The sequence below is a fragment of the Phoca vitulina genome, unplaced genomic scaffold, assembly GCF_004348235.1.
Source record: "Phoca vitulina isolate PV1807 unplaced genomic scaffold, GSC_HSeal_1.0 scaffold53, whole genome shotgun sequence".
In the NCBI taxonomy this organism is placed as follows: domain Eukaryota; kingdom Metazoa; phylum Chordata; class Mammalia; order Carnivora; family Phocidae; genus Phoca; species Phoca vitulina.
In genome coordinates this window covers 10,246,853-10,318,087 of record NW_022589756.1, presented here as the reverse complement: position 1 = coordinate 10,318,087, position 71,235 = coordinate 10,246,853, and the positions used below count along the sequence as shown (strand labels likewise).

Below are 71,235 nucleotides of genomic sequence, written 5' to 3'. Positions count from 1 at the left end.
TCAAAGCATGCCACAATTCTTTGACATTTCCCATATTGAGACTTGGGGATCTATGTTCCCTCCCCTTAAATCTGGCCAGGCTTGTGTCTGCTTTGACCAATAGAGTATTGGTTAAAGGTAATGCCATGTGACTTCTGGGCCAAAGTCAAAAAATACCATGCACCTTGTTTGTGGGAACTCTCATTCTTGGAGCCGAGTTAACATTTAAGAAGTCCAGTTGGTTCAAGGGGGTAAATGAGTCCATTTACTCAAAGGCCACCATGCTAAAAGGAAGCCAATACAATGTGGGAAATTCATGAATAGGCACTCTGGTTAACAGTCTCAGCTTAACCCAGCCTTTGAGTGACCCCAGCCGTGGTGCCAGACACATGGCTGAAGAAACTTCCAGATAGTTCCAGCTCCTGACCATTCAAGTTACTTTCAGTTATTTGTGTCTTTCCAGCTGAGACCTGAAACATTATGAAGCAGACACCCTCATTGTACACTATCCAAATTCCTGACCCACAGAGTCGCCTAGCATGATGGGGTGGTTAATCACAGAGCAGTAGAAAACTGGATCACATCCTTTCCTAGATCACTGTCACATGCTAGTGGAAATGCAGGGCAAATCATTCAAGGACCCATTTAGAGAGGTAGTCTGAGTGGATATGTTGAGTGAGGGGTGTGTTTCCCAGTGAAGTCTTCATAAAGGGACATCTAAGACTGCTCAGACGTCCCATCTGAATATAAATCCAGGAGCTGTTGAATGCAGTCTGTTCACATGAGTTGTTAGGGTCAACTCACTTCAGTGCTTGTGGGAAGTGAGCCCTCTTGTTTGCCCAACTAGCCACCCACCCACTGCACATTGTTCCCACTGCCTTCCTTCCCTCCCTTCCTCCCTCCCTCCCTCCCTCCCTTCCTCTTTCCTTCTATCTTTTCCCTTTCACTGAGTGCCCTTTATGTGCAACACATTATTTTAGATTCTGGAGTGTCAAAGATAACTGTGTATTAACAGAGTCCTTTATCGTCTATATCTTGATGCTTTGACATCAGGGGCCTTGCTGACTCTGGAAGAATTCCCCCTCCCAAGGCTAGCCAGTCCCTAGAGATAGTAAACAACTCAACTGCTAGTGCACTTTTCAAATACAAACCCACACCCACAACCATCTCCTTTATGGAGCTCTCACACTCTGGGCCACTACCCACCTGCCTAAATCACCTCAAGGCCAGGTACCAGAAAACCACGGACAGCTCTTATACTCCAGACCCCACCCAAATTCTTCAGACTAGCCAATCCTAAGCCTGCTTACCCCTTCCTCACTTGGCCTTCCTAAGGAAACCACAGTGAAGGCTTTTGCCCACTTCCAATGCTTCCCCATATGTCCCCAAGAGTATAGAGTGCCCTCTTGGGAACTGTGAGTAACTAGCTTTCCAGTGGCAGTTGTCTTCTGATCTGTTGGCTTTGCTATACCTCAAATTTTCTATTAATATACTGTATTTTAAAACAGAATGATACTCAATCCTGCCCTGAGGGAACTTACAATTTAGTGGTGGTAGGATGCCTTAAAATAGTAGGGCTAGTAAAATTCTGTTTCATGATCTGACCACTACTTATGCAGGTGTGTTCACCTTGTGAAATCCCAGCAGAGTCACCATCCGCACACTTCTCCATAGACATGTCATGCTTTATTAAAAACCAAAACATACATAATGGTAAGTTGAAACCCATCCATGAAGATAATCTCATAAGCAAAACAAACAAGATGTATCCTTAGCTTCTCACAGAATTGTTGGCTGATGACTGAGTTCTCCACAACAAGATCTCTGTCAGTATCACCTCACAACGTCAGTCATGATCCTGCCACTATTTACCCAGAAATCAGACTCGTGTACAGATAGCCCAAGAAAAGACTCATTCCCATTTCTTCCTATTTCCATTGTGTATTATTTAAAAATGACTTCTAGTCAGATTCCCTTCTTCCTCTTAGGCATTTGGAAAGAATAGGCAATAGGATAAAGAAATAGAAACATACCCCCTTGAACCAACTGTTAGTTTTTCTTATAATTTGTTGGTTTTTCCATCTGAAGTCTGAAAGTCTAGCTTCTGACTAATTAAATAGAGATCATTTCAGTGCAGCAATCTTACATACATACTCCCTTACAGAAGAAAAACTGGTCATTGTTCAGAGTGGAGTAGGAGAAAATTAGTGTAGAAAAGGTGTGTCCTTGGCTTGGAACTCTCCCAGCCGTCAGTGCTAGGGGAGAAGCAAACACAAATCCCAGAATGTGCACTGGCTTCTCTCTGCCTTGCCCTGGAGAGTGCACACAACACGGGCAACCCCTTCATTTCACTGGGCCTCCTGTGACTCTCCACCCTGTGCATTGGTTAGGTGACTGGCTCGGATGTGTTCAGCCAGTAGTAGCCGATGGGACTGGACTTACATCTTCTGGCTCCAAGTCAGGGTTCTTCCCACCATTTGTTGGCAGACACGATTAAGCAGACATGAGCACTTTTATGTAGGGGGGGGATTCTGTTGTGCATGGGAAGTCTGACCTGGGCCATCCCAAGAAAACTTGGGCTTCTGTACCCCAGTGTTTTGTTAGTATTAAGTCCTTCTTACAAAGGGGTTTTGATATTGGCAAGAGGTCTACACTGCCCACATTCAGGAACAATGCAGTTTGGAAACCCTAGTCCGCTGCCCCTAGTGCCCCGTGGAAAAGCAGTTAAACCTCAGACACAGTGAAGCTCTGTCGGGGTTTCCTTGTGCTCTGCCTACTTCCAGGCCACTCAGGTAAGCCTACAGGTACATCTTAAATCCATGCTGTGTGATTTAATCCCACCTACCCAAATGATTCTAAATTAGGGACCTTGATGAATTTCTCCTAAATGACTAGGAAGAGATTCCTCTGGGTTAGAAAAGAGCAACTCTGAGTACAGCTGCTTAGAGGGAAGTCAGGGTTTCTTGTTGCTGGACCAGGCACGAGGAGTGGGGGGAGAGGGAGCCGGCAGGCCTGGGCAGGTTTCTTGGCTCTCCAGCATGCACCTCACCCATGGCCAACAGGGTTTGCTCGTTTGCTTTTCACATTTCCTTGAACTTCAAACACCCTTTGGATGAGGAAAGCTCCGGTGGAACTTGGAGGGACCAGACTAGAGAGAGCACAAGGACAGCGGGAGACACGGCAGCAGGTTAGAAGCCCTTCTTTTGGGCCTGGGGCTCTGCTGAGGGTGGGAAGTGGAGAGCTGACCCCGGGGAGCCCTGCAACCAGGGAACAAAGGCACGAAGGCAAGGGATGTGTGTTCACGTCTCTGCTCTGCCCCTTGCAAGTTGCAGTCTCTCCTGTGTCATCAGGGAAAGGGCTTAATGACCACTCGGGCTGCCTGCTTCCAAGAGGAATTGTACAGTTGTGTAGAGGTCCAGATGAGTCAGCCAATGACCTTTACAAAGACTGTCTGTCAATCAAGTACATAAATTAGTGTGAGCAAAGATGATGGTGGTGATGATGATTTCAGCCTCTTGCCTGGTGTGAGGGATGAAACGTACCAGCAAACACACATGTAAAACCATTGCAGAGATGAAAGTTGGTGGCTGGGGTTCCACCAGCGCAGGGCTCTGCTTGGTCCAGATGCTGAGCTCTGGTGCGGGAGCTCCCCATCAGAGCAGGGATCGGGTGCCTGACCCCCCTCCTTCCCCTTCTCCTAGAGTCACCAGAATTCTTAGGTTTGGAATAGAATAAGGAAAACTCCTGCTCCTTGAGGGGGAGCGTTTTGAAGGCCTGACCCTATTAATTTTTTTTAGAATGTCATCCATTCATTGTAACATTTCACAGTTCTTTATAGGAGGTGATTTCACAACTACTGTATCTGTCATCCTGGTTTTGTCCCCATTTTACAGATGAAGAAACCAAGGCTGAGATCAAGTAAATGGCACCGCTAGTAAGTTGCAGCAATTTACACTCGGGCTTTCAGACTTCAAGTCCTGTGTTCCGAAAACGCATGTTCAACTACAGAGCTAAAGAAAGACCTGAGAGGGAGCAGAGAAAGAGGGGGAAAGTGGGGAGGAGAGGAGAAAGAAGGGGAAGGAGGGAGGGAGGGAAGCAGGGAAATAGGGAAGGAGGAAAGGAAAAAGAAAAGGAAGGAAAAAAAGCAAAAGTCATTTGAGGGAGCAGAGAGTGCAGTTCTCGCAATATACACGGGAAAGTAAGGCTCGCTTGCGTCTGTGTTGAGACAGGTCTGCTGCGTGGTACTTGAGCGGTGTCCACTGTGTCCCTGAGGCATCACACACAGACCGCTGCTCGGACTCTGCACTTCGGGATCTGCCGGAACCCCCATCCCATCCCGCTGCGGACCCCACTCCATTGCCCCTACTCGAGACTTCTTGGTTCCATTGCTTGCGGATTTACCGCGGGGAACCTCGACCGACGACTGGCTGCAGTCCTGGGCGCAGCGCGGTTCCAAGCAAGTGTTGCGCGGTGAGGGGGGGGGGGGAGGGGAATCGCCAGCCTTGGCCCTCCCGCTCAGCCCTCCGAGCCCCGGGCTTTGGGGACACTTGAGGTCTACTCGAGTTCCGGAGCACTGAAGGTCGCAGTGACCGGAGAGGCAGAGGGGTCACAGGGACCCGCATCCCTTAGCACCGCCTGCATCAGGGCACGTTCGCATAAAGTTGCCCAGGTAAATCATTGCGCGGGTGCAAGTTAAGAAGTGAAGGAATGGAGCGAGCAAAAGAGCCCAGGTTCCCGTGAGCAGATTGCTCAGACGCTGAGGGCAGCGCCCATTCGAGCCATGAGGCCGTTAACGCCCAGGTCCTGGACGACTCAGTCTCGTGCACTCTCTCCAGACGAAATGCAAGAAATTAAACAATTGGAAACAACAATCACAACTTGTCTTCTCTCTGCGCCCGCCCCCGCTGTTTTCTCCAACTTTGCTAAAGAGCTCTGGAATCCAACTTGACCGCTCTGCGCTCCCCGGGTCCCTTGCCTCTTCTTAACCTGGTGCCTGGGCGCGGCCCCAATGCGTGCGCTCTCTGCTGCGGAACTGCGGGCGGCGGGGCGCCAAAGGCTGGGGGCTGGAGTGGGAACGTCCGTGGCCGGCAAGGGGGCGCTGTCCCCTAGAGGCCTCTGGGCCGTCCGAGCACTGTCTGTGCCCTGCCCCGGCGGTGGGCTTAGAAAGGGTCCAGGGGTCCACGGCTGCAGCGCAGGTCCCCCTCCCGAACCCCCGGTTGAGGTCCCTTATCCTTCCCTCCTTACCCCAAGGAGGTGCCCTCCCGCACCCCGCGGTTCCTAGAGTACCCCGGCCTAGGGATTTTTCTTGAGGAAATTTCTGGCAGAGGGATCCAACACAGGAAATGGCCTAGGCTTCCCGGGGTAGGGATGTCCGCCTAGACTGTGGAAACATTCTCTCTGCTCCCCCTCCCCCGCCTTCCCCTCCCCCCGTTCAACCCGCTCCCGGCTCGGTCCCTGTCGCCAGCCAACCCCTCTGCTCCACCTCGGGTTCCAGGATGCTCTCCTGGCTGCCAGACACCCACTTTCCAGCCAGCACCTGCTCCTTTTGCTGATCAGCTCTGGCCTGTGAGGGTAGCATGTGGAGCGCATGGGTGTAGGGTGCTGTTGCTGGATCCTGCCGGGAAGGGAGAGGAAAACTGAGCAATCTATTTTATGAGTAAAGCCCATTCCGGGATGAAAATTATCCTGGGTTCTATAGGTTAAAATTGGGACTTAAAAACAGAGAAGTTGCATTTCTCCATCCACTTGCCTTGGGGTCCGTGGGGCCTGTCTGGGAGCGCATGTTGCACACAAGGCACTTCTGAACTCGGTGCACACTAGGACATTGAAATTTGGTCTTAGAATTTACAGGGCTTTACATCCAGAGTTGTATTAACATCAAGCATCATACAGAGTTTAAGCTTTCACATATATTATCTCACCAAATCTTCACAACAGCCCTGTGAGATCAAGTCTTATCATTGTCCTCCTTTTAGGTTTAGGAAAAAAGGCCTAGAGAGATACGTGACTTGCCCAGAGTCACGCATTTAAGTTATCAAACACTGAAGACAGGTCCTGACTCCAGACCCCAGGAGGGTCCTGCCACAATGCTACCTCCTTTCAGGTCACTTCTACTAAGCCCTGAACAGGGATGGCGCTCAGTAAATATTTGTAGATTGAACTCCAGGATCTAACCAAGCCTTATGATCGCCGTGTTTTATACAGTAGGGTGTGCTAAGCCTTATTTACTCACTCACTTATTCATTCACTTATTCGGCAGTTCCTGAGGGCCTACTGTGTGCCGATGCTGCCGTAAGAGCCAGGAAGACAGCCCTACTCACAGGAAGCATGGGATCGCGTGAGCTGTCCTCGGGGGCAGAGGGCTGGCACCTTGGAGAGACTGCTCTCAGCTCCCAGCCCTCAGCCCTCTGAGTTGAGCGCGGGCCCAGAACCTGCCCCAGTCTAACCTGGGAAGTCAGACGGAAAGCCGCAGGGGAACGCGGGAGGGGAGGGCCTGAGCAACTCTACTCGGAGGAGCAGGACAAGTAGGACAGACACAAGAGAAAATGCAACCAGAAGGAAGTTCCCTGAGAGAAGAGCTAGAGACAGGGAGCTGGAGACCCCGCGGATTCAGAGACAAGCGCGGTGTGGAGATAAGGGTGTTAGAGGAGAGAAATCAGATGGCAGAGTGAATAAAGGAGAACTGAGAATGCAGTTAAGCCCTCAAGACAGCCTGGGAGTTGCGGGGGCGTCGGGGGTGGGGAGTAGGGGCTCGGTGAGCACTGCATAGAACCCCATGCAGAGTGCATCCCTAGTCCTTGCCAGTCTCTGGCCGCCGAAGTTGGCTGGGAGCGAGATTGTTGTTGGAGCCCAGGTTACTTGAGAAAAAGAGTAGGAATGTTCTCTTCAGAACGGTTCACACGCTGCTCTGGGGGGATTCATGGTCCATGTCTATCGTGCCCGGCCAGGCCTAGTGAAACCTGTTTGGCTTCGGTTCTCCAGGGGATTCCAGGCGCGGGAGGAGTTGGTGGAGTGGGGCTAGGAGAGGCCACGGCCAGTTGGGACAGGGCACTGGAGTCTGGCTCCCGGTCCAGGGCGAGGGGACTGCGGGCGGCGCCCGCCTCCGGGCTCTGCGACACCTGCACCCAGAGAGGGCGGGAGTGGAGGCGGCCAGGCGCGGATTCCCGGGAGGGACTCGGGAGGCAGAGAGCGGGCCGGGGCGGGCACGGGGAAGTGGCCCTCCCTCCACTCTCCCCCTCCTGGCAGGTCGGAGCGGGGACGCGGTGGCCCAGGACGCAGGGAGTGGGCCCGCGCCGAGACGGAGGGAGGGGCCGCGCCGCCTTCGAGAGTCATTGGAGGACGCGGCCGCCCGAAGCTGATAAATAAAGGGACGGGCCGCGGCTGCCAGCCAAGTTGGACGCCCGACCCGTGCGAGGGCCGGGTCCGCGCCTGCCCTGCGAGGCGAAGCGAGGGGACCTCCGTGCGGCCATGGCCACGCTGTTGGGAGCTTATCCGTGGCCCGAGGGGCTCGAGTGCCCGGCCCTGGAAGCCGAGCTGTCGGATGGGCTGTCGCCGCCGGCCGCCCCCCGCGCACCGGGGGACAAGGGCTCGGAGAGCCGTATCCGGCGGCCCATGAACGCCTTCATGGTGTGGGCCAAGGATGAGAGGAAACGTCTGGCGGTGCAGAACCCGGACCTGCACAACGCCGAGCTCAGCAAGATGCTGGGTGAGTAAGCGAGCGGGCGGGCGGGGGGGCCCCGGGAGGTCCGCGGGGCGGGGGCGCTGGCGGAGGCGGGCCCCCGGGGCTCGCGGCTAGGGACCGGGGGTGGGGGTCCTGCGAGCGCGCGGAGCCTGGGTAGGACCCGGCGTATGGGTATGCTCTGGGAGCGCGAGCGTTCGCTGTGCCCGCGAGGCTGGGTATCTGTGCGAGCTTGGGTATGCGCACAGTGACAGGGATTCAAAGCAGCGACACCTCGACGGGGCCCAAAGTGAAACCGCGCCGCCCGCTGCGGCCGGCCAGGAAGCCCACACGCGGGAACAGGAGCGGAGTTTGGGGTCCCAGGGGACAGGCGGGGCCGACAGCGGCCAGGCCTCGGTTGCCCGGCGACCGGGACCTGCGCGCACACAGGTCAGGACGGAAACGCAGAGGCTGGGTGGAACCGGTGTTTGCTAGGAATACCGAAGCGGGAAACCCACCATTCCCTGAACTTTGCCACTGGCACGCTCACAGGAGGTTGTAAATATTATTAACGAATATTCGTCAAGAGAGACCTTGCGGGAACGCATCCCTTCTTTAACTTTATTAAACCTACAGCAAAAAGTACGCAAATAGGCTCGATTCGGTAATGTATTTCTCAATCTCAGGAGTGTAGATACTGTGATTGGGATGCTCAGGGAGGCCAGTGAGGTCTGTCCTGGAGCCTGCCACTTTCCAAGTGCTGCTATGCAGTCCCAGCAGGGGCAGCGGGCCTGGGGACAGGGTCGAGCCAGACCGGAGGGGCCCAGAGAAAGGATTTAGGGCACGTCGGAAAATTTAGAGTTGGAGTCGGTTTTCGTTGGGGTTTCTTCTTTCCCACGTCTGGAGCTGAGTACTTTCAACTCTGCTCTACTCCTAACCTTTTTGCCCTTCCACGGCGGTTTTATTCCTTTTAAGTTGTGGGACCTTTCGAAGCATTTTGTAGGCACAGTGGGACAAGGGAAATTATGTGGTCACCTGAGGCTGGCCTGACCCTCCCCAACTGCACCCCCCCCCCCAGAACTGAGCCTTTTTCCTTTTCCCTCCAGAGCTCCAAACCATGGAGTGAGGGCTGTCACCCACTGTTCTGCTGGCTAAACCAGGGTTCTTCCTGCAGTGTAGATGCCCTTTCAAAGCTGCTGGTTTCAAAAAGTCCCCTACCCATGGCCCAGTCCCCTGGCTAGATATGCCCAGGACACACTGGTAGGTCAGTGTCTTAGTGAGCCCCTTTCTTCATAAAAAATATTAAAAATTATATTTCATACTGTGTGGGCATAAAGACAAATATATTAATATATACAACAGTAAAGCATTTACCTGAAAGTTCATTTTTTTCTTCAGGTTTTTAAAGAAATGAAAATACCTTTTCTTTTTTTTTTTTTTTTTTGTGGGTCCCTCAACATTTTTTTTTGGTGGGCCGAGGCACTGTGCCTTGTGCTCAAGGGCAGCTCCTGTGACCAGGAGAGAGTGAGGTTTCCGTTGCGGGCCCAGGCCAGAGATGGGAGAGGAGCTCAGGCCGGGGAGCCTTTCTGGACTGAGGCTGCCTGCTTCCCAGGGGATGGGCAGTCAAAAGGACCTACCTGACAAATGCCTCTTGGGAGCTGATCCCTGTTGGTGATTTGCACTTAGGCTTCCAGAGGTTATAATTCATTTTGCAGGGAAGACACTGATTACTTCTTGCTTAACCACATAGCCCCTGGCCCTGGGGTAGGGGCTTTTAAAAATATGGATTTTCTATACCTGTTAATAGGGGGGGCAGCAGGATGATCCACGTCCACCCCATGATCTTGCCCAGCCCTTTCCTTTCTAACTAGGCAACGTTTTTGCCTCTAAGCTTTCCAATCTTTAACATCAAAAACTTCACCTAGTAGCACTACTATTTTTAGGATACTATGAATAAGAAGGCACATAAAGACAGTTAATACATTTAATGGCATTTAAAATGACTATTTTATTAATACTATGACATTCATGTACACTTAGAAACTAGAGTCACATTTTATATTCAGTCCACAGACAGGGTGTGGGGTGTACCAGGATCTTGGGCCTCTTGCAACAACTTTGCAGTCTCAGCCACAGGGAACTGCTGACCAACTCCAAACCCAGAGTTCCTGACACTTTTCGAGTTGCCCTTTTAAGTGACAGCTAATTATATCAATTGATGACTCTGTCACAATAGTTGTAAACTTTCATCCCAATGGTAGAGCGCCCTTAAATAATCGCCCTCCTCCAGTGACCTTTGAGGGCCAGGCATGCAGAGTCAGCCAGTGCAGGTGCTGAGGTGGCAGGACACGTAGCTCTGTATTGGGCCCTGTGCCGAGGGCTCTGGGTGGGACATGTGGCCCCTTTCCTTACAGGGCATGGGGATGGGGGTACTTACCTCCAAGCTAGTAGGATTGGTAACTTCAGGATACATTAGAGTCGGGTGTGTGTGTGGGGGGGGAACTTCCAAAGTTGTAGAATCCCAAGTTCACCCAGGGCGGTAAGGGTCCAGAAATGACCTTCAGAAAACCAGCAGCCAGTGGGATGTGCAATGAATGTACTGACAGATGAGAGAGAGATGCTAAAGCAATTTACAAAACAACACAGAAGGGAATAAGGATGAATAGAAAATCCAGGTGAAACCAGCACTTTAGCACCAGTGGGCTACAAGCGTGGGATGCTTCTTAAAGAGAGAGTTTTGAATTGGATAGTATCACATTTTATAGTGAGGAAAAAAAGAGACCCAGGGAAGTCAGAGAATTTGCTTCTATAAGAAGAGTCAATGACCGAGCAACTGCCCCCTGCCACAGTCACAGGGTACTGATTAAGTAGAGAGCAGGAAGCCTTATCGTGAGTGTGTGTGTGCTTGTGCACCTGTGTGCGTGTGCACGCATGTGTGTGCGTGTGCTTGTGCATGTTGCAGGCAGATGCGAGCATTCTGGCAATGGGCTTCACATGGCAGGGTCCTAACTGACCTTCAGATGTGAGGGATAACTGTCTGTTCCCCTAAGTGAGATCCTGTAATTTACTTACATCTGTGAAATGATGGACTGAGCCCGAGTTCCCTCACAAGAAGGCCTGTGGGATTTATGCCATAAACACAGCATCACTTGCTGAGAGGCAGCGGTGATCAGTAAAGGCAGAGAGTTTTCATTAAAATGCACAAATGATTAGACTTGGTCCACGTAGGGTAAAAAAGAGCCCAGATCAGTGTGGTCCTTATATATTTTCATCGTGTATCTGACATTGGGTCCGGTGGGCCTTTCACTGTGAATCCCGCATTGTTTACACGTTTGCGTTATCTAACGGCTTTTATAGGAGAGGTGAAGTGATTGTGCGCGTAGTTAGTGGTTTTGCGGGATGCAAGCGGGAGAGATTGGTTTGGCCTCACAGTGCCGAGATCTGGGCTGGGAGCGGGGTGCCAGGAGTGCGGTGTCCTTTGTGGAGAGGGCGGGTAACCGCGGGTGGGATGTGGGATGGGGGACGGAGGCGGACGGCGTGTGCGAGTGTGGACGCTGGGAGGCACGAGCGCCTGAGACAGGTGCACCGGCCTCCCCAAGCCGCGCAGATGCTGAAAGTGGCCTTCTCTGACTTGTGTGAGCAGGAAAGTCGTGGAAGGCGCTGACGCTGTCCCAGAAGAGGCCCTACGTGGACGAGGCGGAGCGGCTGCGCCTGCAGCACATGCAGGACTACCCCAACTACAAGTACCGCCCTCGCAGGAAGAAGCAGGCCAAGCGCCTCTGCAAGCGCGTGGACCCGGGCTTCCTCCTGAGCTCCCTCTCCCGGGACCAGAACGCTCTGCCCGAGAAGCGGGGCGGCGGCCGCGGGGCGCTGGGGGAGAAGGAGGACAGGGGTGAGTACTCCCCGGGCTCCGCCCTGCCCAGCCTGCGGGGCTGCTACCACGAGGGGCCAACTGGCGGCGGCGGCACCCCGGGCAGCGTGGACACTTACCCGTACGGGCTGCCCACGCCCCCGGAAATGTCGCCCCTGGACGTGCTGGAGCCGGAGCAGACCTTCTTCTCCTCCCCTTGCCAGGAGGAGCATGCGCACTCCCGCCGCATCTCCCACCTGCCGGGGCCCACTTACTCTCCGGAGTACGCCCCCAGTCCCCTCCACTGCGGCCATCCCCTGGGCTCCCTGGCCCTCGGCCAGTCCCCGGGCGTCTCTGTGATGTCCACTGTACCTGCCTGTCCCCCGTCTCCTGCCTATTACTCTCCTGCCACCTACCACCCTCTCCACTCCAACCTCCACGCCCACCTGGGCCAACTCTCCCCCCCTCCCGAACACCCCGGCTTTGATGCCCTGGATCAGTTGAGCCAGGTGGAACTCCTGGGGGACATGGATCGCAATGAGTTCGACCAGTATTTGAACACTCCTGGCCACCCAGACTCTGCTGCAGGGGCTGTGGCCCTCAGTGGGCATGCCCCTGTCTCCCAGGTGACATCAACAGGCCCCACAGAGACCAGCCTTATCTCCGTGCTGGCTGATGCCACGGCCACGTACTACAACAGCTACAGCGTATCATAGAGTCGGAGGCAGCCAGCCCAGACCTGAGTCGCCGCAGCCCTCTCCTTCCCGCGCGCTGAGCAGAGGCGACCGCGCTGTGCTACCAGCTTTTCTCCGACCGCCCGGGGTGTGCAGGTCTGAACTGTCCGCGGGGCAGAACGGGGCTCTGCTGGTCTGAGTGCCCCTGCGCTCCCTGCCGCCTACATTTTGAGTATATTCCTTCAAATGGGTTCTCATTGGCTACACCCTGGGAATAAGGCAAGGTAGTTGCCGAAAGATGGTTAACCGGCAGATTTTCATTACTTCTCCCGGTCCCCATCACGGAAACCAATGTGTGAAAATCTCAGCGGCATTCACACCTCTCCAGCTTCTGACCCAGACGCATGGGGTACAGCCGTCCTGATCTTTGGGTCCCCCAGGTGAGAAGAGCCCTGGGCTGGGACCCAGAGGACCCCGGGTCCGGTCCCAGTTCTGCCTCGGAAGGCTGGAGGGACCCGCACTCGGCTCTCTTCCCCTTCCAGCCCCTCCCCCAATCTGTAAAGTGGGGGACAGACTTGACATCTAAGGCCCCTTCAGCTCCAGGGTTTTCTGACCTAGGATTCTTTCAAGGCTAATTAAAAAGAAAAAGTTTGTCTTAATAAAATTCATTAACGTCCAACCTGGTGATAATTCCGTGTGCGCAGCCCAAGAACACATGGCTTTCCGCACCGGCATTGCCTTCCCAAATGATCGCGGTCTTTCAAAAGGACTCTTCCAATTTGAGGAACAGCATTCGTCTTGATTTGGGAAATTAACCACTAGGGTTGACTGCATCACTGAATGTGATTGAATTCAAGCCATTGGTTTTTAAACCCATTGTTTAAGATAAAATTTTTTTTTAATCACATACGTTTCAAGAGAATATACAGAGCCTGAATCTATACAGTCAGCGGATGCGAGACATGCACAGCACAAACACCTTCCCGCTCGTCCTTCAATGCATGTCTGTACAGCCTAAATCAGACGCTCTTCTAGATGTTGGCAATTTCTTGTCAACTTCCTGTTCCGAATGACCCCAAGAGCAGGAAACCTAAAAAGAATTTCTACACCACATCATTTACCACCCATCTGAATGTGTTCATTTCTTGAGCAAAATTTCAGCATACTCTCCCCTCTGCAGGTGCAAAAGGAGCTTCCTTCTCACTGTCTCTGACTCCCCTTCTTCCTTTCCGGGGATTTCTTTTTCTCTTCTTCTCTGTTCTTCCTCCACCCCTGACCTGCCCATGAATTCGAAGATCCCCTGGCTTAAAAATCCTACATGATTCCTATAACTGAGATAGGAATTTGCTCTCCTCACCAGACAGCTGGTTCTTGGGAACATCTTCAGCTAACACTTCAAAACAACTTCCCCTTCCCTATACTGACTTCCCAAAGAACAGAAACGCACTGTGATTCAGAAAAGTTTCTGAGCCCTGACCCCACCCCAAAAACATTTCCATCCTTCTCACAAACCTCCTTTGAAGGAACATACCTAGCAACGAGGGAAAAGACAGTTGTTTGTCTTTTAATTGCAGCATATTATTGCCTGTATGAAATATGTAAGTGTTTTATATATTCTCATATTTTTAGCTTATATTTTATATTGTTGAGAGATCCTTTTTTTTCCTTCCAAGGCGTCCTACTATAAAATTACTTATAAGATATAATTAATCTTTATGCTATTGCTGTATGCAACATTTGGTAATAAATGGTAAATCATTCACAGTATGATTGACTGGTGCAGTCCAGAATGTATATTAATAATCTTGTAAAACATTATCACAGACATTAAGCTAAACTGTTCCTTTTTTTTTTTTTTTTTTTTTTGTAAGAGATACACATGCTTTGGAACGGTTGTAGATATTGATCTGTCTAAAATATTTAATTTAAATAAATGTTTTTGTACCATGACCATTCTATCATTTGAATTATAGTTTTGCAAACAGAAAAGGTTTTCCAGGGAGGCATAGATATAATGCCCAGTTCTCCTTTACAGTACTGGTCAAAATACTTTCTACATCAATTTTTTTATTTTAGAAAGTTATCTTGTAGTGTTGGTTTATTTTATGAATTATGGTAAAGAGATAAAGCCTAATTTGACACATTAGAAACAGTGTTGTTATCATGAATATTGAAAGAAAAGAGCAGTTCATAACCTACCTGCAGAACAATTTTCTCCTCAGGATGACTTCACACTTTAAAGTGGAATGAGGTGATTATCAGGCGCTCTCAAGATAAGACGTAAGTTCTGCCCAATTGCTTCCTTAAGGCTGCCACGTTTTTTCCTTCTTTGAAATAATCTAGAAAAATACCTAGTTTTCTCTCTTTACTATGCATTTATTGATGTGGTATAACAAGACATCTCAGGCTTTCAAAACCCGGGAAATGGTGGAGAAGGGAGGGAAACGCCTGGATTGGTAACTAAAAGATGTAACATCTTGTGAGGCTTAGGATTAAAATCCCAGCCAAAAAGTATCTGGAAAAAAGCAGATGATTACTCAGTCCCCTTGCGGGTCACCATGCCTGGCTTCTCTCCGTGGGGGAGCAGTTGTTACTTGTTCAAGTCACGGGTAGCCTTGTCTTCTCCCAGGCTCTCTGGGCCAAGGAGTGGGTTCTGGGAGGGCCGAAATGGGCATATGTTCAGCCTTCAATTCTGATCATAATCTGTAGTCATTACTTTAATAGCACTTTATAGGTGTAGAGAAATTTACGGCAAGTTTTATGGGCTAATCCTCACTCACGATCCCACGTGGGGCCCTGTCATCCATCCACCCCACTGTGCAGCCCGAGACACTGAGGCCCAGGGTGGGAGGTGGGGCAGTGTAGCTCACCCAACTCAGTTAGGGGAGGCTGGAGTTCCCACCCTTCATCCCAGATACATTTATTGGCAGCGTCAGTTGAATAGCCTAGAGGTTTCATGGCTCTTTTAGCACTTCACCATGGCATGGAACGATGTGCAGTCCAATTCATGCCTATCACAGCCCTGGGGAAAGAAAGAATGAGCAAAGAGGAAATTACAGGGTCAGAGTCAGATGAACCCCAAATTCACTGCCACTGGCTGGCTAGCAGTGGCAGTCTGCAGGGTCATCAGCTGTCCAGAGAACGCGTCAGGCAGTGTCTGCCCAGGACATTGGCCCTCGGCACTGCCAAATGGGCATTTTTCTTTCCAGGACGTACTGTGGGGGCAGGGGCGTTGTCCCTGCCTCTGGGAGAGCAGGAAACAGGCCGGCGACAGGGCTGCTCTTTCACTTCTGCTCAGCCGTGAGTGAAACAGTTATGTCCAGAAGCCAGGAGTATTTTGGAGTCTTAGCTGCCTGTTCTGAGAACCCACCTGTCCTCAGTGACAAGAGCACCTTTTACTTTGGCTGATGAGAATTGATGGGGTTGCCTTTTTTTTTTCTCAAATGTAGATGTGACTATTTCATTCTTCCTTAAGATCCTTCAGTATCTGCTCATCGCCCAGGGCACCCAGGGTGAGCACAGAAGTGGGGTCATGTGAATGCAATGAGGTTCCTGCTTCTGGGCTTCTCACTTATTAGCCCCGGTAATGTATTCATATGCCAGCCCCCTGCCCCCGCCTTCCCAACTGTTTGAGCTTCAGGACCCACAACACCTGGCTTGGCCCCATGTGAGTGCCCCTATGGCTAATCTTCCTCTTTCCAGAAGCCTTGCACAGCATCCCCCTACCCACCATTGGGTACCTACTGCACAAAAGACCTATTGTTCTCTGAAATGTTTCCTTTCCCATTCTTCCGTGTTTATCCCAGTGCTCTTCCCCTACAGGGGAGACCCTCACTCCCATCACCCGTCTGGTGACATCCCACACACCATCCAAATCCAGCTTACATGTCCCCAACCCTGCCTGGCAGAGGGGCCAGTTACTGTTGTCCCTGAGCTCCCAGGGGTCTTGAGCAGACCTTGGTAACAGCACTTACTGCTTGGCAGTGGAATCATCCACCCATATGCATCTTCCTCAGCAGGACAGACACATAGTGGCTGCTCAACAGTAACATGAATGAATAAATAAATAAACGTCTGAGGTATTCCAGTTCATCTTGGTGATATAGATGATAATCCTTTCCCCTACATAGTAACGTGATGCTCAGGGAAGGGCATGCCATCCATTGTGGTGTTTGGGGAAAGGAACACTCACAATTTGCTGATGGAAACCAGCAGTGAGCACATAATAGGTCCTCAGGAAGACAAAACCACCATGACAGGTGAAGTCAATTGAGCATGGTCAGATTTATGTCAGTCATAAGTAGTCTTCAGGGGTTTTAATTCTTCCTGTTTCCTTCCTAAAACCTCCTGGGTCCCTATTTCCCCCACCCATCTCTCTGGATACCAACACCCTGGAGCCTTTGTGTGTGTCTAGTTCCGGCTGGATGTGATGCATCCCTGGCTATTCACTCTCACCTGCTAGACTGTAGCCTGTAGTAAACAGGTCGGGAATGGGCACAAGGGTACAGCAGGACAATCTCCTCTCCCATCCCATCCTAGAGCAGCTGAAGGTTTTTAACATTTGTAACTGCCTGCTTTCCTTTTGAAAATTATGCTCTTGATTTCCTCCCAGTGAAAGGGATTTGGAAGGAAGAGAGGGGGGAGGGAGAAGAGAGGAAGGAAGGGAGAAAAGAGATATATTTATCTATTATCTATCTATCTATCACCTATCATCTTTTTAATCTATCCTTCTATCCATCCATTTATCCATCCATCCATCCATCCATCCATCCATTTATCCACCCACCTGACCCATCCATCCATCCATATCTATCATCTATCATCTTTTAATCTATCCTTCCATCCATCCATCCATTTATCCACCAACCTGACCCATCCATCTATCCATATCTGTCTATCTATCATGTATCTTCTACTGGTATTTAAAGTCTCAGGAGAGACAGTCTTTGTAGAAAGTTTAGAGAAAAAAAGATCATCTATTATCCACAACTTTGAGACATTGCTGGTACTTTTTTTACATAGGTCCATCCAGTCTTTAAATTTTTTTTCATCTAGCTCTATGTCTACATATGTCTCTTATAATAGGCATTTTTATTCATTAATACTAAGTAAACATTTTCCTGTGCTATCAAACTTAATTTTTCTGCAAAAGGTGTTTTCTTGCCAGTTGAAACAGCAATTTGGAAAAAAGAAAAATTAGCCACTCCATGACTTTGACATAACTATTTTCAATATGCTCATTTTGGTATCCTGAACTTGCCAGGCTTGTATTTGTGTATTCAAAATTGTACCTGGTGTGATCACAGTGTAGATATAGATACCGCTGGTATTTGGCTTTATTCTCTCAAAAATCATAGAAAACATAGAAGTTTTGCCGTATTGATATTTATCTTCATACTATTATTTCCGATGATGGCTCAGTACTTTAGAGCATTAATGTGGTTTAATTCACTTGACTGCCCCCTTGCTATTAGATCTCCCACTTTTATTTTTTTCCATTATAAGTAACACTGCAGTGAACATTTCCTTGTTTATGTCTTTGGCTTGACTTCCAGCAGGGAATCACCAGATCTAGACATATGAACAAGTTTACAGCTTTTGCTTCAAACTGCTTGTTTGTTGGGTTTCCCAAAGAGTCTCAATTGATAACTAAGGCACAAAATGCCTCCGTTCAATTCCCAGGATGAACTCTCAACAGGAAGAATTAAAACCCCTGAAGACTACTTATGACTGACATAAATCTGACCATGCTCAATTGACTTCACTTGTCATGGTGGCTTTGTCTTCCTGAGGACCTATTATGTGCTCACTGCTGGTTTCCATCGGCAAATTGTGAGTGTTCCTTTCCCCAAACACCACAATGGATGGCATGCCCTTCCCTGAGCATCAAGTTACTATGTAGGGGAAAGGATTATTCTATCAGCAAGGCTGCTGGGTTGGTTCCGGAGTCCCTCAGAACACTATCAGCCCTGCTGGCTGAATTCACAGGGCTCTCAGAGCTCTAAACTCTCTAGGAGGGTATCTGGAAAATGCCTGGACCTGGAGGCAATTGTCTGATCTTACCTCATCATTGGATTTTAATGGGGACTTGGATAAATCCCCGGACCTGTTCTCTCCTCTAAGGAGATGGTGAATTTGTAGACACTTGAGAAATTGTAAGCTTTATATGCATGTACAGGATACCTATTGTCTATTTTAGATTTCTTTAAACAATTTATTTATTTATTTATTTTTTAGGCTTGGAGGCTGGTACTAGTTTGAAAACTCTGGAGCCATGTGATTGTCCTACTGGGGTTGCTTGTGTGAGAGAAATAAGAGAGAAAATACAATATGGCTAAGGGGATTGCAGATGACTCACTCAGTTTCTTTGTCTGGATACTGAGTGGGATTGGAAGAGACCAAGGGGTCATTTAGACCATTCTCCGGCCTCTACTGAGGGCTACCTCTTAGCCAGTCTTAGCAGATGGCTTTCCATCTGATCTGAGTCCTTCAGAAAAAGGGGTCGTTCTCTCCGTAAGCTAGTCTAACAACTTCCATCATCAAAAAGTTCTTTCTTGTACCTCACCTAAATCCTTCCTGTTTCAGTCTAAGTCCTTGTGGGCTTGTTGTCATCTGTGGAGAGAGACGTGTTTGTCCCCATCTTGTCCAGGTCATCCTCATCCCTGCAGGCTGGTGGTCATGCTCCTCTGCTCTTCGCTGTGGGGCCATGTCTGAGGCCCGGGTAGGGTGTGGTTTCCTCCAAGTCCTCCCTGAGGTCTGTGTTCCCCTTAATCAGACGCTGAACTTTGTAGGGATGTGGGAGGGGCAGGAGGAGGAAGGTCTTGTTGTATGCTGCGTGAAAGAGGGAGGCTGGGGATTTCACCAGGGAGTGGGAGCGTGGACTCTGTGGGCACTTTTGGAATGTTCTGCATGTAGGCATAGGGTGTAGTCATATCTCAAAGTGTCACACAGCTGGGTCACATGGTGGGTCCCCTGGCCCTGCTCACCGTGTTTCCACAGGTCACTCATCTTCCATCACTCTGAGGGGCTGTGGGGTAGCACAGGTCTGGGACAAGTTGGGTGGGGGGAACCTTAAAACAACAAAAATGTTCCAGTGGATTCTGGAAAAAATCACTGGATTCTGATGAATGAAGAGTTTGCAGCCCCAGGGGCCTCAGGGAACTGGCTGTTGCATCTTGGAGGTTCTGATGACAAAACCTAAAGGTGGGGCTGTGACTTCCGTGGGGAACAGGTCATGTGAAGGGGGCAGATGGCCACAGGCTTCTGCCTGCTCCAGCCTGTGTCTCTCCACGCCGACTTGTTCTTATCATGTCAGAGAAGCCGGAGAGGTGCTGAGCTCTTCCATTCCAACCCAACAAGTCCTGGAACCTGCTTTTTCTTCATTCCCTTCCCTGAAAAGCAGAAGCACCAGCTCCACAGCTCAGGGCGCTGTGAAGGTCAGGGAAAGTGTGTAACCTTAAAATCAATGATAAAGTGATTTGTTCTGATGATGACCGTCACTCCGCCGGGGGTGTCCTCATGTAAACAGAATAGTTACATTTTCACTGGCAGGAACATGGGGCTTGAAATTAGGAGATTCTCATCCCAATTCTGTGACCTTGAAAAAAAAATCACTGGAGGTCAGAGCTGGAAGGAATCATTGTTATCATACTGTCAACCCCCAGGTTTGATGAGAAAGGAAATGGAGGCCCAGAGAGGTCAGGGAACTGGCCTGAAAGCAGGCCGCCGAGAGTAGAAGCGGGTGCAGGGCTGTGGGGGGAGAGCTGCGACGGGGAGGTGAGGGTGAGACCCTTCAGGACCCAGGTGGTCAGTCTTCCTTAGCCAAGCAGGGTGGCTAGGACAGGGCTGTGGGCGAGGGTGCCCCCACGGCTCTCCCTCTGCTGGAATGGGGGTCTCAGTGGTGGGCAGGGGCTAGTGGCATAGGTGCGGGGGTGCGGGGTAATGGGAAGAAGGAGCCCTGGGAATGAGATGGGAAGGGAGGCGGGAGCACTGTGGGTTAGCAGGCCTTCAGAAGACCTCCGAAGTTTCTTCTTGTGCTTCTTGAAACGCAGCTGGTCTAGGTGGGTGCTGGCCCAGGAGAGGGAGGCTGGAAACAAGCCTCCCAGAGGACAGAATCCCAGTGCATTTTTCTGGGAGGCGGGCACACGACCCTAGGGTTCCCAGACACCACTTCAGTGGTGGCTTCCGAGGGCCAGAGGCTGGCCCAGAGGGGCCCGACGAGCCCACCCGGACCTCTCCGGGAGCCAGCGGAACCCTGGGTTGTGCTTCTGCCATCCCTGCCTACCACGGCCCACCATGTCCAGGCTGTAGGGGCCCCGAACGGTGGCAGGGGCTCAGGGGCGGCTGCAGGGCTGGGAGGCCAGGGTGCCAGGGCAGGGCTCCAAGCGCAGTGGGCCGCCGCTCTCCACGCCGCCTGTCCGGTGGGCTGGAAGGTGAAGAGGAGAGCAAAGGCACGGAGGAGGGGCCTTGAGAGGGCGGAGGAGCAGCCGAGCTGCTGAGTATTTTCCTGCCCATGGGAGCTGCTGTGACCAGGAGGAGGAGGAGGATGTGGCCGGAGCCCAGTGTTTCCTGCCTGATAAGCCAGCCCCTCCCTGGGAGCCCTGGCTGGGCCTACCTTCTCGCCCGGAGCCCTGCCCAGGGAGGGCCTGGCTGAGGAGGAAAATCACTTCTCCAGATTAGCTCGCCCAGGCCGAGCCTTCCTTCCCCGCCCCCGTCCCCACGGCAGCCACAGGAAATGAGGCTGGGGCCCAGCAGCCCAGAGGTCCCCACCTTCAGAGCACTCAGGCTCCAGGCCCAGGGACGCTGGTCTGTCTCGGGGCCCCACCGTCCAAGTCCCCCAAGAGCGGAAGCCTTCGTGCTCCAAAGTCAACCATTTCCAAGGGGGGCAATGACTGCAAAGCTTTCATGTGTTTGTCAGATCTCATGCCTGGAGTTGGGGCCTAGAAAACTGGTCCCTTGACTCATGGTCAGTCCACACAGCAGCCCCCTCCCACCTGGCCCACTGTCCAAGGGCACAGAGTATGGGGGGCTTGGGAGGCAAGATGCCAAGCGGCTCCGGAGACCCAGCCCCTGCCCTGCTCTGCCCTGACAGGCCGTGTGGCTGGGGTGAGTCTCTGATCCTTTCCAAGTGTTGCTACCCCAACCCCCACCCCCAGAACTAGGAGGGGAGAGCCACGTGGGAGCTAAAGGCCTGCCTCCCTCCCAGCATTCATTAGCAAGGACTGGACTCAGGGCACTCCTGGAGCAGCAGGGACAGTGGCCATCACTGAAGAGGGTTGGGCACCCTGAGGGCAGTCCATCCCCACTGAGGGAGGGAGAGCACCTACTCTTCAGTGTCATCTTGGGCTGACCTGGTTTCATGCTCCCCACTCTTCTGCCCTTAGAGAACATTCTCTTCTGGTTTCCCACCCACCATCCGGTCCCCCGAGGCCAGTTTCTTCTTGGAACCCAGGGTGCCTTGGCTCCAGGTTGGAGGCAAGGGTTGTGCGTAGGCTCCCAAGCCAAGGGAGAGATGCTTTTCAGAGAACACTGTTTCGAAATAAAGACAGAGTCCCAGAGAATGTAGGGGCACTGCTCAGAGACGCATTCACAGACACAAGCCCCACCGCCTTCCCCGCAGCCCAGACCTTTTCCCAACCCACTGGTAAAGGCACCCCCCTTCCTCACCCCCACCCTCACTGGGAAGCTGATTCTTAGTAACCAAAGTGCCCAAAGGGAGTATTTAATCCCAGTACAGATGAACACACACTTGCCTAGGAGAAAACATCTACACAGGTGTGGACAGATACCTGAGTATGCACACTCACGTGGGTGACCAGCAGCCCCTCTACCTTCACATCTGGGGGGGGGGGCACTGCCATTTATAAAGCACTGTCACACCTGGTGTTTCATGTGACTATCACAGCAATTCTGACATAGGTACGGTTATGCCCCTTCACAGGTCCCGGGGCTGATGCTCAGGTGGTGCGCAGGGGCTGAGTAAGGTCACATGGCCAGTAAGTGGACAGGGACCCTGCCAGAGGATGCTCCCCGGGGCCTGCTCCCTGGGATGAGCATCCACACAACCACAGCTGAACCCGAAGAGCCCAGGTACAGCACAGGAAGGTCCAGAATTCCCTGGGCAGCAAAACAACCTGCATCCTGGCTGAGCGCCCAGGGCCACCTGAGCGGCCAGGCCTTTGCAGTCCTCCCTGATAGGTGGTCTCCTGGTCACAGGATACCTGGAGATGAGATAGGTGGGTGAAGGGGAGAAGATTGGGGTTTACACCTTTTCATTTTATGCTCTGCAGGGCTGGCCCAGCCACGTACTTGCCGTGTTGCTGTGTGACCTTGGGAAAATCACTTTCCCTCTCTAGGCTTCCAGAAATTAGGAGCTTATACTCAACAGTGTCCAAGGGGCAGAATGCTCTGCATCTCTGAGCCTGTGAAGGAGAAGCAAAGAAAGGAGGGGAGCTCCCCTCCTTTCTGTTCCTGGCCTCAGCACAGGGAGTGGCCTTAGGGAGGTGGTCGTGGTGGGGTGTCCCTGGGCAGGCGTCACTCTGAGCAGAGCCGGAGCTGTGGTTCTGACATCCAGGTCCTGAGCACCTCCTACCACATCATCCTGTCCTGTCTCAGCTGCCCTGGGCTGGGGGGGGGGCATCCAGTCTCTGTCACCAGGCTACATCATGAGGCCCCCAGACACCTGGTCTGGCCCTATTCCCCTGTGTCACCTGGCCCCACCTCCTTGGGACTCTGCCCCTCCTAACCTACATCACCTGATCTTTCTACGTCTCCACACAGGCTGTTGGGCTGGACAGGATGAGGTAAGAGGCCTCTATCATCTGAGCCCGGCCTGGCAGGTCCTCACGTAACCCTGACACAGAGGAGCAGCCCTCCCCGTCAGTTATGATCTGGTGCAAAGGCTGCCGCTGGCTCCACGGGGATGCTGGGATTCCTCCACGGTCCATGGAGACTTCTGGGCCCTGTCCTGTCAACCCCACTCCAGGCCCTCACCACCGTCACTCACTGGCTATCACCCCGAGCCTCTCCCCCTCCAATCCTGCTAGAGGTTCCGGAAGGTCTGGAAATGTCACCCTTTTGCTTAAACTTTTGCCTACAGTGAAGCTCAAACTTCTCAGAAGACATTCAGGCTCCCACTCTCCTGGCCAGCCGCTTCTCCCCTGACTCACTCCCCATAGTACAGCCTGTGTTTTAGGCACAGTAAATTTCCAAATAGGACCTGTTTCCTCATACCCCAGTGCCTTTGCATACTCTGTTCCCTCAGCCTGGAACGTCCTTCTCCCCTTCTTCACTCTGTAGATTCGTCTTTCATGTCTCGGGACCCAGTTCAAATGTTCCCCTCTCAGAGAGACTTTTCCACATGCCCTCCACCCATCTGACCTACCCGGTCCCAGTCCTCATCCCGAGCGATCTCGCAGCTGCATCTTCTGCATGTCCCACAGCTCTTACACACAGCATCTATGTTGCGATGAGGCAATCTCTCTGTTTTTGAGCCTCTCGCCTCCCACTAGTCTGGGAACATGTTTATCTGGGAAGGAGTCTTATTTACCTTTGATTCCATGGGGCCTACTTTGTGTCAGGCACATAGTAGGTGTCCCATCAACCTCTGTTGGATGATAGGACAGCTCTGCAGGGTTCAAACACTTACAGGTCTGTCCTCTGCCCAGTGTTTGATCTTAGACAAGTCGCTTTGTTTCTCTGTGACTCAGTTTTTCTGTCAGTTGGTACTGGTTTACGTCAAGTTTTCAGATTAGGGTAATAAATAGAAGCAATGGGAATAGCTCAGGAGATGATCAATGGTGAGACAGAAATTTCTAAGACAATCCCCTCTTGATGATCCCTGGAAAAATTTAATTCTACACTGGCTCTCTGCCACCTTCTAGCCCGCGTTCATACCCCACCCTTGGCCATCAGTCAGGAATGCAAACTATTTGTAATATTGTCCCTACCAGAGCAGATTAGGAAGAAAATTGGTGCTGCATTTGAGAAGATGATATATATATATATATATATATATATATATATATATATATACGCATAGCATTTATCACAGTAAGGAGCTGGCTGTTAATTCTACAGTTAAAAGGATGCTAAGTTCACTTTGGAAGTAAATTTAGCCCTTTGGTAATTTACCTTTTCTAGGCCTAATTAAAAAACCTTTTATTATTTCCTCTATTAAACATGCTATGTAGGTACATACAGAAAACTTAGAAATAGATACAATGAGAGAGAGAGAGAGAGAGAGAGAGATTCCCCCCTATAATCTCCATGCAAAGGACACCCGTTAACATTGTGTTGTATTCCTTCCAGACTTCTTTTTTCTAGGTATATATGTGTGCCCACATGAGTATTTTTAAACTTTATTTTAGAATATTGGGATTACATTGTTTGGTAACTCACTTTTTTAAAAAGTGAAAATGTAGCCTGAATATGTTTCCGCATCAATGCATGCCTCTTACTGGATGATGAACATTCTGTTGTGGGCTCTTCTAGAAGTTGCTTTTTCCATTCCCTATGTTACCAGACCCAGTGAACACCCTGTAGTTTGCTGAAGAAGTTTGAGTTGCCCTAAATGAGGCTCTACCTCTTCTACCAGAATGAGCAAAGTATACAATCCCCACCTTTGGTTTCTCAGCCTTCGCTGGACCCCCTTTCCAGAAGTGCAGCCACCCCTAGGACTCCCTCCCGTGCATATTCTCCAAGAAGTGTGTGGAGCTTTCTTTCCGGTGGTGTGTATTATGAAAATAAATAGGCACGGTTTTCACTTTCTAAGTATGGGTTTTGTTTTCCCACTGAATATCAGCTTTCAAACAACACATCCCCTCCTGTCTCGTATCATGCAGCCCCCTCCCCACGCAACCAGCTGCCAGTCAGCTCTGGTGGGAAAGGCTGCTCTGGTACAGGGAGTGCGGGCTCAGATCTGGGCGGCCAGGGACACAGGGATGCCCACTTTCATTGCCTCGCTGGGTGCCTGGGAGGGAAGTGACTTGTCTGAGGTTTGTTTAGTGAGTCAGCAGCTTGGCCCGGCTGCCCCGAGAGTGCTGGGAATCGGCCCCAGGCCCGGCTTGCCAGGCCTCAGCCTCTGACGTGCACCGTCTTGCTCAGGGCGGAAACCTCTCTTCCTGGGAAGGCAGGACAAAGGCCCTGGGGTACGCGCCTGAGGCTGGAGATGCCTCCCTCCGCCAAAAACTGCACAGGGTGCTTCTGGGTGGTATTTTCCTGTGTGCGTCTTCTCTGTCCAGCCAGGCTGTGACTGGGCAGGCCATGGTCTTCCTGTCTTCTGTACCTTTCCAGGTTGAGCCCCGTCCAGCGCGTTGTTGCAGGGGAGAGAAAGTGTGCACAGAGGGCAGAGACTTGGACCCGGCTCTCAGCTCCTCCACTTGCTAGCTGTGAGAGCCAGAGTGAGTCACCTCATTTCCTTGAGCCTCAGCCTCAGTTTCTTCAGCTGGAAGAATGGGGACACTGAGACACCCCCCCCACCCCCGGTGGATAAGTGGATTGAAATCTCATGCTGTCATCTAGTGACTCAAAGCAGGTGCTTAATAAATGAGCAATGTTCCTTTATGCTTCATCTTGCCACGGCCCATCTGGGAATCACGGTGGCTCCCTACCCTGGGCACACGGCCTCACATCTAGGGCCCTTTTTCATACTCCTGTCCGCAACCCTTGTCTGCACCAAGACAGGCTTTGTGGATGGGGCATGGCACCTCAGTGAACACACAGTTTACAGAACAACAGAGCTTGCTATGCAAATGCAGCTTCAGGCCAGGCTCCCCCCCCCACCCCCCGTCCCCTTCTTGAACTTGGAGGACACGAGCCCCCCACGGCACTCCTACACAGATATCCTGAGCCCCTAGGATTCCAGCAGCCAGACTTAACCCTCCGACACTGCTGCCAACTCTAACCATCCACCCTTCTTCCCAGCAACGAGCCTTTGCTCAGCTTGGTGCTCTGCACGCTCAGATGCCCTGGCCTGCCCTCCCTCTCTCTGAAGCCTCCTTTCCCTGAGACTTGCCCTCCCGTGCCCTCCTGGGCCTGAATCCTGCCTCTCCTGTGACTGGCCCGCCCCTGCCTGCCTCTGGGCCTGCCACCCTCCGTCACCTTCTGCCCTGTGGTGTTTTGGCTTTTCCTCCAGATGGAACCTCCTAGAAGAGAGAGATCAAATCAGTGTGATGGCTGATTTAGGGGAAAGGGTGGAGAGTTAGAGTTAGGTCAGGGTTTGAATCTCAGAAGGTTACTTACCAGCTCAGGCGGGAAGCACAGGTAAGTTCCCCGACCCCCTAGAGCCTATTTCCCCACCTGTGAAATGAGGATAATGAGGCGGAGTGCCTGGCACTCCGTCGGCCCTCAGTATTAAGTTGAAGATGGCTTTTATTGTGTTATGTCTGCATTCTCCTGTGTTATGCCTCGCACATCCCACGGGGTCCTCAAATGCTCCCCAAAGGAGGAAGCAGCACGCTGTGGATGGGGCAGTAACTGATGTGAGTGACGGGGCCGTGGGGCCGTGACAGGGACACAAACAGATTGGAGCGTGGCATGTCCAGGGGTAGAGACTAGGAAAGGACTCAGAGGCAGATCTTCCTACGGTGAAGGCAGCCCTTCCTGTGCGCACGCGCGCACGCCTCTGCCAGCGTCAGCATCACGGTGGGGTGGGAAGAGCGGGGCTGCAAATTCTGGAAATTTGAGCCCTGGGTGGGTGTTTTCCTTGACAGTGGCCATGACATTGACCTTGGGCGAATCCCTTCCTTTCCCTGGGACTCACTTTCCTCCCCGGTACTGTGAGGTGGCTGAAGTGGATCCCCGCAGCTCTAATATTCCATGGCTCTGAGGTCAGACAAACTTCCAGTCTCAAATACATTCGTATCAAGGTAAGAGTTTACTCTAAAATTTCAGGTAGAATGACAGTGGCTGTCCAGGTGCAGGGAAAATTAATGTTGAGTAATGGCTGGACACATTAATTAATTTGCTTATGTAATCAACCATTTATTTAACCCTTCATTTACCTAGTGTTCTGTGCCAATGTGGCAGATCAAATATGACTAAAAATATGTCGCTCCCTGCACTGAGAGGTATGTCTGCTTTCCTACTCCCTTGATTCTGGCTGGGCCTAGCAAGGCTTTGGCCAATAGAATACAGTGGAAGTGAGGCTCTGTGTGCTCCTTCCGCTTCCTCCTACTTGGAGCCCAGCTGCCATGTTGTAAGAAAACCCAAGCAGCCGCATGGAGAGGCCCACGTGGAGGAGAACCGGGGCCCCGAGTTAACAGTCCCAGCCGAGCAGCCAGTCAACAGCCAGCATCAGCTCGCCAGCCATGGAGCTCAAGCATCTTGGAAGTGGATCCTTCAGCCCTGGTTGAGTTGTCCCAGCTGATGCCTTGTGGAGCAGAGCTAAGCCGTCCACATGAATCCTCCCCAAGTTGTAAAATCATGATTGCTGTTTTGAGCCACTGAGTTTGGGGATAGTTGTTATGCAGCAATAGATAATGGACACAGACAGAGCTAGTGCTGGTATATGGGGATCCAGAGATGAAGAAAGAGGTCTTAGCCTATGCTCCTCCCCAAAACAGAACCTAAGACAAAGGTTTGCTTGCAGCATATAATGTTTTTGGAAAGTGATCTCAGAGAGCAGCAATGAAGACAAAACAGAGGAAGACAGAGAAGGAGGAAAACCAATATAGCATGTGCCTCTGAGTTGTCCACCACTGTGGGTGACTAGTGTTTGATCCCACTGGGACCTTCTGAGGAGCCCTACAGATTGTTTCTCAATATTGCCTGCCTGAGGGATGGGAGAGAGAAGCATTTAGCCATGGGCTCCCACTTCGAATTGGCTGGGTTGTTCCATGGGATGTTAAGCCCTCTGTACTTCTAGGATGTGCATGCACGAGTGTCATGTGGGTTCCTGATGGTGCCCCAGGCTGTGACTTCAGAGAGGTGGCCAGGCAGGAAGCAGGAGACATTTGGCATATGCTGGATATGAGGTGTTGTCAGCATAAAGTGGATAAAATCTGCATGTAAGAGCTTTTTGTAGCCTTGGCTCAAAATCAGAGATGGGGCCATGAGAAGAGGAGGTGGCTCACAAGAGATGTCCAGGATGACATGGACCTTTGAGGAGCTGGCTGTCTAGTGCATGTGGTAGTGGCTATTCCATGAAGCTGTCAGCTTATCTCAGCTGCCCCCAAAGGCTGGAGTTTATCCTGGGCTTTTGAGTCCCAACCACCAGCTATCTCTGTTTTTTTTTTTTTTAATTTAATTTTATTATGTTATGTTAGTCACCATACAATACATCACCAGTTTTTGATGCAGTGATCCACGCTTCATTGGTACAGCCACTTTGGAAAACAGTGTGGAGGTAACTCAAAAAATTAAAAATAGTGCTACCCTATGACCCAGCAATTGCACTACTAGGTATTTACCCCAAAGACACAGATGTAGTGAAAGAAGGACCATATGCACCCCAATGTTCATAGCAGCAATGTCCGCAATAGCCAAACTGTGGAAAGAGCCGAGATGCCCTTCAACAGATGAATGGATAAAGAAGATGTGGTCCATATATACAATGGAATATTACTCAGCCATCAGAAAGGATGAATACCCAACTTTTACATCAACATGGATGGGACTGGAGGAGATTATGCTAAGTGAAATAAGTTAAGCAGAGAAAGTCAATTATCATATGGTTTCACTTATTTGTAGAACATAAGGATTAGCATGGAGGACATTAGGAGAGGGAAGGGAAAATGAAGGGAGGGAAATAGGAAGGAGAGATGAACCATGAGAGACTATGGACTCTGAGAAACAAACAGGGTTTTAGAGGGGAGGGGGGAGGGGGGATTGGTTAGCCCGGTGATGGGTATTAAGGAGGGCACGTACTGCTTGGAGCATTGGGTGTTGTACAAGTTAGTGCTTCTTGCCCTAACTGCCCCACTTCCACCAATAGCTCTATCCTTTTGCTAGAGAAATTGCAAAGCCTTTGTCCACCTGTCTGTCCTAAATGGTTCACAAATGCATTAAGGACATTTGGAATCCAGAACCCAGATGCCAAGGCTGGTTTACACGACAGGATCTGGGCAATTTTGAACTGTGCCACTTCCTCTGCTGTGGGGGTCATGGAGGTGGCATTTCCAGGTTCTGCTGGAAGTCCAAAACCCACAGAAGGACAACATCCTGAGAAACTCTTCTGGGATGATGGGGCCTGGATAACATATTCTTACTGTATCAGGTTCAGAAAACAATTTCCCTGTCCTCACTCTGGGCCAGGTGCCTGGGAACCTTGGCTAGGAGCCATGCTGCCATGTTCTGAGAATGTTGGAAGAGGAAGGCGCCTCAGAAGGGATATGAGTGTCACCTTGATCCTCATTTCACACATGTGGGGACTGGGAATGGCCTCTGTTTTCTCAACCCTTTGAGTAGGTAAAAATAACTACAGAAAATGTTAGAAAGCCCTTTCAGTTCTTTAGAGGATGTTTCACAAGTACCACTGTGAGGAGTTATAATAAGGCATTAATAATTGATAGAAGTTTGGACTTAGTGCATGTTATGGTAGACACCCTATTGAATGAGTAGGAGGTGATGACAGTGCTGTGGGGGGAGACATTTTCTGAAGAGGGAACAATGATGACTGATAAATTCTGTGTAGTGTTGCTCAAATCCTCCATTCTACTTTGACTTTTTGTGTGCAAGTTCCCAGGGCAGAGGTTCAGTCCTTTGGGCCCTGAATGGTTTTCCAGCATCGTAGAATAGATGCTGTGGCCTCATTCCATGTCTGAGTCCAGAACAAAAAGAGTGGCTTATACCCAGATGCCATTGCACAGGTGTACAGGGTGGTAAACATGTGAACAGGGACTGTCTTTGAGGCGGGATGAGCCAAGAACTCTCATCTAGAGGACAGAAGTTCTGGTTGCTTCTGCTAAGGCTTCACCACCTATTAGTCATGTGACCTTGAGCAATCATTTTACCTCTCTGTCTCCGTGTCCTCATCTGTCATGGGGGAAGCATTCCCTGCCTGCCTGTCTTACTGACCTCAGTCAGATAATGGGTGTGTGCACATTGGCTCAAACCACTGACAGGGGAGAGATGCCTCTAGGGTGACAAGATAAAGGAGCAACCTCTCAGTCAATCTCTCTCCCTTCTCTTCTGCTTCCCTTTGCATGTAGTCTTCCTTCTCTTAGGCTGGAATCACAACTACTGGCTGCTCTGATCAGAACCCTGCCTGTTCTCTAGAAAAGTCCATGAATCAATCAATGGGGCTGAGGGGCATGGTGGGTGGGGTGAGAATTGAGTATTTTGATTGGTCCAGCTTGGGCCATATGCCCATGCATGGCCCAACCACTGTGGCCAAGCACAATGGAGTACCATACGCCCATCCTTCAGCCTGGAAGGGAGGCACTGTTGCTAGGAGCGCCCCCCCCCAGAAACACTTGACTGGGGCAGAAGAAGGAAAATAGTTCTTTAAAGGAGCTCTAGATCTAGACAGTCAAAACTGTGAATGCCCACTGAGGTGCAGGGCTACTTTGCAAGCTCACCTGTAAGCCAGGTAACTGTAGGGTGCCATCAGTGTCTCTGTTGTTAGTCCTGCACCTGAGTTTCTATAGGAAGGAAGAGGGACTGGGACCCTGCTCCACTTTGAGTACCCTGGCCAAGAAGGATGGGGACTTAATTTCTTACCTGTCACCAAAAATGCTGATGTCTTTTAGATAAAACAGTTCTCCCCTTTGACACAGAGAACATAGGATGTTCTAGTATTCTAGCTTCTCTCCATCATGGTTCTCCTTTCCTACTCCACCCACGCAGCCACCCTTAATAGGTGGCCTTTGGCAACAACACTCCAGTCTCTGGGCCTGCAACATGCCCAGACGGGTGAGGTGAAGAAGATGCAACAGACGTACAATGGCTCCTGGCTCTCATAGGAATAGCAGACTAGCTTGCAGCACAGCCGGCAAGCAAGCAATGACAGTGCAAGTGGATGTGTGCTCGAGAGCTGCTGGTGTAGAGGAGCTTGGGATGTCTGATCTGGGGAGAGGAATGTCCCCACTTTTGTGGACTTCTCCTCCCCACCCCCTGCCGTTGCCAGACCGCCAACCCTTGAAAGGCAGTAAAACATGGAGGTGAAGAGTATGAGCTCTGTCTATACTGCCTGGTGTTATTTAACCCCTGCTCATCAGTTTTCTCATTTATGTAATGGGGATGATAATACTAGTATGTACATCATAGGATTGTCATGAAAATAAAGTATGTGACTACATAACATGTGCTTGCCAGAGTGCCTGGCACACAGTGTGTGTTCAACGCATGTAACTTGTCACCATGTGTTACACCCAATATTTACTTGTTTATTCATTTTCTCTCTCTCTTTCTCTGTCTCCCCACTAGATTAGAACTTTCCTGAGCAGGGACTTTTTTACTGTTTGGTGCAATATTCTCAGGGCCCAGAAAGTTGCTAGCACACTATAGGCACTTACTAAATACTGTGTATTGCCTACATGATAATTAATATTATACTTGGCTTGAATTATTTTAATAACCTCCTTCCTGGTTGCCTTCCAGCCTCTATATCCCTGCAATAATTTTACTCCCCTGCCTAAACCTTTTTTAAAAAATATTATATATATTCTTTGTTTTTGAAGATTTATTTTGCTTATTTATTTGAGAGAGAGAGAGTGTGAGCATGCATGGGAGTGGGAGGAGGGTCAGAGGGAGAGAATCTCAAGCAGACTTCTGTGCTGAGTGTGGAGCCTGACACGGGGCTCGATCTCACAGCCCTGAGATCATGATCTGAGCCGAAATCAAGAGTCAGATGCTTACCAACTGAACCACCCAGGCACCCCTCTCCTCCCTACACCTTTTATTTTTTTATTTTTATTTAAATTCAGTTAGCCGGCATATAGCCATTAGTTTTTGGTGTAGTGTTCAATGATTCATTAGTTGCCTATAATAACCAGTGCTCATCACATCATGTGCCCTCCTTAATGCCTAAACCTTTTAAAGGCTCCTTTCTCCACAAATCAAGAGTCCACACTCTCTCCCTCTTTTGTACAACTGCTCCACCCCACTCCCCTGCCCCCGCCTGCCCCGATGCGGATGGCTTTGTCACTTGCTCTTGCGCTATCCCTGAAACCACCTGGCACAATTCACTTGCTGTCCTGGCTCTTGCTTTTTCTCCTCCAACCACAGCCTGTGTTTTATTTTCTTTCTGTATAACGTGCTTTCTCCTATTTCCCCCTCATTTAGAATCCTAATTATCTTTCAAAGTCCATTTCACGTTGTCCTTCAAGGAGAACCTCTCCTTGATCCCTCCTATAATACTCAATTTCTCCCCTTTGTATGTCTATTTTAGCATTTGCTCCTTCTTCCTTGTGTTAGCATTAGCTGTGTATGCATCTGCCTCCTGTTTAGACTGCAAACTCATTTAGGGCACTAACTGTGTCTTTTTCATATCTTTATATTTGCCACCTATCCTAGTATTGGTCATGTAAGGGGCACTTAATATGTGCCTGTTGAACAGCCTCAGTAACAAAGTTCCTGTCGTCCCAAAGTTACTTGAATTTTGCACCTGCTTATGGTCTTCATATCTCACATCCCAGCCGGTGAGTATCTTGATTATTTAATTCCTTCTTCATGTTCTGCATTTGAACGTGAGCTCAAGGATGGGAACCCTGTCTATCTTGTTTATTCTTGAGTTCCTAGTGCCTAATAGTATCTGGTATGAACAACTGGTCAAGTGATATTTGGGGAATGAACGAATGAATTCCAACCGGCTCTGAATTGCAGCTTGTTTGTGGGAGGAGTCTGACTCTCTCATGTGGAGTTGCTCATCACTTTCTCCCATCCCTCCTCCACCCTCATTTCTACTTTCTGACCCTCTTGGTGCGGGTCTGACCTCTGTATGCCCAACAACCAATTCTAGGTGCATTTCTGCTCCATAGTTGTTGTTGTTGTTGTTTTTTAATTTAGTGAGAACATTGCTTTTACAAACATTTATATATTTGAAGTGATATTATCACCTCAAAAACACTTATGTCTGTCATGTTGAACTTTTAAAAAGCGAATTTCTAGTAGTATTCACAATATTGAGAGATGGTTCACCTTGAATAGAATGAATTTCTAAAAGCTTTACTTTGATCGCCTGAATTAGATGAAAAAAAGTGAATTGTTATTGGAATTACCAGATTTTTTTTTCTATTGATGCACCCGATTCCACGAATATAACACTGGCATTATTTCACCATGTGTGACGTTCTCTGGGTGGTGCTATCAAATAAACAGTTGCCACTTCACTGTTAGCATGTGTGCAAGAAAACTTGGAATTGACAAATGTACTAGGCATGGTTTTCTAGAAAAACACAGCCAGTCAATAGAAGATTATATATATTTATGGAAGAGATGTATTATAAGGAGTTAGCTCACATGATTATGGAGGCTGGTTAGTCCCAAATCCTCATGGCTGATGTCTCAAGCTGCCATAGAAACAGGAAGAGCTCATGTTCCATTTCAAATGCTTTCAGGCAGGGGGCATTCTCTCTTACTCGGGGCAGGGGTGGAGTGAGACGGTCAGTGTTTTGTTTTATTCAGGCCTTCAACTGATTGGATGAGGCTCACCCACATTAGGGAGAACAATCTGCTTTATTGAGTCAGCCAATCCAAATATTAGTCTCATTCAAAAACATCCTGACAGACACACCCAGGAAAATGTTTGACCAGGATTGTATTTTATTTTTTTTTAAGATTTTATTTATTTATTAGATTGAGAGAGAGATGGAGAGAGAGAAAGAGAGAGAGAAAGAATGAGCAGGGGAGGGGCAGAGAGAGAAGAAGATTCCCCGCTGAACAGGGAGCCCAGGATCATGACCTGAGCTGAAGGCAGATGCTTAACCAACTGAGGCACCCAGATGTCCCTGACCAGGATTTTAGACAGTGTTCTTAAAGTCACTGATGACCTTTGAGTTGGATGCTGATGCTCCCTGAGCAGATTTGTGTCTGCTTTTTATGTTGTCAGTGACATCACTATGGTTCTTAGGGCAGATGGTAAATGCTGATAACCATTTTGTGCATGTTACGGTTTTGTCATTAACTTTATTGAAAAAGAGAAAGATATTTTCATTTTCATGATTCATGCACTTTCTTTTTTTGTGGAACTCATTGCTACTGAGGGTTTATTGAAAAATAAAAAATAAAGATGCAATAGCAGTTAAATAGTTGTAGATTGATACTACATGGTAAGTGGAAAAGTTGCTGCAGCAAGGCTGATCCCATTACTGTCTATGAACCCTGGAGCAAGCCTGCTGCCTTCTAGATCCTGCACATTGTGTCTGTCACTCCTACTTTCCCCACTGAGCTGGAGCCTGGTGGCCTGCGGCTTCCTGCACCTTGCAAGCCATGGCACAACTGGCAACAGCAGAAACACTGAGTTTGTATCTTCCCACCATCCCAGAGGGGGAATGACTCTCCTCCATTGCTTGTGTCTGTGTACATTTCAACGTCTAGGGGGAGCTGCATGCGGTGTCCCTGAGAGGGCTGCACTGGGTTGGGAAAGGATTGGGAAGGAGAGGCAGGTCAGCCCTCATCATCTTCTAGATTTAGCCTGGTGTTTAAGTGAAAACTCACTTGCTCACTGCACACGTCACTCACACACTAAGAGATGCAACTGTGGCAGAAGCTGGAAGTACAAGCCAAGGGGTACCGATCTGATCTTGGCTTCTTTTAAAGCAATTCTTAGTAGGACTCCATTAAGCAGTGATGAACTAGGCAGGACACCAGGACGACAGGGGGCAACTGGCACCGTCCATGACAAACAGAGCATTTGGTCACTTTACTTACAGGAGCTTTATCCTTGGGCTCTAAGGAATGCTTTGATCTCAGCCCAGTTTTAGAGTAGTTTCTCCATTTGGGGATTCCATGTTTGTGTGGTGTCAGCTTCCAGGGCTTGCAGGAGCATGGGAGCATAGGTGGAGACTCTGCCACAGTAGATTTGGGGTCCTCCAAGAGTTGCAGCAGAAAGCTGCTCAGTGCTCCTTCCTCAGGTGGGTGGAAGGGAGGGGTTTCCCAAGGGGATCACCCATTCTCTGGGCTTACCTTGATGTAGAAAGCCCAATTTTAGCTGCCAGTGTATGTGGGGCCTGAGGCCTCCATTCCCGTCCCCACGGAGGCCTTAAATCCACTTGTTGCTGTGCCTTCTCTCCTTGTTTCTGGTCCCTTGTGACTTCCCTGTCCCAGCCTCCTTCCCAAATGCAACTCAGCTACCCATGAAATGGATATTTAACAAGTACTGAAACTAGAACTTCTATATGTTTGAGTAGGAGCTGGGGGAGGCAGAGTGCTAAGGGTGTCCCCCTCCCTCCCAGACACCAAGCCCCCAGGCCTCCTCTGCTTGTCCTTGAGTAGATGACACCAAATGATTGTGGACGTCAGATGGATATAGGGGTGTTAGTCTCCCTTGCTAATTGGGGAGAATTTTTTTTTTCTTTTTAAGAGAGAGAGAGCACACACGAGCAGGAGGGAGGGTCAGAGGAAGAGGGAGAGAGAGAATATTAAGCAGGCTCCTTGCCCAGCGTGGAGCCTAGTGCAGGGCTGATCTCTTAATCCTGAGATCATGACCTGAGCCTAAATCGAGTCAAAAGCTTAACTGAGTGAGCCACCCAGGGGCCCCCAGGAGAACTTCTTGAGGGTAGAAACTTCTAGCACAGGGCTGAGCCCAGTGGAGGATTCCATTGGGAAGGCAGGGCAGGAGAGATTCCTACTTACATCACATGGTAGAGCCTACAACTCTGCTTTTGACCTTGGCAGGAGGGAGAGTGTTTTGTATCTGAGAAGTTTGGTAAGATTCTCAATACCTCTTTGGACAGAGAAAGGAAGTTCCAGGATTTTCTTAACATTGTCATTCATTCATTCATTCATTCATTCATTTGTTCATTCATCCACTCTTCCTTCATTCCCCAAACATTTTTAACATCTACACCTAGTGTGTGGCTGAAACACTAGCTCTGACTCCAATCCTTCCAGGTTAGGGAGAAGAGCTGCCCCTGAATGGGGAGGACAACACCAATAGACCACTTCCATAGCTCAGGGTCCAAGTGGCCTGAGACTGAAAGGGTTCAAAACCTCAGGGGTCCTGTGGGTCTATCTGGACACCAACAGGACAAGGCTGGGACCCTGGGTATGGATGGGATGGTTGAGCCCCCATCCATGTGGCAGAAAGGCAAGGCAAGAAGGAGCTATTAATCCTTTTATAATTGATTGACCGAGTCCAGTGTCAACCACTACTTCCAGTGTCTCCTGGACGTGAGAACAGAGCTTGCAGCCCAGCTTCTTGCCAGGCTGGCCAGGGCGCCTGATTCTCTGCTGCTCCAGCCTCGAGGGTCTCCAGCGTATGGCTCCGGGCAGGAGCAGTGCCCACTTGCCCCTTCCACCTCCCCCCAAACACCCATACATACTCATGCACATGCACGCACACATACTTACAAGCATAAGTACACCCTTGCATGCACATGTGTGCACACATACATACACGTCTCATCCACACAAGCTGCAGGAGTGTTTTGCAATCCTGGTCAGGCCTGGGCAGGATAGGATGGCAGCTCTCATACTTCCCTCTGGGTCACCATGGTTTCAGCCATACAGATGTGGATGTAAAAAAATGTGAAATATGAATACGTTAATGGATGAGTGAATGAAGGGATGAATAATTTAGGAAAAACTTGGAACTTCCTTCCTCTGTCCAAAGAGGTATGGGAAAGCTTGCAGAACTTCTCAGATATAAAGCACACTCCCTGTGGCATCAAGGTAGGATGGGAGAGTGGGGGAGTGCTCCTGGTGAAGGCTCTTCCCAGCTGGGGGCCTCCTGTCTCCTGGACTTCTGTCAGAGGGCTCCGGGTTGGTGACATGCCCCCACGGGGCTCCTTCTCTCTACTTGAATCCAGCTTGGCCTCCAAAAGCAGGCTGACTTTGCCTGGAAACACATGGAGCCAGGCACACTTTGGTTACAAGACTCCAAAGGCAGCAGCGGCTATGGGTATGAGATGGGTACGGTGCATGGTGGCCCGTCCTGTCATCAACAAGGACATGGGGCATATGGCAGAGGTGGGCAGAGCAGGTCGCTGGCCTGGAAAGAGGCAGTGAGTGGTAACGTCCTTTCTGCCCTGATCCTGGGGGCCACAGTCCCTTGTCAGTTACATGGCTGCGATAAGCCAACTACTGCAAGATTTGTGCCCCTGTCGCCATGAGGCATGATGCTGTAGGGGAAAGAGCACAGAAATAAGAGTCAAGACACCTGAGTTCTAGTCCTGATTCTTTCACTGCCTTTTGTGTGACTTTGAGGTAAGTACTCGACCTCCTTGAACCTTGAACCCCTTGAAAAATGGGAATAGCCAAACTTGCTTCATCTCTTTCTTAAGGGAGATGGGACCCTCCCAGGTTAGAATGTTAGCTGGAAGTCCTTCCTAGTGTCTGGTGTCACCCTCACTCTTATCCACTTAAACCCACTGGTGGTGGTTCTGTCTTTAGCGTCTAAACTCAGCCTTAGTCAACAAGTGATGTTTGCCTGCCCATAGAGCACACATTTTGTGCTCAGCGGAGAAAGACAGCTTTCTTCCACCACGTAGGGAAAATCCATTTGGGTTGGATTTTCATGGGGTAGAAGATGGAGAAAGAAAGAAGAGAGAGGAAATCTGGTGACTCTTGTTTTGTTTCTTTTAATCACTAGAAATCTCTGATCTACTGAGTGCTGAGCACATCTCATAATACTTTCAAAATTGTCAGTGGCTTTTCATCAGTCAGAGTCTTCAGTCAATGGACACCAGGGGCTCTCTACTTCTTCTTTGCTTTTGCTTTCTTTCCTTTGTTTGCTTTGTTGAACTTAAAAGATTCATCTTGGCCTGGCTGGCCAGTGATTGCGAGTGGGGAAGGGATAGGAGCATTGAGGTTCAAAGTCTTCTTCTGAAGTTTCAGGTCCAAAATATCAAAAGTTATTTGTATCTCATACTGCAGCAGCTCCTTCAGGCATTCGATCTGGATGTGAATGGCCTCACTGATGAGATTTTCTAACTCCTGGAAGAAATGGAACATGGTTGGTGATCAGGGCTCTGGGGAAGGCTGAGGCCATCTGCAGATACAGTCCCTCCACAGGATCCAATTCTGAACACATTAGCTCCTTTTTCTGTATTCTAGAACTTTCCATTTACCCCACCAGCTCTTTTGGCCACCCATCTCCACTCTACTCTGTGCTCTGAGAGACTGATTTATAAGGGCTGCCTCAATTGGCTACCTTACCTCTGGCTTTAGGTTGAGTTCAGCCAGTGGGAGGCACTGGCAGATCTGAGGCTGGAAAGAGAATGAAGTCTCTTGCTTCCCTCCCGATCTGTTGGCCATGGCTGTAATTCTCTACCTACAGCTACACCTCCTATCCCATGGCCCTCTCCCACAGCTCTCTTTTTGGGTTCCAATGACTTTCTTTCCTTCTCCCTTCAGGCCTACTATGGCAATAACCCTGTTTGAGGGGGTCATTTATTACTAATATTGTTCTGGGCCTATAGGTCAGTCCCATATTCCCCTACCTTCTGATCAATGCATGTTCCCTTTGGATATCATCCCTCTTTTTTACCCTCCTGCACTCATCTCATTCTTACATCTCAAAGTTCTAGTAGCAGGCTTCATCAGAAGGGATAGGGTAAGTTGCTCAGAGAGTGGGCATGTCCCCCAACCAGCCAGCCATGGGAAGAATGGAAACTCAGCCACCATCTGCCATGTTAAACAGGAGACCCTATCTGTCATCTCAATCAGGACTATGGCATCATGGAATCCTGTGTTTCTCCAAATTCCCTGCTCGAGCAGCCAAACAGCAGAGGAGAATTTGTGCTTGTCTTGAGGGTGTTGGGAGACATACTTGGAATATCTGATTGCCTAGAAGATATCTCTTTGAGATCTCATATTTTAACTTAAAAACTCATGCAAAATCTTACATTTGCCCCAGAATAACTCCTTGGTTGTTTTTATATAAAAATAATGTTCTTCCCCTAAGTCCTTGGGGAGGATTGTGCTCCAAGAGGATGCATCATGTTTATCCTATGGTGTTCAGCATCCCCAGCTCAGGCACAAGACCAGAGGCACACAGTGGAGGGGACTCTAGTCCACAAGCTCCACCAGGCAGGGACCAACAGCAAAGTAATGAGGGCTGGCAGGGGAGCTGAGAGGGGCAGGGAAGGACAGCTGTGTGGAGAATCAGGAGTGGGAGGGAAGGCAGCCCCTCACATCTGTGTCTTCATTTACATATTCTAGAGTAAGGTCCCAAGGTCCCACAGAGCAGGTGGAGACAAGCTCTTGCTTAGGTTCTGTTGGGTCCTTCTTTGCTGGACATCTTAATGCACTAAGATTACATGGCAGCCTGATGTGCTATTTCTCTGGAAGACTTGACTTAACCTTAGAAGAGTATCATTTGTTCTGTTGTGTTAATTTCTCTTTAGAGATTTTCCCCACACTTTATATATATTTAAAGGAATACTTCATAGAACCATTCACTCTTTGGCTGACAATTTAGAAACCTTTTGGAACATTTAGGTTCTGGGACTCTCCACCCCCACCCCAGCCCCAATCCCCCCAACACATGCACATAATTGTGTATACACATATGCACACAGTTGTACCTGTGTTCACAGATGATGCGACAGTGATGTTGTAAGTGCCTATGTCTAGTTTAAAAAATAAATTTGGACTCTGCCAGGCCCTTAAGAAGTTGGTTGCCCTGGGGCCATGCTAGTTACCATTTAGTAAAGAGCTGGTCATTGAGACTCTGGCTCCTGGAGCCTCAGTGGTCTTAAGACTGGTCAGTGGGGCAGCCTGATTTCTTAGATCCGTGCCAGACTCTTCTAGATTCTCTCTGACCCCCTAGCCCCACCCCTTTGCCTACCTCAGCATATCACCCACCTTGAGCTATCCCCAGTGGCCCTTCCTTCATCACCTTCCCCCACCCCCAGGCTTCGATGCATGAAGGGCACTGAGAGAATCTGTGGTGATTCAGAGCCTGGGGTCTTCTTTAGTGGAATCTGTCACTAATGAATGTTGCAGTGGAAAGAACTTGGACTTTGGGGCCAGCCAGACCTCAGTCCAAATGTAAACTCTACCACTTGCTAGCTTGGTGACCTTGGATGAGTTAATTAAATTCTCTGACCCTCACTCATCTCATTACGAAAATGGGGACATGAATTATACCTCACAGAAATATTTTGTGAAACATGCACACAAAGCCTGTGGTCCATGCTCAGTGACTGTCTGTCCCCTTCTGCCCTATCCCATGTGTGCAGACAAAGGGGTCCTGTCTGTGAGTCTGACTCCAGCTGCCATGTTTTCTTGGTAGGAATGGGCATTTGTATGTGGCAGGTTAGCATCCTCCCACCTCGCCGACACAGCCTTACCTCTCTCTTCAGAACCTGGCTGGGCTGCTTGGGAACCTCTGAGAATGTTCTCTGTAGCTTGTGCTCCTGTTCTAGGTGCAACGCTTCCTTCAGGAGCAGCATATTTGTGTGTTTCTGCACCTCAGCCATACTGAGCTCCGCCACCTGTTGCTCAAGCTGCCAGATGTCCCTGTCCATGCCCTCAGCCAGAGGGAGGGGCTGGGGTGGTGCACACACTTCCAGGTGTGTGACGGTCAGGTTGACTTCCTGGTCCTGGCCCAGGACATACTGGTAGAGTTTGTAGTGGCGGATAAAAGTGTTGTGGAAGTAGTCGCAGAGGGCCAGCAGATGAGTGGTGTTGAACTGTCCCTGGTAATCTCTGAGTTTGTTCCCCAGGATTGTCACAGCCTCAGTGATGGAGCAGCCTACGGGCACAGGGGGGTCAGGCATTGAGTGTGAACAGAGGTAAAGCTGAATTGATAGCTGATCAATATAGGTTCTGAACCCAGGTCCTATGAACCCAGAGCCCACATCCTACCAGCTATTCTATATTACCATTTATTAACTCTTAAAAGCTATGCAGTGTATCACATTTCCCCTTTTGCCTTGGCTTCTAGGAAGCTCAGCACCAATTTTGTGTAGTAACTTATATTTACCTCACTTTTATAGGATTATCCCCCTCTTTACCTATACTTTTACTTTTAACTCTCATTTTAAAGGTTTACTTCAGCTGTGCTTTATATTGTTTCCACTTCAAACCCTTTGGAAAGGAGATGAGGGTGTAAAAAAGGGATTCTGGTAAGAGTGGATCATGAGATGACTAGAGAGACAGATGTCTAGGCAACTGTTATTCTGGAGATATGTGTCACAGAGTTAGGCAAATATTGTTTGTATCATGCAAAGATCCACTCTGGAGTTACACCTTGGGCAATGCTGTCCTGAGCAAACCATCTTCTCCCATCCCCTCCCATTCACTCCTTTTGCTCGCAACTCCATCAAAAGCTCGGGGTAGTGTTGTGGTTAAGGAGGCAGGACTCTTCCTAGCATATGATTGCGTCTTAACAGAGTGGGTGGCTCAGTAAAGGGTCATGGCTAAAAGATGTGTATGCTCTGGTGAACAGACATAATGCAGAGAGAGAAGCAAGATGAGGGACAGAGAAAGAACATGCACCAATGTAAGGATACCTGGGTCCTCACACAGACGCCATCCCTGAAGTGCACTGTAAACTCAGTCAAGTGTCTCTTGCTCCCTGACTCAGTGTCTACATCTGCAGAATGGGAGCTTGGGCCAGCTGACCACCAAGTCACATGCTTTTGGGAATTCCACAGTGCATCTAATGAAGATAGAGACCAAGCATTGGATGCAGGGAGCCTGGCTTTCCTCCTGGAGTGGAGGCCCAACCTGTGTGTAGATCCCTCTCCTTGTGTCTCCTGTATGAGCCCCCCATGGAGCCCTAGAAGAGTCTTCCACCTTTCTGGCCAGAGGGCTCCATGCTCCTTTAGAAGAGGCAGTCTCAGTCTTGCCCACATGGTTGTTTATAAAGTCCTCCACACCCCACCCCCATTGTATGTTCATTTTGGCTCCTCACTCTTAGCTCTGTGAGGGAATATTTACCTTAAATCTCCCCAGAGTACTGAGATGGTAGGGCATCACAGTCTTAGAAAAATAGTGGTAGATGGAGCACTACTCCACTTTGAACCTCATTAGAATGTGCTGGGAATTGTCACTTGGATGTAGACTTCAGTCTCCTGTGGAAGGGATGAAGAGAGGCCTCTCCACTGTGCAGAACTAAAGGTTGGCAGGCTGTGTTTTGCCCTTCTTTCAAGGCAAATCAGCAGGCTCAAAGGCCCAAGAGAGTGCTTCTGTTTCAGAGTGGTGTAGAGGGAGGGTTTGGAGGCCTGAGACAGCTCTGTCCCTTTCTAGCTGTGACACTTGGGCCTTCATTCCCACAGATGTAAAATGGGGGATAATTATATTTAGTTGAGAGGATTGTTATGAGGATAAAATGGGATGATATGTCCAAGTGCCCTGCACAGAGCCTGCTACAAGGTAGTAATAAATGCTGTAGGAAAAGAAGAGTTTGTTTCTGCCCTGTGAGAAAAGTTTCTTCTAGCCACATCTATATTTCCTTCCTTCCATCTCTCCATCTATTCATCCACCCACCCATCTATCCACCCATCCTTCTATCCATCCATCCATCCACTGATCCACCCATCTATCCACCTACCCACCTACCCATCCATCCAAGATTAATTTGTCAATTTTTACTGAGTGCCTAGGCACTCAGTAGTGCCTTAATTACTAGGCACTATGCTAGGTCTGGCAATACTATGATAAATAAGACACATCCCTTGCCTTCAAAGTGCTCACAGGAGAGACACATAAGTAAATGTTACATGTGTAAAGAGAAACAGAATCAGGTGAAGAGGAATGTTCAGTTGAGGACAGGGATTCCCTGCTGAGAAGATAATCCATGAGCTACATCTCAGAGGCCTAGTGGGACTGAACCAGTAAAGATAGTGAGGGAGGCACTTCTTGGGTACAGCTTGAATGAGAGCATTGGGGCAAGAAGCTGCATGGCATGGGTGGAGAACAAGACTGGGTTTGTTGTTGTTGGCACTGAAAGATGGAGGCAGAATATGGTAAGCATTGAATGGAGAAGTAGGTGGAAAACAGATGGGAGGGCCTTGGAGGTTGCATTCAGAATCCGGGGATTGGCACTGTAGGCAGTGCAGGGTCTGTTCAGTGTTGGAGACCCTCTAGTTGAGCCCCTCTAGTTTATAGGGAGGATTGGTGGGGGTAGGGTGGTCCGGGAGGTGTCAGTGAGAAGCCGGCACCCTGGGAGTGAGGACTACGTCCACAGCCAGGAAGGGCATCCTAGACCAAGGCCTGGCACAAGGGTATACAGGGTATGGTGGAAAAATAGGGGAAGGCCAGCATGTCAGGCAGGAGCAGCGGGAGAAGGGGAAAAAGGAGGACCATGATCTGACTCATGTTGTGGAAGGGGCATTGTTTTAACAACACCACCCTTAGGCTGAAACCAAATTCCTCCCATGGGGGCTTAGGAGGCCCAGCACGGCCAGGCCGCTACCCACCTCCCAACCTCATCTAGAATCCAACTTCACCTCTCACCCCAATCTTCCCTATAAACTAGTTATTTACTGTATGAAGCAAAAGTTGAAAGTTAAGTTTACTGAAAACAATTTTAAAAAATTATTTTTGTAAATTTTTTTGTCAAAGAAATGGCAGCTTTGCATGACATTTTAAGATTTGATTGCATTGCTATTATCATTATGTATCTATATAAATTGCTTTTTTGAACATGTAATTTGATAGTTACAATTTACATAAGTAAATAAATTACATTAAAAATTACTTAGAAGGTACAGTTGTAATGTTAAGTTAGATGTTGATAGCTTTTTATTTTTAAAATTTTTTTAAAAGATTATTATTTGAGGGAGAGAGAAAGAGAGCATGAGTGGGGGGGTTAGGGAGGGGCAGAGGGTGAGGGAGAGAGAAAATCCCCAAGCAAACTCTCCGCTGAGTGTGGAGCCCAAAATGGGGCTAAATCCCAACCCAAATCAAGAGTCAGATACTTAACCAACTGAGCCACCCAGGTGCCCCCATTAATACCTTTGAAATTTTCAATTTAAAAATTTTAGTCATCTTTTTAAAAAATTTTTTTAAATTTTTTAAAATTTAAATTCAATTAGCCAAGGTATAAGTACATCATTAGTTTTTTTATATAATGTTCAATGATTCATTAGTTTAACTGAATTAAATACAAAGAATAAGCTTTATGTATGTATAAAGCAGATGTACATACAATATGTAATCAGAATATTTATGATGTTAAAATTTGAAAGAGGTGGATCATTAGGGAAAAATGTCTAAAATGCCTCCTCAGTATGATCCAGCAATTCCACTTCAGAGTATACACCCAAAGGAAATGAAATCGGGATCTTGAAGAGCTATCTGTACTCCCATGTTCATGGCAGCATTATTCACACTAGCCAAGACACCGAAGTGTCTGTCGATGGATGAATGGTTAAAGATATTGTGAGATATATAGATATAGATATAGAATATATATAGAATTCTATTCCATATCTATAATACATATAATATCTCTCTATATAGAGTATGTATAGAGAATATCTTCCTGTATACATAGAATATTACTCAGTCTTAAAAAAGAAGGAAATCCTGTCATTCCCAACAACATGGATGGACCTGAAGGACATTATGCTAATTGAAATAAGCAAGACACAGAAAGACAAATGCTGCATCATCCCACTTACATGTGAAATCTAAAAAAGTGGAACTCACAGAAGCAGAGAGTAGAATGATGGTTGCTAAGGGCTGGGGGGAGGAGAAGTGGGGAGATGTTGGTCAAGGAGTATGAAGTTCCAGTTACGCAGGATGAGTAAGTTCTGGAGATCGACTGTACAGGATAATGCCAAGAGCTAGTAGTACTGTTTTGCATATTTGAAATTACCTAGGAGAGTAGACCTTAAATGTTCTCACTACAAGTAAAAGTGGTAACTGTGTGAAATAACTAATTAGCCTGATTGTGGTAATCATTTCACAATGTGTATGTATATCAAAACATTACATTGTACACTTTAAATATTTTTCACTATTTTTATTTGTCAGTTATACCTCAATAAGGCTGGGGGTATTTCTCACAGAAAGTATTCAGAAAATAAAGTGGCTTCTAGGGGAACGGATAATGGAAAGAAAGGAGATGTGGCTTTAACGTGCTGCAGTGTGCAATGCCCTTTTTCCCCATGTCCTGCTTTGATTCTCAGAGCTTCTCACCTGTGTCACAGAGACCCAGCGGGCACAGGAACAGTGGCCCACGTGTTCCTTGGCCCATCTCTCACGCTGGGAACTATCTGGCCAGGCATTTGATCCTGGGGACCCCTTCATTCCTGAACTTGTGTCCCAGGTCAGCAGTCGGGAGGGGCCCAGGGCCAGTGGGAGCCCTGTGTTCCATAATCACTTGGAGCTGTCCAAAAATACAGACCCCTCCCCACCACACACACACACACACACACATCTCAAAAAAGGAAATGTTGACTCCAGGGTGGGGCTGGCTTGGGAATGGCTGCTCCTCAGTTATGAGCCAGATTGAGCCCAAAGAACTCAGACGCTGACACGCAGGGAGTCATGACATGCCCAGCTGGTAGAAGCCAAAGCCCCCAGATGCTCCATTCTATTGAGTGACCTTTACACATGGCACCTGTCTTCAGGACCTTAGTCCCCTCAGAGGTCACATGGCCACTGGGTCCCTTCCTGCACAGGTATAACCTTTGTGCTGCTCGGATTTGGTGGGCCTTTTGTTCTATTCTTTTTTTGCTTTTGGAGAGGACACAGAATATGACATAGACTATACACGTCTGCATTGCTTTTTTAATAGTGCTCATGTACATTACATAATGACATAATGAGAGTTGAAGACTCCTCTAAAAGCAACACGCAGGCAAGTGCCCCAAAACTGGGCACCGAAGTGGGGAGAGGAGGAAGGGGAAATGTGAGGAGATGGGGTAGGTGCTCGCATGGGGAAAGCATCCTGACCCAGGAGGTTGGGGGGCCAGGAGTCACGGAGGGCTTCCTACAGAGAGGACACTGGAGCCCAGAGTGGAAGAAGGGGGAGGTTGGCAGGAAATGGTAGAGAAGGGCACTCCCAGAGAAGGGACCGCAGGGATAAAGGCTGGAAGCATGTAGGGTACAGTGTGGGCATGTGCATGATCCACATGGCTCAGAGTTTCTGGGAGTCTGGGGACTGGCCTGGGGGGACAGAAGGGCTTGGTGTCTTCAGTTTGCAAAGGGCAAGCTTGTGTAGGTCACGTGAAAGAGCTGGACTTCAAAACAGAAGCTGGGCTCCTCAACCAGAACTCATGGACCCCAAGGACCTCCAAGGATGGGCCTCAGGGCTGACTGGCACCTTCTGAAATTGCATCCAGAATTTCACATGTACTTTTTTTTTTTCCCCCTGGGGAGCGTGTACGTAGAAAGAATCATCACATTTCTGAAAGGAAATGAAGAACTGTGACCGAGAGCTGAAGAGCCACTCAGAGGTCTTAAGCCGAGAAGGGGGAGGTCAGCTGAGTATTTCAGAGGCATGGTAGTGGTGTGCGGAGGATGGCAGGTATGATCAGTAAAGGAATCTCAGAGGCTAGGGGACCAGGGTGAGGTCATTGGTTTCTGATAATCAAAGCCAGACTCCAGGTTGGTGTAGAGGCGACTGTGTGTGAAATTTGTGAGGTGAATCATTGCATCTTCTCTGGGCTCCATGGAGCCAAACGAACATACTGGCAAGTGCCCTGTCCCTCCTTCTGCCTGGCCTGGCAGTCCATGGGGCTGGGATCCCCTGCATCTTCCAGACGTGGACGGCCACAACTGCCTGGTCTGTCAAGGCCGGCCCCTGATCTTCTCTATTTGGCTCCCGGCACAGAGCCCAGGTTTGAATCAAGAAGTCTGAGGGCTGGGGCACCTGGGTGGCTCAGTCAGATAAGCATCTGCCTTCAGCTCAGGTCATGATCCTGGGGTCCTGGGATTGAGCCTCAAGTTGGGCTCCCTGCCCAGTGGGGAGCCTACTTCTCCCTCTCCCTCTGCCACTCCCCCTGCTTGTGCTCGCTTGTGCTCTCTCCCCCCATCTCTCTCTCAAATAAATAAATAAATTCTTAAAAAAAAAAAAAAAAAGGAGGTCTGAGGGTCCAGTCATGTTGAGTGACCTCAGCAAATGTTGGCAAGTGCTCCCAGCTACCTGTCATCCTGGCAGGTTCCCTGTTATGGACATGAACTATGCTTAGCCTTAAAGTCATAAAGCCCAAATATGGACTTCGTCCAGGGTCACTGGAGAAGGAGTCCCTGGGTTGGATTCTAACTTCCAGTCCCAACATTCTTTTGACCAGCTCCGGTTTTCAGCAAAGATCATCCCAAGCTGGCTCATAAGACACACTTTCTTGGCCCTCAGACCATTCTCCTTTTGCTGCAGGTTGAGGAGGTTCCGATGACTCAGAAACTCAAGGATTAAGTCTCAGAGAGAAGCCTCTGGCTGCCGGGGGACAGATCTGTACGTGCAAGTTGCTCTTCAATAACAGGGAGTGGCCTTCATTTGCATTGGCTGCTGGGAACTTCCTGAAGACAGTCCCCAACCCCCTGGAGGCCAGCACCTGCACAGGGACGCAGGCACGGGAGTAGAGGAGAGCAATGGGCAGGGAAAGAGCGGGGGTGGGGTGACAACACCAGATGCTCCAGAATCAGGGCAAAAAGGCACTGGGCTTGGACCAGCCACTGTGGGTGCCATCCTCCCATTGCCCCTCATATGTGGGGTCTGGGGCTGGGTGAAACGAAGGGAGATGTGCTATATCCCAGAAGGGTTGGGAACAGTGAAGAGGTGCTGCTCCTTCTGGGTGGGAGTGAGGGGGAGGATCCAGGTGCCACCGGTGCCCCCTGACAAACCAGTTTGGTGGCCCCTGCCTTGGCTCGAAGAGGAGGAACCAAGTCAGGCTGCGGCCTGGCTGGCTTACCTTTCTGAACACCTACCAGGGCTGGCCTGGGATGGTGGGAAGCAGACAAAAGCACAGGACTCGCATCTCCACCCCCATTCTCCTTCCTTGTGTGCTGTCCCCTGCACTCAGGGGACATCTCTCTGCTCATGGTAAGGTTCTGCCAAACTCATTCACACCAAGGTGCCAACAACAGTGACAGCTCAGAAAACAGGGTATGCTTTCCTTGAGGCAGTAGAGGACTCTTGTTCGGGGAGTTTCCACTGGGCCCTGTGTGTCCTGGGTCATCTCAGGCTCCACTCAACCCCTCCTAGCTCTGTGAGGCAAGTGTAGGCACTTTACCCGTGAGAGAAACTGAGGCTCAAGGAGTCAAGGGATTTGCTTAAGGACACATAGGTGGTGGGGTGGGGAAGCCAGAATTCAAACCCCAGCCTGACCCAACCATCCACTTCCAAGCAGCCATGGGCTTTCTCTGTAGACCCTTGGAGGTGGACACTGGAAGGGGTCCCCAATCCTCTCTGTCACGGTTTTCCAAAGGATGTTCTGCAATCAGTATTATATAGAAATGAATGCTCTGCAGCCAGAGACCTTGAAGATATGTTGGACCAAAAGAAATTAAACAGAGGCCTTAATAGCTAGAGGGCTCGGCAAATGGCAAAAAAGGGTTGAGCATATGCAATATTTCTCAAATTTATTTGAGGCAAATAGTCTCTCAGACCAAGGAGCGTATTTTGGCAACTATTAAACTAGTCTAGTCCTCTCCTGCTAGAGATGGGAAACTTTCAGGCCCCTTTCTGCCTTCATGAATCTGACTGTTCTAGATACCTCACGCAAGTGCAATCCTACCGTACGTGGCCTTTTGTTGCTGGCTTATGTCACTTAGCATAATGTCCTCAAAAGTCATCCAGAATTTCCTCCCTTTGTCAGGCTAACATTTCATTTTATGCATACATCGCATTTTGTATATCCATTCACCTGCTGACAGACATGTGAACCCATACGAAAGGGTTGCTTCTGCCTTTTGGCTGATATGAACAATGCTGCTGTGAACATGGGTGGACACATAACTGTTCAAGTCCCTGTTTTCAGTTCTTGGGGAGTTTATACCCAGAAGCGTCATTGCTAGGTCACATGGCAATCCTATGTTTAATTTTTTGAGGCACTTTCCTACTATTCTCCTGCCTAGTAGGTGTTTTGTTTTTGTTTATAAAATAAACCAATAGTCACATTAAAGAAAAAACCTACCCCAACAGCAGGATTAGAAAGATTTTGTTGACCTTGTAAAGATTTCCTCACCGTTCACTCTCCTGGGACTCCAAGGGTAAATATAGGGCCATGTATTTTAGGCTGTCATGGGCTTTTGCTGAAACTCTTCTCTTTGCCCCCAGTGGTCCCCCAACCTCATCTGCTTAGCACAAGCACCCCCTCACTGTTCCTCACCCCCATTCCTCAAGAAGTTGATGTGCTTTTTTTTCATTAAAAAGGAAGTGTTTTTATTTTTTAAAGTTTTTATTTAAATTCCAGTTAGTTGACATACAGTGTTATATTAGTTTCAGGTGTACAATATAGTGATTCAACACTTCTATACATCACCCAGTGCTCGGTGCTCATTGCAAATGCCCTCCTTAATCCCCATCACCAATTTCACCCAACCCCCACCTACCTCCCCACAAGTAACCATCAGTTTGTTTTCTATAGTTAAGAGTCTGTTTAAGAAGTTTGCATGCTTAATGCTAAATAGCTTTGGCAAGAAGAACGGACTCTGGGGCCAGAAGATCTCAAGGTTATTGATGCCTCTGCCCTTTACTGTGTGATAATTTGCAAGTTACCTAAACTCTCTGAACCTCAGCTGTCTCATTGTGAAATGGGTACAGAGTACCCACCCATCTACAATTTCTGTGAACATTAAAGAGATGATCTATGAGGAGAGCTCAGCACATGGGGACGGCTGAGTGGATATCCCATCTTCCCCATCCCCTAGCACAGTGCCCTGGTAATGTTTGCTGGAGAATGGCTGAGTGAGTTGGGTGGATTAGACTGATTCAGGGAGGAAGCTTGGAGGGCCGAACAGAAGTCTTCAGGCAGAAGGCTCAAAGAGACCCATTTCAATTCAGCAGCAGGAAGAACTTTCTAGAAGAAAGAGTTTTATTAGTGGAGCAGTCTAGTCTTGAGTGAGGAGGCTTTTGGCTGGGGAGAGGATTCTTGAATAATGTGTGTGTGGTAGTGTTGGTGGGGCTTGAGTCAGGTGATTTCTTGGGTCCCTTTTTGATTCTAAGAAGTTATGGTGATTTCCATAGAGCTGACAGTCTTCCATAGCCACATCTAAGGGTGCTGTGGGTGCCTCGTGGCCAAGCTCTGCAGCTGTCTCAAGTTTACTGAAGGGAGTCCTGACTTTGGATCTTCATCATCATCCTTGTCATCATCCCTGAGTTGAAAATGACTAAGTAATCCCATGGTCTCAGGGACACGGGACTGTACCTAGAGTTAAAAATAGACTATTTCATACCCGTGCCTTGTCCCTTCTGATGTTGGGGGGCTCTGAGACTGACCAGCCTGTCCAGCTGACTGGTGAAGGACATGGGAAGTTAGAGGTAGAGTGTGAGGTCACTCCAAAGGGCCAGAGGTCAGCTTTGAGGGCACCAGTACCACCTGCCCACACACAGGTGGCACATCTGGGCCAGAACACATTAGCTAAAGGACACAGCTCCTCTTCTCAGCTGGGCCTGCACCACCCATCACCTTGGAGCCATCCTGCTGGGGGGCAGGATCCCAGGTGTATGCTGTAACTCCAGGTGACCCAGTTAGGAGCTCCGCCCCCAGGTGTTCCACACCTGCTTCTTCCAGGTGCTCAGCTCTTGCTGCATGCCAGCAGTGTCATTCCACTCACCACGGGGTGCTCTCTTGGGCTTCATGCTCCTCAGACCCTCATGTGCCCCTTGACCAAAGATCCCTTTGGTCAAGATGGAATGTCACACGACAGGACATGTGCTCTGCTGTCAGACAGACCTGGGTTCAAATCCCAACTCCATCTACTGGAGGTGTGACCTGGGCCAAGTTACTTCAACTCTCTGGGCCTCAATTCCTCATCATTAAAATAATGTCTATGATGCAAGATCACAGTGAGGATTATAGATGCTACATGTGAAAATGCCAACATTGTAGAGTCCTCACTGTTCCTCCCTCTACAGGATATATGTCCCTCAGGGAAGGCTGAGGGAGGTTTCTATGGCATAGTCTTGATTTCTGGCCTACTAACAGTCTCATCTGGAGCGCTGTGACCTTAGTGTATGGGCTGAACTAACAGTGTCCCCCATAATTCATATGTTGAAGTCCTAACCCCCTGTGCTTCTAGATGGGACTGCACTTGGAAATAGTCTTAAAAGAGATAATTCAGGTTAAATGAAGTCATGTGGGTGGCCCTAATCCAATATGACTGGTGTCCTTGTGAAAAGAGGAGATTAGGACACACACACACAGGAAAGGCCATGTGAGGTGCACAGGGAGAAGGTGGCTGTCTACAAGCCAAAGAGGGAGGCCTCAGAAGAAACCAACCCTGCTGATACCTTAATCTCGACTTCTCCAGAACTGGGAGAACATAAATGTCTATTGTTGAAACTGCCCAATCTGAGGTACTTTGTTAATGGCCCCAGCAGACTGATTCACTCATGGAGCTATCTCTGAAAGGGCAGTTGCCCATTTGTCCCAAGAAATGCTCTCTCAAGATTTCAATCAATGGCATTGTGGAAGCTTCCACTCTCCAGCAACAAAGAAGTTGCTGCCAAAGTCCCTCCTCAGGGTCTAGTGGGAGAGGCATGGGTTTCAGGCCACCCTGGAGAAGGCTGTTGGAGAAGCTACTTTCCAAGATGAGTGAAGGTGCATTTTCTCTTGGCTTGGGCTGATCCTGAATCCCTGGAGGCTCTCCGATGTTGGGTGGGTACTCAGGGGCTGGTGGAGTAGACCCTGGGCATGGCCACGAGTGTTCTGGTAGGAAGAGCTTGTGCAGAGTAGCTTGGGGGCAGTAATGCCTCCTGCCAGCCCCAGGCTGCTGGGAGCAGGTGGTGTGGCTGCCTTCTATCCTGTGGCTGCCAAGATGACATTTCCTGGAGAATCAGGAGTGGCCATGGATGGAACTACAGATAGGGTGCTATGACCCACTGGGGACCCCCCTGGCTACCTCATGCCTCCACCAACTTGTCATCAAGGCCCACTTCCTCACAGGAGGGCCCTCACCGGGCCCCAGGATATGGAGCCAAGCCAGAAGGAAAGAGGTTCTTCTAGCCCAGGTGTGTAGGGAAAGCACCAGAGAGTGAAGCCTGAGGCAAGAGAGTCTGTCCCCCTCCCACCTCTCACATGCAGCAACATGCCAGTCAGAGATAGGATACGCAGGGCCTTCTGGGTACCCCAAATCTCTGCCACTCCTGGATGCAAAGTTGGAGACCGCAGCGTTCCCATATGCCCCAACACCTCTCTCCTCTCCTTTACCGGAGACTCAACAGGGTGTGCAAAATCTGCCCACTTCCTGCGATTTCTTCCCCATTAGGATGGAGCTGGCAGCTAATTGTTTCTCTGTGCTGTGCCTGGTGACTTCACTCTAGGCCCCATGGACACAGCAGGGTGGGATCTGCCCAGGGCTTCCTGCAGGCTGGCGGAGGAGGTGAGGTCGACAGGACTCTCTCTTTTGGCCTGCGGTTGAGACCAGAACATCCTGGTGAGCCAGGACAGAATCAGCTTGTGCTTTTGAATAAAGGGCAGCACTTTCCCTCCTGGTACCAAGGCCTGATTGGGCCAGGAGATAAGCTGGGCTGGCAGCAGTCCTGTCAAAGCTCTGAATCACTGTTGTACAAACATAAGCCTCCTTAAACACTATCTGCCACCTTTGTTATCTAGTATGCAAACAGAACTCAACCATCCTTAGCCTCAGATTAACAACAACAACAACAACAACAACAAGACCCCCGGAAAAGCTCCCTTCCAAGAAGAGTGACAGTCTACTGTGGATATTAGCTGAAACAGAAGCTTGCATGTGAGCTGGCCAGCCAGGGGGACCCCACTGTCTGCATCCTGCACCCCACCACTTGTGATAGATGGGATGTGTATCCCTGAGCAGGGGCAGGGTGGGATGTGAGATGGGAAGGGCTACAACTCTTTCGGGACCTGACCTGTTGTCTTACCAGCTTTTCCTGCCCCTTGCTGCCCGGATCCCCTAACAAGGGTAGTGAACAGACGCCTTCCCCCTCATGCTGTTGGGCAGTGGCACATCTTCACATGCGTGAACGTGGGGCTGATGCAGGAGGGTCTGAGACTGGCTCTGGGTGGCAAAGTCTGGGGCCCTGGAGGGTGTGGGAGTGTGAGAAGGCCCTGGGCTCTGAGATCAGCACAGGGGGCATCTCAGAGGTGGTGGACAGCATAAGTGCACAGGGCCTTGACAGGGACAGGTTGAACAGAGAGAACATTTGGAAACACCCTCTGGAAGATGGAGCTGATGTCAGAGGCCCTTTTGTCCAGCTGGACATTGGCTCAGTTGGCCCCCACTGGGGTTAGGTCCCAGGTTAGGAGGGGAATTTACCCAAAGCTGGTAGGCATAGGAAAAAGCAAAGGATATATGGGCCAACTCCTGAGAGAATGTGGTCTAGACCTAGGTAGCGTGGCTCAAACAACACCAGGCGGGAGAGAAAGGGAAGATCAAGTTTGGGTCAGGAATTGGGTAGAATGGGATCAGAACTAAGTCAGTAAAGGCAAGGGTTTGGGAAACAAAGCCAAGAGGAGCAAACCAGGCACCCTCAATGAACAGTGATGAAGGGTTGCCTCCTGCTACAGGGGTAAGACCTACATTTCTAGACAGACAGTGGAGCCCATGGGAGTGGCTGAAACACCTGAGGAATGGGTATCATAACAATGGCCAACCAATTGCACATTCACAGGGCTTCCTATGTACCAGTCACTGTTCCAAGTGCTTTACATAAATGAACTCATCTAATCCTTGCAATAATCCCATGAAGTTGGTGCCATTCCTGTCCTCATCTTGTCCTCACAGTCATCTGAAGCACAGGGAGGTTAAGGGACTCTCAGAAGGTCACATAGCAAGGAAATGGTAGACCAGGATTTGACCCAGGGCTCCAAGAATGGTGAGGACCAGTCCAGCCTGAGACTGGGGTTGACTGTAAAGTGAGGAGGAAAATCCCAGGGAAGAAGGAGGCTTCAGCTGAAATTCTATTCCCTGTCTCCAGAGTACTGATGAACTTGTTCATGCTCTTGCAAGTGTCCCTGTACTGGATTTCTGAGAAACACTGTGGGCATGGCTGCCATGGAGACGCCATCTGGGCCAGGCTGACCATCTTCAGGAGCAACAGGCATCATCCTGAATGGCATTATGGGGGGCCCAAGGTGAGCAGGACCTAGCTCAGGAAGCCTGGTTCTACTGTGGCTCTGTATCCATGGGTGCTCCCACCACACCCCATTGCCAACTCCCTGCAAACCACAGCCAGCCTGGTATCGCTCTCAAGAGTCGGTGCTCACAACGAGTCAGTTATCTGGGAGTGGAGTTGGAAACAGTCTTGTCTGCCTCTTTCTCACCTCCCTACTTCCCAAACAAGTCTGCCAGTCTCCTTTACCTCCTCGGCCTGCCTCTGGCTGAAGTGCCAGCCCCTTGGCTCTCAGCGCATTGTCCTGCCCCACTCCCTGTGTTGCAGTGTCAGCTGGGTTAGTGTTGGCATCTGAGGAGAAAGGGCCTCGGATGGTCTCTGCTAACCTTGGGAGGGAGTTGATGCTGCTTCTGGACATGTGGAGGCTGATCCCTACTGGGTGCTGCATCAACGTGCATGCAGCCACATCTTATCGTGCCATCTCTGAACCACATCACTCTCTCAAGTCTTGGGTTTTTGTCCCTGCAGTCCCCTCCTAAGAATAACAGCTAACTCTCACTGAGTCCTTACTAGGCACCAAATGCTACGTTATGGGCTTTATGTATGTAACCTCATTTAATCCTTAAAACAATCCCAGGAAGTGGGTGTTCTTGCTTTTTCCATTTTTTTCAATGTGTAACCAGAGGCTCAGAGGTGATGTGACTTGCCCAGGACCATACATCCAGTAAGGGACTGAACTAGGATTGGAATGTTCCCTTTGAGTGCTAAGCCTCCTGATGGATCTGTCTTCAGTGAGTCAGATTTCAGCATGAGGGGCCCACCCAAGAGCTTGTTCCTATTCAGTGTTTGTACCAACCATGCTTCTCAAATTTTGAGGTGATTTAAAGGTAAGAGGAAGAACTTGTAAGCTGGAGAGCCCAGGATTGAGATTTAAAAGATGGCAGGAGAAAGGAAAGATGGCCAACACTGACAAGATGGAGTCAGTGGGGACAATTGTAAAGTCTTGCATGTACAATCAAAATTGCCATTGCACAAGGGCAGGATGGGAAAAATGGTTCCCATGTGGGACTTCCTTCCCAATATAAATCAATGTGACTTTGATGTTGATAAAATAAACATACCTGTAGGTTATATAAACAGGAGCATCATCACCAGGACAGAGGAGGTGATAAAATCCCTAATAATTTCACTGATCAAATTGCAGACTGTTTTGTGTTTGGATTTGGATGACGTATTTTAAGAAAAATATTGACAAACATAAGGATGCTCAGAGAAGGGCAGAAAGAGGGCAATGGTGGGGAGGTAGGGGGAAAGGGTCTATGGAAATGATGCTATATTAAGAATGACAAAAATAACTGGGGTTGTCTAGTCTAAATGTAAAGACATGATAGTCACATTGTATAAACATCATGAAATATCTGCAGGGCCTGCATTCTGGTTCTAGAGGACAGATTTTGAGCATTCGAGTAAAAGGTGCAGAAGGCAGATGTAGCTAGATATATACAGGAACTTCCAAATGACAGGAGTGGTTGTACAAAAGAATGAATTGCCTCAGAAGGAGGGAGCACCCTGTTGCTTGGAGGGTGTCAGCAGAGACAGGAAGAACCTTGTGGGCTGGTTGACGGGGCTCCCTGCTGTAGAGGGAATTAAGCTTCCAGATCACCAAGTGTCCTTCCAACTGCAAGATTTTAGAAGTCCACAAGGCATAGCTAGGCTGTGCTGGCAAGTTATGCGATAACCAGAAAACCTGTATGATCTAATCTCTGAGTTTGAAGTTGGGTTTGCATCATCATTGACTGTTTTTCACGGACTCAGCCTGTGGAAGGCTCTGATGGAAACTTGAAAGAGCCCGAGTTCCCACCTGCTTGGGGCTGACATTCTTCTTCCTGCTCGTCAGTGTTTGTTCTGGCCATGAGCCACTGTAGAGCTCAGCTGACAGGGTTGAACTCTGGTACCTGTGCATTGCTGTGAGCAGCAGGGAGCAGGACCTAGAGGGATGCCAGGAAGGACCCAGGGGTGGGGGTTGGGTGGGGGGCTGGGGTGGCATGAAGTTTCCCAAGGATCTCTGAAGCCAACCCAGGAGCAATGCCATGTCTGGCTCAAGCCTTCAGACCGGGATCACTGGTTTGGAGGAGAGAAGTGGAAGGAAGGGCCCATGAGCAGTGCAAGAAATAAAAGAGGCTGATCCACATGCCCACAAGATGTGTGATTCAGTGCCAGCCACTAAATGTCTTGAAACAGAGGAGTGATGGGATTTTATTTGTGCCTGAACAAAATCACTGTGCTGGTCAGTGAAAGGATGCAGTACAAGATTTGAAAGCAGTGGGCTGGTCAAAAGATGGAGGTGGGTTAGAAACAGTGGTGGACAAGGAGCTAGTGAAAAGTGGTGAGATTAGGGAGGGACATCAAGGTACGACTGCTCAGACTGGTGGGTGAGTTCTGGGCACATAAGGGATGCAGATATCATGTATAAGGAACAGGGCATTGTGTGTCCTATTTGTATGGCAGCTGTTATGCTACACGTTAAAACAATATTATACTTAAAAATATTTCGAAATAAAGAAATACAGAAAAGTTCCAAAAATAGTACATAATCAAGGCAGTGTGGTATTGAAAAAGAATAGACAAATAGATGAATGGGGCAGACACAAGAGAGAGTCCAGAAATAGACCCACACAAATATAGGCAACTGATATTTAACCGAGGAGCAAAGGCAATACAGTGGAGCCAAGATAATCTTTTCAACAAATGGTGCTGGAACAACTGGACATCCCCATGTAAAGAAATGAAATCTAGATACAGACCTCACTCCCTTCACAATAATTAACTCAAAATGGATCACAGGTCTAAATCTAAAATACAATACAATTAAACTTCTAGAAGATAACATATAAAAAGCCTAGATGACCTTGGGTTTGGTGATGACTCTTTTAGATACAGCACAAAGACACGGCCCATGAAAGAAGAACTGATAATTTGGACTTCTTTAATGGGACTGGAGGAGATTATGCTAAGTGAAATAAGTCAAGCAGAGAAAGTCAATTATCATATGGTTTCACTTATTTGTGGAACATAAGGAATAGCGTGGAGGACATTAGGAGAAGGAAGGGAAAAATGAAGGGGGCGGGAATCGGAAGGAGAGATGAACCATGAGAGACTATGGACTTCAGGAAACAGACTGAGGGTTCTAGAGGGGAGGGGGGTCGGGGATGGGTTAGCCTGGTGATGGGTATTAAGGAGGGCACGTACTGAATGGAGCACTGGGTGTTATACGCAAATGAATCATGGAACACTACATCAAAAACTAATGATGTAATGTATGGTGATGAACATAACATAATAAAATAAAATAAAAAATTTTAAAATTTCTGCAAAACACATTGTTGAGAAAATGAGAAGACAAGCCACAGACTGGGAGAAAATATTTGCAAAAGACACACTTGATAAAGGACTGTTATCCAACACAGACCAAGAACTTCAAAAAATTCAACAAAAAGAAAACACCCTGCTTGAAAAATGGGAAAAAACTTAACAGACACCTCACCAAATAAGCATACGAAAATATGATCCACATCATATGTTTTCAGGAAAAGGCAAGACACCACTACACAGCTATTAGAATGGCCAAAATCCACAACACTGACAACACCAAATGCTGGTGAGGTTATGGAGCAATAGGAGCTTTCATTCATTGCTGGTGGGAATGCAAAATGGCATAGCTACTTTGGAAGACAATTTGACCGTATCCAACAACACTAAACATATTCCTATCTTACGGTCAAGCAATCTCATTCCTTGTTATTTACCCAAAGGAGTTGAAAACTTATGTCTACATAAACACCTGCACACAGATATTTATTGCAGCTTTAAATTGCCAAAATGTGTAAGCAACCAAGATGTCCTTCAGTAGATGAATAGATACATAAACTGTGGTGCATCCAGACAATGGAATATTATTCAATCCTAAAAAGAAATGAACTATACGGGGTGTTATACACAAACAATGAATCATGGAACACTACATCAAAAACTAATGATGAAATGTATGGTGATTAACAGAATATAATAAAATAAAAAAAAAGAAATGAACTATCAAACCATGTAAAGACATGAAGGAAACTTCAATGTATGTTACTAACTGAAAGAAGCCAATATGAAAAGACTGTATGATTTTAACTGTATGACATTCTGAAAAAGCCAGAAGTATGGAGATGGTAAAAAGCAGTGGTTGCTAGGGGTTGTCGGAGAAGGAAGAATGAATAGATGGATCACAGAGGATTTCTAAGGCAGTGAAACTATTCTATGTGATACTTTAATGGTGGATACATGCCATTATATGTTTATTGAAATCCATAGAATGCACAAAACCAAGAATGAACCCTAATATAAACTATGAACTTTGGGTGATAATGATGTGTAAAGGTAGATTCACCAATTGTAACAAATGTCCCACTCTGGTGGGGGATGTTGACAGTGGGGGAGGCTGTGCATGTGTGGGACAGGATTTCTGTGGGAAATATCACATGTGGAATTTAAACCCTCTGCTCTATTTTCCTGTGAGCCCAAAGCTATGCTAAGAAATAGTCTACTAAAGAATAGCATAACTGAAGCCATAAAACTCCTACAAGAAAACAGGAGGAAACCTCCTTGACATGGGTCATGACCATGACTTTTTGGATATCATACCTAAAGTATAAGCAACAAATCAAAAATAAACAAGTGGGACTGCATCAGAGTAAAAATCTTCTGCACAGAGAAACTAATTACCAAGAAAATAAGAAGGCATCTTATGAAATACGAGAAAATATTTGCAAAGACATATCTGATAAGGTGTTAATATAAGGAACTCATACAACTCAATAGATAAACCCCAAATAATCTAATCAAAATGGGCAATGGATCTAAGTAGGCATTTTCCCAGAGAAGATACTCAAATGCCCAATAGGTCATGAAAACAGGCTCAATCTCACTCATCACCAGGGAAATGCAAATCAAAACGACAATGAGATATCTCGTCACATGTTAGAATGGCTAGTATCAAAAAGACAAGATATAAAGTTGGGGAGGATGGGGAGAAAAGGGAACCCTCATGCACTGTTGGCGGGAATGCAAATTGGTGCAGCCACTGTGTAAAACAGTGTGGAGTTTCCTCAAAAAATTAAAAATAGAGCTACCCTATGAGCCAGTGATACCACTTCTGAGCATATATGCAAAGAAAGTGAAATCGCTATCTTAGAGAGATATCTGTACCTGCATGTTCGTTCCGGCATTATTCACTGCAGCCAAGCCATGTAAACAACCCATGGCCCATCAGTGGATGAATGATAAAGAAAATATGATATTTTTCAGCTGTAAAAATGTTACTCAGCCATAAAAAAGAAGGAAACCTTTTGCAACAGCATGGATAAACCGTAAGGGTATCAAGACAAATACTGTAGGATCTCACATGTGGAATAAAAAAAACAAAAAACAAAAAACAAAAAACTGAACTCATGGAAATGAAACAGACTGATGGTTTCCAGAGGTAGGTGGGCAAAATGGATGAAGGTGTTCAAATAGTACAAACTTGCAGTTATGAGATAAATAAGTCCTGGGAGTTAATGTACAGCATGGTGACTGTAGTTAACACAACTCTGTTGTATATCTGAAAGCTGGTAAGAGAGTAGATCTTAAAAGTTTTCACCACAAGAAAAAAATTGTAACTACCTGAGGTGATGGATATTAACTCAACTTACTTTGGTAATCATTTTGCAATATGTACATATATCACATCATTACGTTGCACACCTTAAACTTATGCAATGTTATATGTCAATTATATCTCAATAAAACTAGAAAAAACATAGTACAAAGAAATTTTTCCCAAACTACTTAAAGAATAAGCAGCCCACAAAATGCCCCATCATCAGATTGCTTTCATGTACGTTACCCAAACACGGCATTCGTAACTACCACCATCAGAATTGGGGGATCACCCTTGACACACCACTGTTGCTTAATCTCCAGACCTCATTCGAGTCTTCCCAGTTGCCCCTTATATACATCCTTCATAGCAAAAAGGACCCAAACTGAGGCCACATGTCATGTTTAGTGGCCACATCTCAGTGTCTTTCAGTTTAAAACAGCTCCCCTGTCTTACCTTGGCTCTCAGGACCTTAACGTTTTTGAAGCTCACGGGAGAGGGACTTTGTTCAGTGCCACTAATTTAATGCTTTCTTGTGATTAGATAAGGTTCTGAGTCTTTGCTAGAACCATCACTGAAGGATGCTGCGTTCTCCATTTGCATTCTACCAGGTGGAACATGATTCTCAATGTGTACTTTTACTGATGACATTGACTTGGATCATTTGATGAGGGAGGTGTCTGCCGGGCTCCCTCGAATAGAAGTATTCTTTCCCCCTTTGTGATCAGTAAGAATGTTGTGGGGAGGAAGTATGTAAATATCCTATTTCTCATCAAGCATTCACCTACTGGTTTTAGCACTTATTGATGATTCTTGGCTGAGTGTTACTATGATGTGGCCAAAGAGGGGCTGTTCCAGATATTTGCTTAATGAATGAATCTGCAGCTCACAGCCCAAGAGGTGGATGGGTGTGAACACATTCCCTTGTGCTATGGGGTCATAGGGAGAGATGGTCTTTCTCTTCTCATGAAGCCAGGGCAGGGGTGGGAGAGATGAACCCTCTATAAACTCACTTGACTGCTTTTACCCCATCCCTGCCAGCAAGCTGAAGCCTGCAAGGATTCCTCCAAGACATTCAGCAGACCAAAACCTGATATGTGGAACAATTTGCAGTCTTTCAGGAATGCAATGGGGAGTCAGAGAAGAGTTTTAAACAGAGGAGTCATGTGTTTAAGTAAAAACAAAGCGAAACAAAACAAAAATTATGAATCTTGGCCCTTACTTCCTTCCCTGAAATAAAATCTGACTCCACTCTGAGCCTACTCTCAGCCAGGTGCCCCAGAGGTATTGATCTGATAATGAGAGTCATACTAAAGTGTAAATGACTGACCAAGAGACAAACACTCTGGCTGCTGTGTGAACAGCTTGGAGTAGTGCAAAATTTTCAGCTAGGGAGATGAGTAAAAAGATCCAGGAAGGACATTCAGTTTGCTTCACTTTCCAGAAACCTAGACAGGAACCTTGTTTCCAAGCATGTGAGGATGCTAAATGTCGGAGAAAGAAAGGAAGGGGCTCCCAGCTCCTCAGAGGGTTCCTGAGGCTAATGACCGCAGGGGCGTCCTGTGCCCCCCCATTCCCCAGCAAGCCTTGCTGACTTCTGCTCCAGATGCCCCATACCTTTGGTTTCCTTGAGCAGCTCTTCTGTGAACTTGACCACCTTGGCCACTTCCACCCATGGGAAGCCTTTGCCCACTGCAAAGATGATGCTTTCGTAGAGAGTATCCAGCAGAATGCTTCGGCGGGAGTCTCTCACTTCATCAAACTCCTCCCAGTTCAGCAGTCTCCGTAGATGCTCCCTACCTTTTGGTTTCTGCAGGGCATGACATGAGGGATGGAGAGTGAGACTGAAGAATCAAGATGCCATCCTCACTGGGCAAACCACTACTGGGGTCTTCACAGGACTCCCCATCGTCCTGAAGAGTGACCAGGAATGTGGGTATGCCTGAGCAGAATTATGCTTTCATTTCTGGACAGCTTTTCCTCCCCTTTCTGGGAATGTGCTCTTCTTTCTAGCACCGCTCCTTCCTCTGAGAGTTCTCATGCTAGTCACTGCAGCTTCCAGGTTTATATGCCTCCAACAGGCTTCAAGTCCTGACTTACGGTCCCTCCTTCCTCTTCCTTAAAACAAAATTTGACTTCCCTCTGAGTCTGTTCTCAACTAGCTGCCCCAGAGGCATTGATCTGATATGAAATTCATGCTAAAGTGTAAATGACTGCAAAGAAGCTTGGTAAGGCTATGCTTTTGAGAAGGACTATGTCTTACTTGGTGAAAATTCAGGCACTTTAGCAGACCAGCATGGGAAGCTTGATCAGAGTCCTAACTATAAAACTCCAATTCACCTAAGTGTTTGTCTGGCCCTTCCAGAAAAGTTTTTATAGAACGTTAACAGATGTAGGAGAAGCAAGTGCCTTTTAAGAGGGGGTAAGACAAGGTGTGGTATGAAGTGGAGACCCACCAAAAATGGGAGTGCTGCTTCTCTGGGGTGAGGGGAGGCTCTGGCTGGGGGAACTCCTGTAGGGGAACTGATGACAGAATTGCTGCCAGGGACGTCCAGAGCCCTGTCCTCATCCCCCAAGAGACTCCTTTCTCACCACCTGACCCAGGCAGCCCTTCCCTGCAGCACTCACAGATCCCCAGGTTGGTGTCTGAGGGGACAGCTGGCTGGGAGATCTAGAGCAGCTGGTGAAAGCACATGCCCTACCTAGGGTGGGGAAGGAGGCCCCACCAAGAAAGCCTTTGCCTGGTGCCTGCCCATCAGCTCATGGCTGCAGGTCAGAAGCTGATCTGTGCATATAGTCACATGGGGTCCTCTTGCTTGAGCTCTACAGCAGTGCCTTGCCACCCCTCTGTGGACAGCCCTGCTCTGGAAGGAGCTTGCAGAAAGCTCCAGGCCCTGCTGTTGGGTCCTCATTATTACATAGCCGCCCCCACCACCACCCTTGCTCATGTCTTTCAGCCTCAGAATTGGCTCTGAGAAGTCAACAAAATCTGCCCCCAGCCTGCATTAAAGCAACAACCCTCTTCCCCCCACCCCACCCCACAACCACACACACACAACCACACATGTTGGCATACAAGCCCAAAGGGCTCACAGGGCCCTGAGGCTCTCTGGTGAGAGGTGGCATCCCATGGTGACCAGCCCCAGGGACCTCCCTGGTCCTCCTCAGAGTAGAGGAAGGCACAGTGTCTTTGTGCTCATCTCCTCCTTCGCTCCAGTCAGGCTCTGTCCCTGTAGGAGGAAATAGTCTCTTAGCTCCAAAGGCTGGTAAGCCTTTGGCCTGGCATTCCAGCTGGCACACACTGATTGGGGGCCTCACAGGTGGTGTGTTGGGAAAGGAGTCACGTCCAAGGTGTCTATCTGAGGAAACACCATTGAGGGGCCACTTCTCACACACACCTTACCGTTACATCAATCTGAGCAAACTCCTTTTAAAAGCTGTCTTTTCTTTTCACCTGAAATTGGAAGACTTTTTTTACTCCCTGGGGTGTTAAGAGTGCCATGGCCCCTGCATCCAGTTGCTAGGAGACCTAGCCCGGACTGACTCAGAGTTTCTGGAACCCTGGGGGTGAGTGTGCCAGCTTTGTGAGGTCATGAAGACCTGCTTTGAGGTGACTTTTTCCAGGCTTCTTTCCTCCTGGCCCCTCCTCTCCAGCTGGGCTCTGGGTCTCATATCCCCACACCTGCTTCAGGGGCCTTGATCCTTTTCCTACAACATCTAACCTCTCCTTCACAAGAGGTGAGTTTTCTCACGCTTTCCTGTGAACACTCACGAATGTCCCCCATCCTCCATCTCCTTTAACCCAAGCCCCACTTCTCTCCTTCCTTTCAGGGTCAAGGATTTGTCTCCATGAAAAGATTGGCCTCCAGTTGCTGTCTTCAGGTCCTCATGGACTTTCCTCCAACCAAGATCTGGTTTCAGATTCATTTTTCTTCCTTGGCCAGTAGCATCTGTGACTCCCAGTTTCCTGCATCCTGACTTCACTTCAGGGTGCAGAAAATAGTTCTGTGGGGGTGTCCTCTAGCTCGGTGCCCAAGCACCCACATACTGAGATGAGTAGGGATCGAGTCTCTTCTCTTGGGGTTGGTAGCTGAGCTGTCTGATCATAGGGCTGCCTCCACTGGTACCTTCCCAGGCCTCCTTATATTTTTCGGTTTGGGCCTTTCTGGCCAGAAGTGAAAGCTCCCAGGTTATAGCTCTTCCTTGTGTGGGGGAAGAAGTAAGAGCTCCCAAGCTTCCAGCATCTGCCACTTTAACCATCCAAAGGCATTATTCTTGTCAGACCCATGGCTCCATCAAGCTGCTTCTGTGACCCACCTTTGCTACCCTCATGGACATATTACTTCAGGGCCCTTGCTACCTTTCCTGCCACGAGGAAGAACTTGGTTAGGGCCACTTAGTTCCACTCCTGCAGATTACTAGGGACAAAGGGATGGGGAGGGGCGCCCTTCCTTCCCATGAGGCCCTCGGGCTCCTCGGGCAGCTCATGTCAACTTACCCATTCTCTTTTCAGCAACCCTCAAACTCTTGTTTATCTCCTGGAGGGTGTCCTTTTGCAATGTGTGGTTGCTTCGTCATGGATCTCTTTCCATCCTCGTTACCCTTGGCTGAAGCTTCTTGGCTTCTTTTTATTTCATCTCATTTCATTTCATTTTATTTTATTTCTTTTTTTGGTTTTATTTAAATTCAAGTTAGTTAACATATAGTGTATTATTAATTTCAGGATAGAATTTAGGAATTCATCAATTGCATATAATACCCAGTGCTCAATTACATCAAGTGCCTTCCTTAATGCCCATCACCCAATTACCCCATCCCTCCACCCTCCATAAGCTGCTTTCTCCTGAATGATCTCTCTCTCCACCCTTCCCCTCTCTGCCTTCTCTGAAGACTTCTTTCCCTCTATTTGTTCTTTATATGTTGGTGTTGTCCATTGCTCTATCTTTACCCTCTTATCCTTCTAAGCCATATATTCTTTTTAAAAACTCTAGTATTGTAGCACTTAACACAAGATCTACCCTCAATACATTTTTAAGTGCACAACACAGTCTTGTTAACTATAGGCAGTATGTCGTATGGTAGGTCTCTAGAACTTACCCACTTTGTGTAACCGAAACATTATGCCCATTGATGAGCAACCCTCCATGCTCCTCTCCTTCTAGCCCCAGCAACCACCGCTCTACATGCCTCTGTGTAGGTGGTGACTGTATGAGAGTGACTACTTTAGATATCTCATATAAGCAGAATCATATGGTATTTGCCCTTTTGTAACTGGTTCTTGCACTCAGCATAAAGTCCTCAATGTTCACAGGTCATGTATTCTTGAGGGATTTTTTTTTCCTGTTACATGACTTTAATGTCCATCCATAGCAAATGACTTCCGAATTTATGCAATGGATGTGTCCGCTATCCTCTATCCCCAGCTTGGGGTGTGCTGATGTGTCATCTCTTCCCAGAGAAACGATGACTGGGGAGCTCTGCTACTTGTTAGGTTTGTGGGGGTCAAGGTGTCTCAGGGCTTCTGTGGGGCATGTTGCTGGGGGGAACCCTGATGCAGTGGTTTGAAGGGGTGAGTCCCCAAGTCTAGGCATACTCGGTGGGAGCTGTCCCTGTCTGTAGTCCTGGGGTAAGTGCTGCAAGCCAGTTGCTGTGCCTGGACACTCGGATGCCCTTCCTTGACTTCTCTCCCAAGTGGCATTCGGCTGGGGCTCAATACCCCAGACCCAGAGCCGCTTCTCATCTCCTTTCCCATCCCTCTCATTTTTCTCCTTATGGTCACAACTCTCTTTGTTACATCAGAAACTCAAACAGGCTTAGACCAAATGAGATTTTATTGTTGCACATAACTAAAATGTCTTGGGGTATGTATAAGGGGAAGCTAGATCCAGGTGCACCAATCTCTGTTTATTCTCAGGATCTTCCCTGAGATTTTCCTTTATCACCTCCTTCCTAAAATGTACTTTTCACTCCCCTCACCTGGCTAACTCTTATGGATTTTGCAAAACCCAGCCTGCACATTAGCTCTTCTGGAAAGTCTTCCAGATCCTTCTTCCCCAGACTCGTTAGGTGTCCCTCCAACTGTTCAAGTCAGCAACTTGTAGGACATTCCTGACTGCTCCTCCCCCTGTTCCTTCCCAGACACTCCAAGCTTTACCAAATTTACCTCCTAAATATTTATTGAGTTCCTTCTCTTCTCTTCATCCGCATTGTTACTTACCCAAATAGAGCCCCCATCAATTCTTGCCCTCACTTCCTTCACCTGTTCTCCATACTGTCACCAGAGTAAGCAAACAAATCTGATTATGGGCTGGAAACTGGCAAGGGGGAACTTGCTAGGGTGATCATAATATCCTGTATCTTGTTTTAGGGGTTGGTTACTCTGGCATATATCTTCACTTAAGATCTCTGAATTCTATTTTATGTAAATTACATCTTCCCCTTTCTCTGCAAATGCAAATACATACACACATGAAATTGAATTATGTCAGTTTCTTGCTTCAAAACTTTTAATGGTTGCTCAAAGAGTAAGCCCTGAAGCCTTCATGGGGCTCAAAAGGCCCTATAATGATCTGGATCCCTCTTCCTTGTCCAGCCCATCCTGGCCACTCTGCCCACGGCCACTTTTCCAATCCTCCTCTGTCCTCCCTCCAGAACTTTGCACACGCTATCTTGTCGCCTAGAACACTCTCTCCTCCCTCACTCTGCATCCATCATTCTGATACCTCATGTCCCAACTTAATCATCTCTTGCCCAGGGAAACCTTTCCTGAGCTCCTGTGATGTGGTCTTGTAGTACTAAATGCATCATGAACAGCACTTCACTCATTGTAATTGTTCACTTTGATTAACCATTTTGATGATTTGTTTTAATGCATTTTTCCCTCTAGATTGTAAGCATGATGGCATTTCATTTTTTTAAAAAAGATTTTATTTATTTGACAGAGAGAACAAGCAAGAAAGCACAAACAGGGGGAGCAACAGAGGGAGAGGGAGAAGCAGGCTCCCCGCTGAGCGGGGAGTCCGATGCAGGGCTTAATCACAAGACCCTGGGATCATGACCTGAGCCGAAGGCAGACACTTAACCTACTGAGCCACCCACGTGCCCCAGCATTTCATTTTATTGATGATGATTTTATTCCCTGCTCTACAAGCCATAGTAGGCTCAGCTGCTTGTTGACTGGATGTGACTATCTTTATCATAATGACAGGATATTTCACCTGTTTATTGAGGGCTTCTCCCTCTAGCCTGCTTTTCCCATGAAGACATGGACAATGTCTTCCTCTCTGAGGCCCCACTGCCTTGTGTAGGGTCTGGATGTTGGCTGGCACTCAGTGTTTGCTAGTTGAATAACTGGAAGCATCATGAGGTGATATTGACAGGAGGAAAACAAGTTACGGACCTACATTTGCACTTGACTCATTTTGGCCACACCTAATGTTCTTTATTAAAACATGGATTTTCTTAGATCTCCCCTGCAATCCATACAAAAGCCACAGAGTCCAGCACTCTTAAACTTAATGGTGTTTGAGGTACCTTTTCATATTTACTGTTTGTGGAATGAATATGTGTATGTCAACTCACCTATGTTAAAAGTCTGTTTGGTCATAACGATTTCATATACTTACCAAGCAATGCTAAAGAGTGTTTTCAGTTAGTACATAGTAAGAGCTACATTTCAGTAGCTTTAACTATCTCTTTTAATCCTTACAATAATTCCACTGGATAGATAAAATAATTATTATTCTCATTTGGCATATGAGAAAGCTGAAGTTTAGAGAGATTAAATATCTTGTACAAGATCTCACAAAACTAGTATTGGAACCCTGACCTTAACACATGGCCATACTAATGGCTATTGCAGGATTCAAGAGTTTTCTAGATAAGATCTGGACATTTGGGTTCACGGACTCCAGTTAGTGCTCAAGTAGTTTATGTAACTTCTCACTTCAGGCTATAATACACATTATAACCTAGAGATTTCAACTACCTTTGAATGATTCAGGGAAAATCTGACCATTATTTTTCTTTTTATCCTTCATCAGCATCAACATCTTTTTTTGTAGCAGTCACTGTGTTACCTGTTAGAACCTCAGACCTTATTCATCTTATAACTGGAAGTTTGTACCCTTTTACCAACCTCTCCTTATTTCTATTTCCCCAACCCCAGCCCCTGACAACCAACCACTTTTAAACTCTGTTTCTGTGAGTTTGACTTTTTTTTTTTTTTTTAGATTCTACATATAAGTGAGATCATATAGTATCTGTCTTTCTGTTTGGCTTTTTTCACTTAGCATAATGCCCTCCAATTTCATCCATGTTGTCACAAACAGCAGGATTTCCTTCCTTCTTATGGTTGAATAATATTCCATTATACAAACACACACACACACGTACCACATACATATACCATGTTTTCTATATCCATTCATTCATCAGTAGACACTTAGGTTGTTTCTATACCTTGGCTACTGTGAATAATGTTGCAATAAATATGGAGATGCATATATCTCTTTGATATCCTGTTTCATTTCCTTTGAGTACATACCCAGAAGTGAAATTGCTGGATCATATGGTTCTATTTTTAATTTTGGGGGAAACCTCCATATTCCATAATGTTTTTTTTTTGTTGTTTTTTTTTTTTAAAGATTTTATTTATTTATTTGAGAGAGGATGAGAGGAGAGAGAGAGCACATGAGAGGGGGGAGGGTCAGAGGGAGAAGCAGACTCCTCGCTGAGCAGGGAGCCCGATGCGGGACTCGATCCCGGGACTCCAGGACCATGACCTGAGCCGAAGGCAGTCGCTTAACCAACTGAGCCACCCAGGCGCCCCATATTCCATAATGTTGATCAACATTGTTTTTATCAACTTCATTATCATACTAGGACAAGACTGTGGATGCTAGAAATACAAAAAGATACATATATTTAAAAATATTTCATGTTAAATATTTAAAGTAAAAATTTTAATATTTTAAATATTTTTTTTAAAGATTTTATTTTATTTATTTGACAGAGAGAGACACAGCGAGAGAGGGAACACAAGGAGGTGGAGAGGGAGAGGGAGAAGCAGGCTTCCCATGGAGCAGGGAGCCCGATGTGGGGCTCGATCCCAGGACCCTGGGATCATGACCTGAGCCAAAGGCAGATGCTAACGACTGAGCCACCCAGGTGCCCCAATATTTTAAATATTTAATATTTAAAAATATTGCATCTGGAAGGGAATACAGAGATATTCTTGTCCATGCCCTTAAATTTCCAGGTAATGGAATGAGGCCCAGAGCAAAGAGAACATCACTGGTTAGATATCAGAATCCAGACTGGAACTCAAGCCTCTGACCCCATATTCTCTACATCATGTTACCTGCCCATGATGGTCAGTTTTATGTGTCAATTTGCCTTGGTTGTAGTACCAAGTTATTTAATCAAACACTAAGCTAGGTGTTGCTATGAAGGTATTTTGTAGGTGTTATTGACAGCTACAATCAGGTGACTTTAAGTAAAGATTACTCTTGGTATTGTTGGGGGAGCTCTTCTAATCAACTGAAGGTCTCAAGAGAAAAACAGAAGTTTCCTGAAAAAGAAGAAATTCTGCTTCAAGACTGCAGTATCAGCTCCTACCTGAATTTCTGGGCTGCCAGCTTGTCCTATAGATTTTGGACTAAAGCACTGTAATCACATAAGCAAATTCCTTAAAATAAATCTCTTAATATCTATCTATCATCTATCTATCTATCATCTATCATCATCACCATCATCTGTCAATCACCTATCAATTTATCAAGCTATCAATCTACTATCATCATCATTTATCAACTATCTATAATCATCATCTATCTCTTCTTTTGGTTCTGTTTCTCTGGAGAACCTTGACTGATAACATGCCCTTAAGGAACTTACATGGCACACATAACTTTCATTTACATATATACGGCATAGGTACATTTAAACAAAATACTAAAATAACAAAATTTTCTAAAAAATATGGTTACCTACTAAGAATGCCCAAGGTAAGGTGAAAGCAGTCAAATAGGACAGTTGACAGACTGGCAGATAACTGTAGAACTTTGATTTCTTCAGTAGAGATATAGAGAATGCCAATTGTTCTCCAATACTTATTCTGTTCCTTTGCATTACTAACAGAATTCTCATGTTTGGGGAAAGGGGCAGCACTATGTTCAACTAAAAGCTACATTTCTTAGATTCTTTCAGCTAGGGCTGGCCATATGATAGAGTTTTTCTCCAATAAGATATAAGCAGAAGTTCCTAGCTGGCATATAAGGGAAGGGTTTTAAAAGGAACATATCCACCTGCAACACACAGTTTTCTCTTTTTTTTTTTTTTAAAGATTTTTATTTATTTAACAGAGATAGAGAGCACAAGTAGGCAGAGTGGCAGACAGAGGGAGAGGGAGAAGCAGGCTCTCTGCCGAGCAGGGAGCCGATGTGGGGCTCGATCCCAGGACCCTGGGATCATGACCTGAGCCGAAGGCAGCCGCTTAACCAACTGAGCCACCCAGGCGCCCCACACAGTTTTCTCTTTTTCTCCTTTATTCTTCCTGCCTAGAACATAGATGCCATGGTTGAGGCCTCAGAAGCATCTTGGACCATGGGGGCGCCTGGGTGGCTCAGTCGTTAAACATCTGCCTTCAGCTCAGGTCATGATCTCAGGGTTCTGGGATCGAGCCCTGCATCAGGCTCTCTGCTCTTCAGGAAGCCTGTTTCTCCCTCTGCCCCTCCCTCTGCTTGTGTTCCTTCTCTTGCTATATATCTCTCTGTCAAATAAATAAATAAAATCTTAAAAAAAAGCAACTTGGACCATAAGAAAAAGACTAATCAAATCAGAGAGGTCTTAACCTTGACACACCAAACCAACACTATCAGTTACCTACTTCTAGATTGTTCATGGGAACACAAAAACAAACCTGTGTTTAAACCACCATAAGTGGGTGGCTGGTACTCACAGTTCTACCAATTCCTACTGAGGCTGACCATAGTACCAGAAGTGGGATGCTATCATTAACAACCTAATATTTGAAAGTGACTGAATGAAGAAAGTAGGTCGAGAGATATTGGTGTATCAGATATTACAAAATAAAAGCTACATAATACATTTGAACACGTTTAAAACTGTCACCTGCTG

At 48.0% G+C, this 71,235-nt stretch overlaps 2 protein-coding genes across 2 annotated transcripts; one reads left to right on the top strand and one right to left on the bottom strand.

The window, feature by feature from the left end:
- Positions 1-7,394: 7,394 nt before the first annotated feature.
- SOX7 (SRY-box transcription factor 7) lies at positions 7,395-14,103 on the top strand. The gene is made up of 2 exons (XM_032389153.1): positions 7,395-7,684; positions 11,280-14,103. Exons 1-2 carry the CDS (start codon positions 7,447-7,449, stop codon positions 12,200-12,202), a joined length of 1,161 nt encoding a protein of 386 aa, XP_032245044.1. The 5' UTR covers positions 7,395-7,446; the 3' UTR covers positions 12,203-14,103.
- A 23,723-nt stretch (positions 14,104-37,826) lies between these two features.
- CUNH8orf74 (chromosome unknown C8orf74 homolog) lies at positions 37,827-63,598 on the bottom strand. Its single transcript, XM_032389005.1, has 4 exons — positions 63,551-63,598; positions 61,714-61,906; positions 40,555-40,958; positions 37,827-38,194 (listed from the first exon to the last, which is right to left on the bottom strand). Exons 1-4 carry the CDS (start codon positions 63,596-63,598, stop codon positions 37,955-37,957), a joined length of 885 nt encoding a protein of 294 aa, XP_032244896.1. The 3' UTR covers positions 37,827-37,954.
- Between the last annotated feature and the right edge of the window lie 7,637 nt (positions 63,599-71,235).

Bases quoted from the DNA above. Each gene is read 5' to 3' on its own strand.
- CUNH8orf74 (XM_032389005.1), bottom strand. From the start codon at position 63,598: ATGGCACTCTTAACACCCCAGGGAGTAAAAAAAGTCTTCCAATTTCAG. The intron at 61,907-63,550 runs GTGAAAAGAAAA...CATGCCCTGCAG, and splicing joins AAAAAGTCTTCCAATTTCAG to AAACCAAAAGGTAGGGAGCA. The intron at 40,959-61,713 runs GTATGGGGCATC...CTGTGCCCGTAG, and splicing joins GCTGCTCAAGGAAACCAAAG to GCTGCTCCATCACTGAGGCT.
- SOX7 (XM_032389153.1), top strand. From the start codon at position 7,447: ATGGCCACGCTGTTGGGAGCTTATCCGTGGCCCGAGGGGCTCGAGTGC. The intron at 7,685-11,279 runs GTGAGTAAGCGA...TTGTGTGAGCAG, and splicing joins CGAGCTCAGCAAGATGCTGG to GAAAGTCGTGGAAGGCGCTG.